Source organism: Papaver somniferum, unplaced genomic scaffold (assembly GCF_003573695.1).
Source record: "Papaver somniferum cultivar HN1 unplaced genomic scaffold, ASM357369v1 unplaced-scaffold_114, whole genome shotgun sequence".
NCBI classification, from domain to species: domain Eukaryota; kingdom Viridiplantae; phylum Streptophyta; class Magnoliopsida; order Ranunculales; family Papaveraceae; genus Papaver; species Papaver somniferum.
In genome coordinates, this window is record NW_020620381.1 from 827,876 (window position 1) to 892,139 (window position 64,264).

Consider the following 64,264-nt stretch of genomic DNA (forward strand, 5'->3'; position numbering starts at 1 on the left):
AGGTAGCATATGTATTCCAGGCTTTCTGTATGTCTCTGCAAATAAGTAGTTCTTATTTCTAGAAATTTGTAGAATTCTGAAAGAATATTTTACAATTTAATGCACACGCACCTCCATCCAAGCTACTGGTACTTCACAATTTTGATTTAATATTACAGGGCTAAATCGATGTCGGAAAAGTTGTAGGCTGAGATGGTTAAACTATCTACAACCAAGTATCAAAAGAGGAGAGTTTCAGTCAGACGAAGTAGATCTCATTATTAGGATGCATAACCTTCTCGGTAACAGGCAAGTAAATGATCATTAGCTCATCACCTGAGTAAAATAATCTAATTTTATTTTGGTATTGCGGGGTAAATATATCTGGTGAAGAAAACAAACTATATAGTAATATCATGTTAGCCAGTAAATCCAACTAAGGTATGAGTTATTTGGCGGAAAAAAAAACAGAGGAAGAAAATCATTTAGCTAACCTATAAAGTAAGGGCCTACCAATGATTACATTATTGAGCGTTTTCGCCGCAACAGATCAACTGCAGGCAGGTGAAGTATTGACATAAGACCATCCATGGAAAAATTGCCCAGCAATATTTGTCTTTAACCCTATTTATTTTTGACCCATGAAATGCACAGGATAGTATAATTATGTTAAAAAAAATTAAAAACCGAATAGTCCAGAGGTTGAGATCTTTCACTGTTTTTTTTTTCTTTTGATTTTCCAGCGGATTATTTTGATTATGGTGGGGAAATTGGGGTACCGGGGATACTTTTTATTATAGTTTGCGTGGTTTTTAATTGGCAACGGCAAAAAAAAAAATTCCCCGATTTGCTAAGGCATCTCCAAATATGGGTTCTAGATTATTAAGTAGAAGGTTGCACATAATTATGATTATTAATATTATTATTATTTTCGTTTGTAATAACTCATGGGCAAGATCTCAAGAGCATCTTCAACTATGAGAGAATCTCCAACAGAAGGTGGAATATTTTTTTATAACGCGTAGAATATTAGATCATTATTTTAACTAAATCCATTTCCAAGAGCTATAAAATACAAGGTTCAAATACTAATTTTGAAGGTTTTTGAAGAAAGTCTTATTTCGACATGTACAATGATCTGCATGTCATATTTTACATTTAATTAAAAAATAATTAAAAGGTTAAACTTTCGTTACATAAAATTTTATAAAGTCAAACCTCTATACTATTACAGATAGTTTATTATTTATGGGTTATACATTTAGAATATGTGCAAATTCTCCTAAATAAAAATTTGCACGTAAAATATTAACATCCACCGTTGGAAATGTTCTGGGTATTAAAAATTATGTTTAGGTCTTATTTTGACCCTTACTTACGAGGGTTTAATCATGTGGCACAAGCAAAAAACTTTTAGTAACTGGAAGTTAAAACTGTATATAGATGTACAATTAACTAAATAATAAAATTGGCTTTCCTTTTTCTAAAGTTTTTAAAATATTTAAAAATATGAATTCAAAAAGATGGTCAAAATTTGACGGCATGGAATTTAATAAAACCGTCAATGTGTAAAATTGAATTATTTAAGGTTTTACCTATTCACCACCTATACTTTTCTTAAATGCCACCCATTCTACATTTTCCTTTCGACGATGAATCAAAAGTTGTTACGAATCACTATAACCCAACTTAGTTACCTTATTCCCTTTATAGTGTAAAGAGTTATAGAAGCCTCCCAACTGTTGATATGACCATCAACACCCGTCGCCTCTGTTATTAGAGGTAAACAATGTTGGTACATTTCGTCTGCATAAAATGGAGAAAGGTATCATGCAAGATTGATTCAAGAAACAATATTTGAATTTTACTTAAAATTTGTGTTAATTTATTGAAATTAAAAAGCCGTTAGGATCTCTCGAACTCTTTTCGTATACAAATCAACCTATAGAACGAAAATGATTATTTATCAGATCTAAAATCTAACGACATGAATTTGCTAGACCTACCTACTTAATTTACAATCATATTTTAGCATCATAATGCTCAATCCATCATCTAAGTTCGATTAGGGAGAAACCCCTAAAATTCGTAAACACTAATTGATAACAAACTTATGTTTAGAAATTGTCAATTAACCTTCTCCTAATATAAATTCAAGTTAGTGATCACACCCATGTTCATCATTCAAAAATTAAAATTTATGATTAACCAAAGGTGATGTTGGAGGGTTCTGGTGATAGCATCGGTCTTAGGATTTAGGGTTGATCGAGAAATATTACGAAGTAGTAGCTGTTAATGTGGGTTTTTGTTACTCACATTAAAGAAGGTTACAAAGTTTTAGTTCTTTTTACTATGATTGGTATTTAGATAGAGTATGAGTGGTGAATAGGTAAAACCTTATTTAATATCCGAGCTGAAAAAAGTCATTTTTAAGAATGACGATGAGATAGGTTTCACACTCGATCTCATTAGACTTAAAAAAGTAAAATCGTAAAAATGCCATTATGAGAAGAAGTAATTTTTTGTTATCTCAGTTGACGCTCTCTCTAGCATCTAGATTTCTATTTTTTTATTCTTTTCAAAATTGATTTAGAACCAAAAAATAATCTATTAAAAATCATAGAAAGTATATAAAATATTTACCTTAGATGGCAAAAAGAGTATAGTCTAGGATTAAAAAAAATAAAAAAAATAAGATCAAAAAGGAAAAAAGAAGAAGTGGAAAACACACACAAAAAAAAGAAAAAAATACTTAATTGACATTTTTTCTGTACTCTTGTGTTTTTGCCTTACCCTTTTTGACTAGAAGTAGATGTTGAAGTAATAATAATTGTTGGGTAGTTTATACAAGTAGTTATGCCGGACTAATTCGTTGGGTATGAAGTCTGATTTATTTTCTGGTATTGGTTTATCTACTTTGTAATGTAATTGGAATGCAACGATGCATATTTCCATGTAACTTTTATTTTCTTGGTGTTACTACTTTGGTGATTCTAAGTTCTCTTTTATAAAAATTTTCTTTTTTAAGCCAAAGAAAAAACTTATGTGCCCAGTAGTTAAGTAAAGAAAAAGAGTTCACCCCAAACCCATAAAATTTCCAAAAAATTTAGTGCTACCAGCATTTTTCTAATCAAACCCCATTTGGTGATTTCAAAATCTTGTACTTTCTATGTGCGCGCTCTAGAAAGCGACTTTAAACGTCCCATGATAAAGGGACCACATTTATAATGTATTAGTGTACTTGTAAGTTATCACATCATTTTGGCTTATAAAATCAGTACTCTGACCATATTGCCCCTGTTTTCCTAGAAATCCTAGAAGTTTCCTATAGTGAACATATATTTTTAGGTCCCTTCTAGGGAACATCATAGAATACCCTGTAATAGCAAATAGGCTGTCATTAAATTCTCCAGCAGTTATTTTTTCCTTACAACTGAAATATTTTTCTTTACCTAGCTGGCTAAAACTTTCATTGTGTTGAACGCTAAGATATCTGTTTTCTATTTTAATGTTTGGTACACGTTATTCCTGTACGAGCCTGCTGTCAAGTGTCTACGTCTCTGAATTATTAGCCCCATGTTGGCAGGACCGCAGGACGTTCCACTCTACTGTTCATAATTGATTTTGCTGTTTATAATTAGATTCTTGATGGTCCAACACCTAGCTAGTTCAAAATATGTTAGGTTTTCCATGCAAACTACCTGAAATTTTAGGAAAAAACTTATAGGAGTAGTCAATCAAGATTTATATAGATTTTCATAGATTTTTAATTTGAGTGACTCCCGGAGATTCTCTGAAAATCTAGAGACTTCTAGTGATACTATGAGAGTATATTTGAGAGTCTTTGTGATTTCTAGAGACAAAAAGATGAAATTTGTAAAGAGTTTCTGTGATTTGTAGAGACAAAAAATGTATAACATCCCTTAAAAAAATTCAAAACGTCTACCATTTTTTTATTATTAAAGTCTATTTAAATAATCTATATAGACTTCTTGATGAAACATCATACATATTGAAAGGAAACTAAAAATTCTAAAATAAAATATTTGCATGAGAATTTTTGTAATTGTTGTGTATATGTTAGATCTTAGCATTGTATGGAACAAAAAATAATCTATGTGCAGTAACTAATCTTGCATATCATAATCAGAATTTTGGGTATCAATTATCTCTTTAATCTTTAAAATAAAAATAAAAAAGTTTTGCATATATCTCTTCACATCTAATTACTATCTTCCAAATCATTTGTTGCATGGTGGAATACACTTATCGTTCACGTCATTCTCTTGTAGACGGAGGATCCATTTGAAATAAAGGAGGATTACCTATTAAAACAGGTTGAATAAGATTCACGATGACAACTTGGTTAGACAATCCGATGATAACTAGGTTGCATAAACATGCAACAACGCCGCTTGTTCGTTGGATATCCATGACAAAAAAAAAACAACCCGATAATTGGGTTGAATGTAATCCTCCATAATTTTGTTAATAGGGAAGCATTGTTATCTTGACTCCCATGTTTACCAAGTATTTTTTTAAATTTTCAAGTCTACCAAAATATCACCTCTAGAGGAGAGATTTCAACCATGCCTTTTTTCATAAAAAGTCACCCTAAATCTCTAAAAACAACAAATCAATGACTTTCAATTCTTATTCGAATAACAGAGGTGTTTAAGTGACTTTTACAAATTCTTAATCCAATAACATGGAGTTTTAGAGAATTTAAATGACTTAAAAAAAGTCTCTAACGAATAACAAGAGACATTGAGAGTTTCTTTAAAAATTCTTATGGGCTAACACTAGATTTAGGAACTCCGCAGAAATCCTCCCAAATCTCATTTGACTACCCTTTAGTTTTTTTTAGACGGACAGCGTTTTAACTCACTTTTATTAATACAGTACTTTATTTATTTCGACTGAACGTTACATCAGTTATACGAGTATATGTTTTGGTTTGTTCCGCAGATGGTCACTCATTGCTGGTAGAATTCCGGGAAGAACAGCAAATGATATCAAAAACTACTACAACACTCACTTATTAAAGAAGACTAGGTTTTCTAAACACAACGTCAAGGGAAAAAATCAAGTCACCATCATCAAGAAATCCTGTCATAATGATAGTGTCCGACATGACGATTGCCAAGTTGCTGTAGAACATACACATCCTTGTCCGAATTCTAGTACTAGTAATATGACAAAAGTTATGAGACCTGTACCTAGAACTTTTCCTCCCGCATACAAGTGGATTTCGAATGAGCAAAAAAGCAAGTGGATTTCAAATGAAGCAACCACATCAACTGCAAATCATAATAATATTGGTTATAACCGATTAGTAATGAAGAATGATCATGGAAAGATGATAAACAATAGTTTTTTGTCGGTGGATGATTTTCCTCGTCATTTGTCACCAATAGATGAAAGACGAGTTAGTAACATCAAGAGTCTTTTGTCCAAAACTATTTTGTTTGATGAAACCGGAAACAAAGAAGTCGAGGTAGAAGATGATACTGCTGCATTATTCGGTAGTGGAAACAGTACAGGCGTTAATGTTGATGATGTAATGATGAAGCGCGGTACTAATGAGAATAACTACTGTTGCTGGGATGATTTGTATCTTGATGATAATCTATGCGATGTATTAGGCGATCACTTATATCGAATTTAATCATCAAGTGATTTTCTAATATTGTTGAGTTGGGATCTTTGGAAACAAAGAAATCAAAGCATATCAACATTTTCAGCACTAGTCTATGAGAAAATAAAAGTGACAACATCTTTGTGTTCTTTGGCGTCATCCGCATATAACTTTTACAGGTTGGGAGTTTTCAAAAATGATGGTGCTAATCGGATTTCCGTTTGTGATATTTGTGTTATGGGTTGGTTTACTGATCTACTTTCACCTAGGTTATCTTTGTTATCGGCTGGTTGGTTTAGTTCTAGGTTTACACGAATTTTCTGCTTTCATTGCTTAGTCCCTGTAACTTTGGTTCTTGTGGTTCATCCTGTGGATTGGGTCTCTGAGTTTGTTAGTTGGTTTGTGATGCTGGATTACCTCAAGAGTATTGTTGAATTTAATCTTATTCAGTGGGAAACAAAACTCCGTCGCGTTCTCCGACGAGCTGTCTTTGTACCAACAGGAAAAGTTGAGATTCAGTATGAGACTTCAGGTTTGGATATTAAAAAAATTGCTCTGTCGAGCTATGAATTTAGCTTCAACGATTCAAGTTCTCCCGTAAAAGCGGGTTTTACTATTCTATGGTTACATTTCGATTGTCCAGTGGAGATTCTGGTTAAGAGATTCGGTTACAGAAGATTCTGGTCATGGGATTCGGATTACAAGTTTCGGTTATGGGATATGGTTTGAAATTTGTTTGTTTGGGTTTCTCTATGTTACTTCAGGGATTTCCCTGCTTATTTATTAAAAAAAAAAGAAGATTTTCTAATATTGATGGTACTATTGGGAGGAAGTAAGAAATAGTTCAGGTATGTTGAGACATGTCGTTAAAATAGTCAAAATAAAGTGTGATTTCGGCTGGACCACTTTGGAGGAAAGTCCGGTGAAGTAAGTCAGTCCCAGAGGCAAGCCCATACCTATTCATCATGTAGGAGCCTTTTGTGGTTGGATCTAATATATTTGTTGTTCTGTTGTTTAAAAATGGTATGTCTAAAGCCTTAAGGGGCTTGGTTTAGAGATTTGGATCCGAAGAGATATGGTTAACCATGATTTTGAATTGATTTTCCTGTTAAAGTGTTAGGATCATGAATATGATAGGGAATATATCTTGATTCCATGTATTAGTGATAAAAACTATAGCCAAATTTGACATAAATTGCAATGCCAAAATCCAGCAAACTTCAACAAAAAAATAAATATCAGAATTGAGAGCACAATTGAACAATAGGCTTATGACTGCTACAAAATTTTGCTTACACATTAACAAAATTAGCATACTAAAATTAATATAAAAAACCGTTTTCCAGCTATAATGTAAATTGAATTTAGTCAATACCGACGAGTCCTCAACCATAAATTAGGTTGTTTTGGTGCAGCTTGCTCCCCAAGTTCTTGTTCATTGAAATCATTATCCAAATATCACCATAGTTTTTCTCAAACGCATCCCAAGAAGCAAAACTCTAAGAAGGAGGATCATTTTCAACATGCCTACTTGCAGGAATATTCCCAAAATTCATATTATGAACTAATCCTCATTCTTCATGGATATACTCTTAGTATATCACCAATACTTTCCATAAAGTCATCCCATGAAGCAAAGGCCTTCGGAGGAGGAGGATCATTCTAGCTCCGGTCAGGTTGTTTACTTAGGTAGGAGCAGCAGAGTTCTCATTAGAACTCATCCCCTCAATTCCTTCTTTCTTTTATGTATAAATGACATATCTAATTTCTTTTTTCTAGTATCCAAATTTAGCTAAATATTGTGTGTGGGTTTTTTTTCCTATACATGTCTAGTATACAAATCTAGGATGCAAATCTGAATATAGTGTGTGGGTTATGTTTACCATAAATATAACAAACGAAGACCAAGGTGAACAAATGAAAATCAAGGTAATATATGGAAGTATAATCCTACTGCATTAGGAATGTGTGATTACACTTATTGTTAGTTCTAATTAGACGCCTGCAATTTCGCTTAAACCCTAAATACATCCCTTAGTATCATGACACGTTTAGCGTGATGTCCATGAGATAGTTCGTTTATCAAAAATAAAATATTACCTTACTTATTTAACAAAATAGTCCATTCACACTATAATTCAGTCTACCAAGTCGCCATTCAACCTAAGGGGAATCTCAGAGGAAAAACCCTCTAAACATATCACTACTTTTACCGTTTTTCCTATGATTTTGTGTTCATCGAATAATATCTCTAGAAACCTAAACAAGTTGTTTACTTTGCTTATTCCAAGCAAAACTATCATCTCAGTTATCCGTCAAGTTGCAACATCTTTTTTATTCGACCATGTAAGTCTTTATATTGGCCGTTTTCGATTTTAGGTTTCTCTAATAATATGATTTATAATATTTAACAGATTTCTTTTATGGTTTTGGAGAGCAATTTTACACAATTTAATAGATCGCATTTGTGAACTAAAATTTTTTCAACTCTCACCTAGATATTTTTTTAATATGATTTTTGGTGATTCTTTTCCTTTGTCAATTGGGATTTTGTTAATCGATGATTTGTTTATTGCTTGCTTGGGTGATATAGATAGTTGTATGGTGCCTTCAGGAATGGCATGCATGGATATATAGAGTCATTTAGCCGAGCCTAAAAAAAATTTGTATATGCATGTCATACTTTGTTGTGCTATTCCAAAGCTCCGGAACAAATTACATACTTCTGGTACCTAATGTAATCTCTCTCATTCATGCATTTTAGTTCTCTGGTTATTTGTTTCTCTATGTAATGCTGGTGTTTGATTATCCATCATGCTTCAGCCTTTAATAAATGTGTGCTCAATTTGAATTTTGCAGATTTTACATTGTGGACAATAGAGTTGTGCATTATTGTAAATTAGCCACATTATTGAAGTAAGGTCGAATTGTATTTTCTTGTTTTCGGTTAATGCATTCTTTATTTGGTTGGAGAGAATGCGGGATTTTAAGAACAAGGAAACATATTTGCAAAATATTACGATTTCGTAATTTATTGAGATTCTAATGATTGTGATAACTAATGGAATATTTTGTTAGAATATGTTTCACCATATTCATCAATGACTTTCACATTATGGTTATATCTGTTTGATAGTTCTCTACACGGAACAAACATGGATAGTAATGTTTGTTACTGGGGCTTTAAAGATTGTCATATGGGAAGGTGAAAATAGTAAGTTTGGATAAAATCATGAATATATGTTTGGGGAAATGTGACGAGCTGAAGTTAAATTTCTCATCCTATAGCCGGATTCCTAGAACTTTTGCATTGTAAAATGCATAATACTTAAGGTACATAATTGTTCCTGTTAGGTTTAATTGTGCTATACTGTTGGACATGTTTAAGATTTTTCCTTTATATCATGGGTGAAAACTCATTAAACCGTTGGAAACATAGAAAACTTAGTTTCCTTGTAGATATGTCTGTCAGAGACATGGGAGGGTTACGAAGCTTATCTGCAACGGTTCTAATGAAGAGTTTGTTTGGCACATAGAATTTGAAGTGATTAACCGAAGTCATTCTCCATGGAAATTATCCAAGATTATATAAAATTTAAAAATATTAATCAACATTCTCATAATACTAGTACAACCATTACCATTGTGGGAGGCCAATCGAATCTGAAGATGGGTTTTTCTGCAAGTACTTTTGCCCATATGTCTATTCACCAAGTGCACAGATTTCTATTAGGTGTACGCCAAACAGGATTCTTTATTCCTCCCGATTTGTTACTGTTATATAAAATACATGTACATCTTCTAATAAGAAAGTGTTGGACTCAGAGGAAAGGTACACCAAGATGCTGAAAAGATAAAATTATGAAAATGAAGATGAAATGGACACCATTAAATGGTTTAAAATGCCTGAAGTTCTTGTAGCGTCACAAACTTTCCAAGCGATTCTTATTTGGCTTTTAATCACTTATTCGCATTTACTTTGATTATTACAGTTTGGCTCTTCGTCTAGCTCGCATTCGCTAGCGCAATAAGGTTTATCTCTGTTGATTAATCTGTGTCGTAGATCTGTTAGTATGATTGCTATCAGGATATTACAATCACTTTCAGAGATACCGGCAGAATAGAAGATAATAATGTATCTAATACTTAATTTGTCGTACTTGCATGGATATTTATCCTAACATATGTGGTGGCAGTCCCTTTCACCTATTTACGTGTTATCTATTCCATATCGATAAGCATTAGAAAATTCTATCATGTCTGGTTTTCTTTTCTTTCTGTGGGCCTTAAGTTAGATGCCTTGGATTAGATATGTCTGTGAGAGACATGGAAGGGTTGCAAAGCTCAGATATGTCAAGTTTTTTTTTACATTTTCTGAAGAAAAAAATAAATACAAAGCTTTTCTTTTGTAGTTCAGCTTTTCAATAACCGAAGTCATTCTCCATGGAAATTATCCAAGATCTTAAAAAGATTAAAAATGTTGATAAACAGCCTCAATCTTATATCCTATTCTTCTTCGCTCACCTCTAGATCTAGAGTTCAACCCAAAACCCATTAGTGGAGATTCTAAATTATAGTGAAGATCTACGCGGCAGTAAAGAACCATGTAATTCAAACAATTATAGTGAAGAACCATGGATGTAGATTACACTGATCGAACCATGTAAAAAATATTTGTGTCTATATATATTTCTAGCATTTATATTGATAATTAGGTGACAAAAATGATTAGATCTAGAAATCATTATATTAATATATTATAAGAGGTGTGTTGTAGGATTTCCTGCATGACTAGGCGAAAGCTACACCGATTCTGGAACCTGAGTCATGGAGATTTTGGGTGAAATGAAAGCCCATCCAGTAGAGGCGCCTTAGTCGAAAGATTAAGGTGACAAGGTCTATCCTAAGGAGTGCAGAAACTCGATCAGGGCGCCGAGGTACACGGTTGAGTCAAGAGTGCCTGGGGCGTCTGGAGAGTACCTGGACGCTCTTGGAAAGTCCTGACTATGATGCACTCGGTCCTCAAGAAACCCCACTTAGGGTGTGGTCTTGTAACCATAAGCCATATCGAAGGAGGGTTAAGAGGCAACGAAAACAACTGATTGTTGTATCACTGGATGGGAAGAGTCTACCCTAACCCGGTAGTGGTAAGCTTTCTTGAAGGGGCATTCAGGGGGAATATAAGGATGGCGCCCTCCATTAAGGAACTGAATTGTGTCAAAAACATTAATATCATGAGACTTTTACTCACGGGAGTAATAAGACGTGTCGTATTAACACATTAATAAATCCAGCAGAGGAAAAAAATACAAGAAATGGTAAGGAAAAATCAATGGGTTATTACTTGAAAATGTAATGACCGCCTGCGATTTTGCCGCCCGACCAAATGAATATGTAGAGGCAAAATAAGACCTCTACTTAGGGAGGAGAAATAAGATCACGCAAGAAACGCAAAGACCTATATATTATGATTATATTAATATTATGTGATATTAATAATGCAGGAATAAGGAAGAGAGGCGATAATACAATGTGATACAATGAACCAAAGATGGACAAAGAACAAAGGTGAGAAAGATGAAGCACAAGCCAATGAGCATGTGAGGAACAATAAGTATGCGAAGAGGAACGCATATACTAAAGACAAAGTCAAAGAAATTAAGAATGAAAGCAATTTGAAGCAACATCAATATTAGCACGGCAAAATGAGCTAAGTAACACAAACATTAGCTATACATTCCATTTAATCAACAATATATACGCATTCTTATCATATAAGCATCAAACTCTCATCATGAAAGCATCACATAAGCATTTCATGGCATATGCATCACATACACATTTCATCGCATAAGCATCACATAAGCGTCATAATCACCCAAGCATTTTCTGAATTTTTATAAATATGGAATGATATCACATGATAAAGCACGAAAGAATCAAATCCATGCAGAAAAATAAGGAAGGATAAACAAGAGGGCGTCGCCAAAGAAGTATGCGATTATTTCGCATCAACAACTTAGAGATTATACAACCGCATGAGAAGAAAAGATGAGGCAGAGGCAAGAAAAGAATGAAGGGAGGTACCAAACATTCAAAGAGAGAAGTACTCAACATCCAAAACAACATCATTATCAACCATCACTAAAGCTCATCGACCTAAAAGCAAAAAACTCAAACTAGCAATCGAAAACAACCTCATACACAAATGAAGAACATGGAACTTGAAAGAAAATCATCAACACCAATGGCCACTATCAAAGCTAACAAAGAAGAAAGACTAGAAGAAACAACTCGCTCATCCAACGCTTTCTAAAAGATTCTTCCCTCATAGATAAAGAACAGAGGCAAAGTATGGACTACCAAGAAAATATTTTATATTCTTTATCTTCTCGACAGATTATACAACCGCATGAGAAGAAAAGATGAGGCAGAGGCAAGAAAAGAATGAAGGGAGGTACCAAACATTCAAAGAGAGAAGTACTCAACATCCAAAACAACATCATTATCAACCATCACTAAAGCTCATCGACCTAAAAGCAAAAAACTCAAACTAGCAATCGAAAACAACCTCATACACAAATGAAGAACATGGAACTTGAAAGAAAATCATCAACACCAATGGCCACTATCAAAGCTAACAAAGAAGAAAGACTAGAAGAAACAACTCGCTCATCCAACGCTTTCTAAAAGATTCTTCCCTCATAGATAAAGAACAGAGGCAAAGTATGGACTACCAAGAAAATATTTTATATTCTTTATCTTCTCGGTTAGAATCATTTCCAAAGAAGATGCTCACTCATGAATCCTCAACAACAATGGAGTGCACGAAATGGAAGTTATCTCATAGAAACCACAAGCGATAGTTCATTATATCTCCAACGTCAACAACCCACAGAGTATCATCCTTACAAGGCCAAACACACTCAAGCTCAACAAAATCTCCAAATCACCAAGCCCATTAAAGCTTCAAATTGTTCAACATCAGCAACCAACCCTCAACCCCAAACATTATAATTCTCACAAAATTTCAACACCATCTCAACCACTACAACACCAAATACGCAGAGGCCAAATCGAGAACAAAGAATCCTTCCATCAAGAATTTGTGATCAAGATCAACAAGTTTCGGAACTTCACAAAAGAATAAAGGCAAGTACGTACTTTTCAAGTCTAGTATTCTTTCCTTCGTTCCTTCAACAACAAAGATCAAAGACTACTCCAATATCACGCTTCTCGCTCCAACAACTACAACAAGGCGGATTTTCGCTTAAAGATCGCTCTTTAAGAAATATTCAAGGAAAAAGAGGCAAAATATAGGGGAAAAATATCGCACAACTGATTATCAATCAAGAGAGCGCGAGAATATCATGAGGCAGTTATACATTTCAAGAGAGATGTATTATCAAGAGTGTGGGTACAAGATACCGTACACTCATTTTGGTATGTGAATTAACTCCTTTAGTAGTAAGCGAACATAAACGCATACAACTTATCCAAAATGAGGCACCAAATGACGTCACCATAGTCACGATTAAGGTGTGAAGATCTACCCGGCAGTAAAGAACCTGTGCTGCAATGATAAAATCCGTGCAATATTGACGCACGTCAGAACCGAATTTAGGGGCTTTATTAGCTGTCACCACTATGTAAACACATATATATAAAGAAAAAGACATGAGAGAGAAAAGGGGAGGTCAATCTTATATCATCTTCTTCTTCCCTCACCTCTAGATCTAGAGCTCAACCCAAAACCCATTAATGGAGATTCTAAATATAATATTCATGTAATTCAAAAAACTATAGTGAAAAACCATGGATGTAGATCACATTGATCGAACCATATAAAACATTCTTGTGTCTATTTATATTTCTAGCATTTATATTGATAATTAGGTGACAAAAATGATTATATCTAGAAATCATTATCATAATATCATAAGGGGTGTGTAGTAGGATTTTCTGCAACTACACCTAATTGTCAACAGTCACGATAAGAAGAAGGTCCAAGACGGACTTGTGCTAGTCTTAGCCCTGTAAATGTTCTCGTAGCTGATTGTTTCGTCACTGACAGTTTTGATATCGCTGACAAAGTTGGTATACCGAAATATATATTCTTCTGTCCTGCAGCTGATTTATTCCCCTTCATGATATACCTGCCTATACTTGATAGCCAAGTGCAAGGTGAGTTCGTTGATCTCAAAGAGCCAATTCAAATCCCTGGTTGTAAACCACTTCAATCAGGGGATCTAGTTGAGCAGGTTAGGAATCGCAAGATTGAGGGGTATCAATGGTTCTTACACCATGCAAGCCGGTTTCCGCTTGCTGATGGGATTCTCTTAAACACAAGTCAAGATTTTGAGGCAAAAACTATTAAAGCATTGCGAGAAGATCCAATCCTGCGACAGTTAGGTACTCCATGTGTATATCCGGTCGGTCCGCTTGTTCGGGCACCATTTGCAGAAGTAGTAAAAGATGAACAGTATATGAAATGGCTTAACCAGCAACCGCATGAATCAGTGATATATATGAAATGGCTTAACCAGCAGACTACAGAGTTAGCTTGGGGTTTAGAATTGAGTCGAAAACGATTCATATGGGTGGCTCGAAAACCAGTAGAAGCGTTTTCATCTTTCAGTGTGGGTAATAAGCCTGATGAATATTTACCACATGAGTATCAATACAGGATCAGTGGAGTAGGTTTGGTGATCCCTTCATGGGCACCACAAGTGGAGATACTGAGTCACTCATCAGTAGGTGGATTTCTAAGTCACTGCGGTTGGAACTCAACATTGGAAAGCATTTGCCATGGTGTGCCCATGATAGCATGGCCGTTATACGGAGAACAACCGAGTAACGCTGCAATGCTTGAAGAAGAGATCGGAGTTGCCGTGAGAGTGAAGGTAAAGAGTGATAATGGAGTCGTGGGTAGGGAAGAGATTGCGAAATTAGTAAGGTTGTTAATCGAGGAAGGAAATGAAGATACTGATCACAGGGGTTTCCATTTGAGAACTAGAGCAAAACAACTTCAGAAATTGATGATTCAAGCTGTGAATGAAGGAGGCTCATCTTACAATTCATTATCGGAGATAGCAAATATATGGAAAACCGGAGCGCAGAGCCTGGTGCATCATTCATCAAATACGTTTTACAAATCAAAAGATCCTGAAGTTCAATAAATCCATAGAACTCTCCAGAGTTAAATATTTACAGAACAAAATATTAACTAAGGTTTTTGGTTATGATCAGAATCCTAAGAAAATGCTTATAGCTGTCATCAAGATATAAACAGGTATCAAACATAACATTTTCATCATTGGATTCATTAAGAGATACTCAAAAGAGAGGGAAAAAAAAATCTTCAACCTATGCCAGTCTGGATTCGTGCATCTGCCGTGATTTCTCATGCTTTATCTTCCTTTTCAACCTCGTTTCTTTCAGCCTTCTTCTTTCCTTTCTTTCTTTTCTCCATTGGTACAGCATTAGCTGATGAATTATGGCTCTACATACAAAAAGGAACCATCAGTAAATGATAAACACCTCATAACATGCATCACTTAAAGAAGAAACTGGAGCCAATCCAACCGTTGCACAACGAACGAAACCTCTTGCCTCCAGACTCCTCAACCTTTCCTCAAGCTATTCAAGAACATTCAAATCAGAGAGTAGTTCAAAAGACACATTCTGAAAGAAAAAAAGAAAAAAAGAGAGAGAACAAAACTCTATATCCATTACCTTTGCACGATTCTCCAAAGCCAAGGTGTCGTCTTGAGTATCTCTAAAAGCATCACATCTTACTGCCAATGCAATCTTGGATGCCAGAGACCTAGCCGTACTTAACTTGTTTCTAGGGGCAGCTTTACCAATTAAAGAAGCATCCCTGATAAGCCCGCAATTTGGTTTAGCACCATTTTTTTTCGAGCTCTAAGGAGAGGCTTACCAAGAATCTGAATTTTGCTTCAAGATTGATTAACAAGGTTTAATAAGCCACCAGCATGAGCAATGAGCCGTGCTCCAACAAGCTCGCCTACAAGAGCAGTAAGATTTGGAGAAATTGTGATCATGCTTATCTTCAAGTCATCATAGAGCTGATCCCTAGACTCGGAAAGAGACAACACTTGGTCACAAAGCCCCTTGATATTGTCGAAATCCAATTCATTGAGCTTGGATCCCACGGATACAATGGCTGCTGCTTTCAAATGCGTCTCAATCTCTCTAGGTAGAACCTAAAGGAAAAGCAATTAATACAATTAACAGTTCAAAAACACTAAAGAATCTATAGTTTGCCGATACAATGTATAGCAAGGAGAGTAACGGCTTAGCAAGATTATACAAAAGGAAAGTACGAACTGCTATTTTAACCCAACCGAAACACCTAAAATCATAACACAAGCTACATTGTCTATTTCTGTGATCAATAGGAACGCACTACCTCAGTAAAATCAAGAGTTGCAGCATTTGTACGGTTTCCCATCAGCTTCACTACTTTGGCATACAGGATATTGTCTGATACAATGTTTTCAAGCTCCGGAAAGTGACGACTGTAAAATTTCCCAACTTCATTCCGAACTTATTAAGCTCTTTGTCAAGATCATCATATAAGCCAATAGCCTCAATGAACACGGCATCCACCTATCCACAGGAAGAATGAGTCCAATTACACACATACCACAGACTGCTATCAGACTCTTAAGTTCCCATATTGCAATAACTGTTGACATTAATGGTATTTTACCTTTTCTGTAGGTCTAGACACCCTGTGTGACAAACGCAACCGCTTAGGAGCTGAATCTTCAACACCCAGCCCAGTCAACCGTCTGACGATACCCCCCACCAGCTCCATCCTAGATATGTTTAGGCACGACAATCTATTTGCTGTAAAAACAAAACAAAAATCGTTGAACTATACATAAACATTATTCATGATTGAACATGAAAGGTGCTGGTAAAAGCATCGACTGAAAAAAACAAACACTGGAAAAAAAATGACTGTTAAAAATACAATTGGTAGAGACCGAAACCATACAGGGCCAAAATAAAAATCGTAACGTATTTGTTGTAATCTTTTGCGCATACTTGTACAGCATATTAGTCACACGTACCCCCTCTCTTTAGTGCCATAAAAGGGAACACAATAGGATTTTCATCATATAGAGAGACCCTTGCAGACTGGAATCTGGCTGAAAAAAACATTCCATTCAAAAAGAGGATATTCATGTTGTGGCGGATGTTTTATCTAATTCTCATAAACTATCTATCGTACAACGAATGACTTCTTCTCAATACTGCTTGACATTTTAGACCAAACCCTGCTATTGTAATACACAAGCCTACCTATGTCTCCATAAACAGAACATACTACTATGTAATACATTTAACAATCAACCATTTTCAAATTAATTTAAACTACTTTTAGTTTTAACCCCCCACTTTCAGGACAAAAGAACAGACAACAACAGAGAATAAAGCAATTAAAAAAATTAACCCAACTTTTATACACCCTAGGACCAACATTTTACTCAATAATTTCATTCAACAGCATAGAGACAGAAGACAAATCAAAACCCTAACTCTGATTTTACTAAATAATTTCATTTATAGGGACTGACAAAACCCTAATAAAATATAAATAGGAGTAGAAAGTTAAAAAGATCCTAGAAATTGGACACACAGCTAAGATCACTAGAGGATTTCAATTAATAAACAAACAAATTAAGAGCACTAAGTAACAATTTCTTTAAGGAAACAAATTAAGAGCAGTAAATAACAAAATTACATACCAAATTTAAATCATGAATGAGATCGTAACTCACTGAGCTACTAATTCCAGCGGAATCCCTGGAATGTCTCCATTCAGACAAGTTTCTTCTTCTTCAATGAGTGTTCTTCGGCCGAACTAAAAGCGTCCACATTCATACGAGCAAACAACAGACCAAAACCAAACTATAAACTAAAAAATTACAATTTGCTCCATGGTGGAAAATAACGGGGAAGGACCAAAATTTGGTCAAACGGATATTAAATGTCCGCCTAAGTAACGCGAACTTTATATGTTGGCCTGGTGATGATTCACCACATATGGTACAAGTGTGTGACTTAATATATTAGTTTATATTAAATGGACGGATTTTATATGTTCGTTCCGCCATCGTGTGCATACTTAATCTTTGTCCAACTCCAAACGGTTATAATGTCAGCGCTCCACTCCAGACGAATTCTTAATCTTCGCTCCACTATATATAGTTTTACTCCGGTTTTCAGATCAAATATACTCCCGAATCCTAGAAATCTCGACTATATATACTTTTTCTCCCCTCCGCTGCGATTGATTTTCTAACCAAATATATTTTTGCCCCATCTTTTACTCGTCCATTGTGGACGCTCTAAGCGGACTAGTAAATGTGAGATGAAGATGGATGTGGTGGTGGAGGAAGTAAAAGTTAGGCTTATATGTAACATAAACCGTCAAATAACACACGTTTCACACTCTCACCATTCAGTAAAGATCATCTAATATAAGTCGTTGATGAAACACGCGTACTACTAAGACCTAACACCTTGTCATCGGTATAGCCAGAGTATGTTTGTTTTCTGCTGTGACTCGGTCCGAGTCAAATGTTTGAATGTTTTTTTTTTATGCAGACCTGACTCAAAATCCGAGTCAGGCCTAATCCCTTATTCGAATCTGTTTAATTCGGGTAAAATAATACCTTGAGTCATGGGAACAAACCACCGACTCATAATTCTGAGTCAGATCTGACTTAAAAAACAAACATATTGAGTCAGATCCAGATGACTCAGATGATTTCAGTCAGATCCAGGTGAGTAATATCCAAATGAGTTAGGTTAGTCAGAAGAAAACAAAACACAATGGTGGAAATCATATTGTGTTAAGATAATAAGGACTTATATTCTTATACAGATAAACTGACAGCCTTCAGCTTTTTATAACATAAAAACAAACAGTTAGTAGGAAGTCCCATTTTCACACAAATTCTAAACTTTATCTAACAAATTCAATGCCAGTAAACGAGTGAAGGAATGAGTTAAAAGATATGTTAATTAAATTTTAGCTAACTTTTGAGTAAATTGATAAATATATCACTCCTCATCATGCAAAATCTCCCGACACCTAAAGAAGACCCGGATTTTGAAAGCTTTGGATAAGAAAGAGGTTTTGTAAATCCATCAACAACTTGATGTCCTTTTGGGAAAAACTTATTCACAATTGAACCTTCTGCAACGACGTCTCAAATGAAATGATAACGAAGTTCAATGTGCTTTTATCCTCCATGAAAAACATGGTTTTTTATCATCGAAATAGTGGCCATGTTATCACAGTAAATGTATGTCCCTTGAGCTTAAATTTGGTGCAAGTCTTCAAGTATAAGCATCTAAATTGCTCAACAGGTAGTTGCAGATGTAGCAGTTTATTCAGCTTCTGAAGGTTGGGCTTTTGTTTCGTAAAGATTCAGAATTCTCCAGAACAGAACTTTTGGTGTTTCCTAAGTAATGTGGTTTTCAAGTTTAGGGTTTCCTAATTAATACGTGAATATATTAAATAAGAGGGCTTATACGATGAGCGGAAATTATCCATGGCAGTCCTATTATCAAGGGGAGAGGGTCACAACCATTAAATCCTACAATGGTTGGTAATGAGGCATAATCTAGGTGAGAAGAGTGAGTTGCAGAAATAGCGGGTACGGGAGAACTCTGGGATTTGTAGGGTTCAGATGGGAGAAGCTATGTTTTTGTCTTAATTTGAAGCAACCATGACGGTGCAAGTTTATGGAAGAACAACAAAGGAAGAGGTAACTCTTTGTAATATGTCTTTTTGTTTCCAAGTCATTTTTTTTTTCTTTTTTGCTAATGGGTTACATAACTACTTGGTTATATAAAGTGTGTAGATATAATATATAACTTGTTATGACAGTGAAAGATTCTCAATGTGGTTTTTTCCGCGGATATATCCTACAACGGATAGGGAACCACGTAATCTTTTTGTATTGTGTGATTTCCATTATCATATATGTTATATTCTTGCTAGTATTGTCAATCATGCTAATATAAAGATGTCAGTAAAGGATTTGAGCTAAGTTATTTAAAGTAGGATGCTTCATGGAATTTATATCTATGGAACCATGCCAGTTCGAGAAGAATGTAACCTTGGTTTCCCGACAAGTGGTGCGGTAAGAATGTACAAATATGGCTGTGATTCGGTAATTTGAACAAGAGGTTTTAAAGAAGAGAAAATCTTGGTTCGCAGCGGATGGATATAATTCGTGAAGATGATGAGCTGGTCAAGGTCGAACAAAGAATGGAAAACATCAAGAAATATTCAACAACTTTACTTGATGTGTGAATACGATTTGTGTTGAAGGTATTTTCTTTACAAAAGAAGATCGTTTGTTGGTTCAATTTGTGTCTTCAAGTATTTCCAAGAGAGTGTTTTAAATCATCATGGTGGTATGTAACAATCGTTCATACAACATATGGATATTGTAGTATGTTTTATCTACATGGAGGACGACTCAAGAATGTTGGTTCTTAAAGTTGCTGAAATCCGTCTGGAATTGGTTGATAACTCACACCAAACTATCTCAAGTGTTAGTCATGTATCGAGGAAGAAGAAATATTCTATAAAAGGTGGGATAATAAGTGAACATGGCAACGGGGCAGTTTGATTCAAGTCATTCAGAAACTTGGATAAATTATATGAGAAGATGTTTATGGTGCTACTAGAAGATCGGAAATAGCTACTCTATCGGTGCAAGTGAAAGAAAATGAATGGAATTTGGCTTAAGTGATGATTCAACTCAAAGCATAAGGTGATAGACACTCATGCCCTGTTAGAGTGAATATGGTGGCTGTGTTGACGTCACAAAAGGTGACGACTGTTAGGGTTTTTGTAGGACCACAGATATTAAAATAAATTAATTCGAAAAGCTTGGTAGCTCTCCAAAATTTTCCAACCCCAAACGGCAAATGATGTAGATTTCCATAAACACACCCTTCACAAACACTATCATCAAAAACAGGAAGGCAAACCGACAACCATATTTAACAATTTCGAGGCGTATAATGCAAATGCCCATAACGCAAATTCTGAGCCTGAGAATCATCGGAAATATTTGCAAACAAGGATAAGTCATCAGTGTTAGATAAAATAATAGGGAATATCTTCTAACTCATCAATCTATGTTTACATGACAGGAGGGTTTTCTGTGTCAGGGGATGGATGAGATACATTGGCTTTTCTAACTAGCGGCCATGATCTTCCCAAGGGTAAACTTCAATGCTTTTCAATTCTTTCCTCAATAGCGTGGAAGTTCAGATCTGGGATGATCTTTGAAACCGGCGATTAGTACCTATCTCATCAACTTTCTTTTAATTGATTCTTCTCAACTGTCATATTCCTGAACTGCTCAAAACCCTTTGGCAGCTGTGGATTCTCAACACAGGACTTTCCCAGTCCAATTGAATATTCGGCGACTTTACATAACTGAAATGCTCCTCCTAGACTTATTGGGTTCCCTCTGTAAAATGTCTAGCTCAATTCGAGAACAACATCCGTTCTACAGGTTGAACATGTGAGTTTTATCTCTTTTATTGCTTCCCAATACATTTTCTTTCGATCATTATTTCCTTCCCATTCATACCAATTTGATGCATCTTACTTTTTCAATTGCTATTATCAAGTTTCTGGGTGATTTCCAGTCATGCAAATTTGAAGACTTCTACTACGAGTTTATGTGAATAATAATAAGGTTGCTATTGGTGACTGAAATTTGATATGTGATGAAATTCTTTTCTGTGAATTTTCAGTGGATATCAAAAGAACATACGAAAACCAGATGAATTGCAAACTTCAGACAACTTCTAGAGTTTACGATCACTAGTCTATCAGTTTGCTATGTAAGTTCTTTATTTGATATTCTCTCCGTTGTTTTTTAATAGGTTAGTTTTGTTTTTAGCGAAATTTAAAGAAATTAAGAGAACTAATCATTAAAAGTGGTACTCATGACACTTGTTAATAAAAGAAGTGAAATGAAATGGTCCCCATGACACTTGTTAGCAAAAGAAGTAAAGTGAAGTGGTCCACATGACACTTGTCATCAAAAGAAGTTAAGAGAAAAATGGTCCCAAAAAACTAAAATAACATTTGACTTTCCCAATTAGGGAACTGACTTATTTTTTTAAAACTTTTATTTATAGAAACTGGCCTATTAAAAAAGAACGGAGGGAATAGTTTTCTTTAATTCTAATTTATTTATTTATTTATTTTTAACTATTAGTAAACTTGAGTTTTTGATGCATTGTTGCATATTTTTATTTGTGAGGAAAGAGCTACCATTCATCCAAGGTAAATCACTTGAATCAATTCCGTTGTTGAGTTTTGAGATTAAATGGCCTGTGATTGTTCTATAGTTAAATCAACACTAAACTACCCATGCATCCCAGGTAGAGCTGGCAAACGGGCGGGCCGGGGTTGGCTTGTGACCAACCCGCGGGTTACGAGTTTACACGGGCCAAAGCTTGCGGGTTGATATTCTTCACGGGTGGTCATTTCTCCAACCCGCACCTGTAACGGGTAAAGCTTGCGGGCTCACGGGTTAGCTGGTTTCTGTTGAGTCAACTTGCCAGAAAGGAGTTTCCTCTAATTTTTGGGCTATTTCCGGCCACATTCAGGCCATCTAAAGCTCCTTCCCTGCAACCTAACGTTCATCTAATTCATTTGATATTTTGATTCAATTCAACCAACAGATTCAACAGTCACACCAACGAAACCTTAACATCAAAATATAATAACTCAAAATTGCAAAACTAGACAATAATTTGATACTAATTTTGCATTTAAAGGAACACAGTGTGCAGCCACAGCACCACTACCAGCAATATCAAAAATCATCTGCCAATCTACTGCAACAACATCTGCTACATTCACCACTAACACACATAAAGCACCATCATCTCACTCACATGCATCTTGAATCACCAACACAAAATCAATTGAAACAGTGCCATAACCAGTCACGACAACATCAATTTCCTTCAAATTCAAATCTTTGCTGCTAGCTTCAGTATCCATCTCAACCCAACTTTTCAAACACCAAGAGCAACCACCATTTTCTCAGCCTCGAGATCCCCTGTCTTTTTTGCCTGAAATTGACATCGACAGCAACCTCAAATCCCCAAATCCGTTTGTATTAATCCCATCTGATTTTCCAGCCAAACTTCGAATCAATTCGAGACCCATTCTTCAACAGACTCTAACGAATCCATCCACATCTGATCTCATATTCTTCCAAAATCACCAGTACCCGTCTAAACATCCACACAATCACCGTTAACCAATTCAAATCAATCCCCCATCTCTTGTTCTTGCTTCAATTCATCATTGTTTTCGTTTCAAACTCAGAACTCCATCGAAAATCAAGAGAAAAAGAGTTTTGTGAAGCGGCGGTGGTGGTGGTGGACCGGCGGTGAAGCGTCTGTCTGTAAATATGTATGACTGATTTGTGTTTTGTGAGAACTGAGGAGGACTGAGGACTGAGGAGGGTGTCGCAGCCGCAGGAGAAGACGGTGGGGAGAAAAAAAGAAAAGAAAGAGGAAGAAGAAATGATCTGTTAGGGCTTTAGTGTTTTTAACTCTTTAACGTAGGGATAGGATTAAGTTAACCCGTCCTACATAATCCAATGGTGAAAATTTACTGTACACGGGTTTACCTGCGGGTTTACAGGTCGGGCACGGGTTAACCCGCTTACTAACAAGCCACCATTTCTTTTACCCTAACCCCGCTTGTTTATAATCCAGCCAAGCCGGATTAGGGTTTTCACGGACCGGACACGGGTTTATCTGCGGGTTTTGGCTTGTTTGCCAGCTTTAATCCGAGGTAATTTAACTTCAACTTTCACTCTTTACAGGGTTGACCTTCTCCCATAAGGTACTCATCTTAACTGCATTGGTGTCTGGGTTAGTTGGTTGTAGAGGCCATACGAAAAAAATAAGCTCAAGTTAGTACAAAATAAAAACGACCAGAGAATTGATGCATGTTATGATCAACATGTATCAAAATATTTATACATGATCGAATCATTTCAACTCATTATAGCATGTTATGTTTCATATTATATGGTTAATATGGTTTCCTTTGTCTCCACAATACCAGTACCTAAAATAACAATCCTCTTAAGTCTTATTTATAAAACAAAATTATGTCACTATGTGGACCATTAAATCTACCCGGAAATATATGATACTGTGTGCATTCATATTTCAACGGGGATGAGGGGTGACCGTAATTCTTGGGGCTGGGAGGATAAAAATGGAAGGAGACAAATCCAAGTAGTCATGCTACATATTCCACAAAGGAAGGCTCGAGTTTTCGTTGTCTGTTTGTATCTTTCCATGTTTCATAGTGTATTTGTCCCTGTACATTTGTAATTACATTGGTTGGTATGTATTAAGTTTCAGAAGAGCTGCGTTTTGTGTTTTTTTCCTTCTACTCTATTTTAATGCAAATAGGAAGTTTGTCTAATTTGATTTGTTTACCAATTATTTTTTCCACAAGTTTAGATGATGGTGACTTTTAACACACAAACTATTGCATCTACATTAGAATGTTAATTGTAGAGGACTGTTGATAGTTCGTGAATTCAGAGGTAAATAAATATTTATATTCTTAGTTTCTTCTGTGGAAGCGTCGGATGAACAATAGATTGGCTAAGAAGCATTGTTACCGTTATGAAATTTTAAAAGACAATGAAGTGGGTGATAAAGGTAAGGTTCAAAAGGATAGCTGGGGTGGATCATAATCTTTTGATAGTGGTCGGGGTTCACGTAGGTGGTGAGGTTGTAGATGATAAAGGTAAGGATCAAAAAGATAGCTGGGGTGGATCATAATCTTTTGATAGTGGTCGGGGTTCACGTATGTGGTGAGGTGGCAGATATGGAGGAAGAGATAATGTTGCGGGAGGAAAATCTGTTGATCAGAGTTGATCATATAGTTCTACCAAATACGCCTTAGAATGGTGGTACATTCAGGTTAGAATAAAGACACGAGTTCCGGTGGCGGAAGCAATAACAATGCAGATGCTTGAAATAAATCAGAGGTCCAAATGGTGGTCAACCCAATATCCTGAAGGTAATGAACCAATTTTTGGGGACGATGTTTCTTTGGGGACCATGGTTCTATTTTAGGTATAGACATTGGAAGTAATTCTAGGTCACCCCTTATCTAGATATTTATTTAATATCTAATCTATCCTCCTAATTAATTTAGGTTATGATTAGTAAAATAATTTAGTTAAAAACAATTAGTGAGATTAAATTAAAAGATGGGTTTATTATTAGTTGAGTGAATTTTTATGAGTAGGATTTTTGTGAGATTAGAGTTGGAGAAGATGAAGGAGAAAAACATGGAAAATAAAAAAAAAAAATCAATTCACCCCATTTGAGTATTCAAGTGATGAATCTGATTCTTCATCTCCATCCTCTAATACTATATTTGTTAATCTTCAAAATGATCCGGATTTGGCTTATTTCTTAGATGGTGATTGTATTATTCAAGAAGAAACTCAAGATGAAAATGATGGATTTTATCAACCACAACCAGAGGATGAGTATTTGGGTAAACAGGTATGACGCAAACTTAGATAACGTATGTTTAATTGGTAAAATTTTTCCTAAAAATCATAAATTTTCAACTGGATTTGGGACTGTTCGGTTACATTATGTGAAGAACATGTAACCGAACTCTCCTGAAGGTATAGTTCGGCTTCCTTGTGAGGATGAAAAAGTAACCGAACTCATCTGAAGATGTAGTTCGGTTACTTGATCCAAACACGCAGGTTACCGAACTCCATATCAATGGAAGTTATGGCATTCAGCGTTATGTTCGGTTGGTTGGTAACGAACCGAACTTTACATACAAATTAATTTGATATAAGTGTATAAGGTTCGGTTGGATCGCAAACTGCATGCTTCTGCGATCCAACCGAACTCAGATTAGTCAGTTCGGTTGTTTCTTAAACTTGAACTTAGAGCGTAGCCAACCGAACCTAACAAGACAAATAAATTATTTCTATGTTTTTAACCCCCGGTTACGTGGAGGTTTTAAAATGTTTGCGACCGAACCGAACTCATAGGTCAGAGTTCGGTTTTAGGCCTAATAAAACCAATGGGAATAACAGTAAGGTTCGGTTACATAAAAAATATTCGTTCTATATTTTTAACCCTAGAGTTCGGTTACATGGAGGTTTTAAAATGTTTGCGATCGAACCGAACTCATAGGTCAGAGTTCGGTTGGATGACTAATAAAACCAATTGAAATAACAGTAAGGTTCGGTTACATCAAAAAAAAAAATTTCTATGTTTTTAACCCTGGAGTTCGGTTACATAGGAATTTTACATTTTTTTTTTGTGAAACAACCGAACTCATAGGTCAGAGTTCGGTTGGATGACTAATAAAACCAATTGAAATAACAGTATGGTTCGGTTACATAAAAAAATTATTTCTATGTTTTTAACCCTGGAGTTCGGTTACATGGGAATTTTACATTTTTTTTGCGAAACAACCGAACTCTTTTTCTTTTGTTTGTTCGGTTACTTGCCAAATTACTTAATAAACCGAACGTATAGTTCGGTTTCAACGATAAAAATTTTATGTAACCGAACTTATTTGTGATTTCTTGTAGATAATACCAATGCATGATCAACCTTATCTGATTGGTATATTGTTCGAAGATACATCTCATCACTATGCTAGTGAGTTATAATTTGACTCACCTATTGATGTGAAGAATTGGGCTAGAGCACATGCCAAGAGAGTCAATTGCGTCTTGGTTTGTAATGGGAAAGAAAGCAACACTCGTTTAGAAATGGTTTGTGAGAGAAGTGAAGATCCCGAAGCTAGTCACAAGAGGAAGGTTTATGAGTATAAAGGAAAGAAAAATAGGAAGAACACAACGTGCTCAAAGAAAATCAAATGTTCGTTCATGCTTGTATTTAGCAAGAGGAAATCAACGAAGAAATGGTTTCTAGCTATGGATAAGGTGGTAGGTAGTCATAACCACCCTCGTCCGGATGATCTTGAAGGGCATGCAATGGCCGCAAGGATCACTCCTCGAGAAATGGAAAAAATAGCCGAGTATAGGAAATCGTGTGTTCCACCTTCCACAATGCTTCGCTTATTAAAGCAAGATAACCCGGGCAACATATCATCTTTGTCCACCATTTACAATGCAATTGAGACGATTAAAAGGAATGAATGGAACAATAGAAAAGTTATGCAACAACTGTTTTTTTTCGGCTCAAGAGAAAGGCTACGCGGTTCAAAAGAAGGTAGGTCCGGAAGAAGAAATAACTCATCTATTTATTTCCCATCCAAAGAGTGTTCAATTGGCTCAATCCTTCCATGAAGTTCTTATAATGCACTGCACTTACAAGAAAAACAAATACGATATGCCATTGTTGAACATTGTTGGTCGTACGTCAACGAAGTCACCGTTTACCGTTGCTTTTTGTTTTCTAAAGGACGAGCAAGAACCAAGTTTCACTTGGGATTTACAACAAATGAAGGCGATCTACCGAGATGATGGGGTTATCGTTACGGAAATGACGTAGCATTGATGAAAGCAATAGAGAAAGTCTTTTCATTAGCACATAATATGCTTTGTACATTTCATATATGGTGCAATATGATGAATAGGTGCAAGCCTCAAATTTTTCCACCTAAGAGGAAAGGATTGGAAGATATTAGTAAGATACCGGTTGATAAACAAGAGGAAGCAAAAAAGAAATTCGATAAAGAATACACCATAAATCACGCTAAATGGGTTGCCTTCTCCGGGGATGGGAGGCATTGACTTGGTCTCTCACCGAAGAAGAGTATTATCTTAATCTTGCCGAATTTAGACAACATTGGTCTAGCCCCGAATATCCGGAGGATATAATAACGTATGTGGTGCAGCAATGGTTGGAACCGCACAAAGAGCGCTTTGTTTATGCTTTTACCAATAACTATAAACATTTTGGGAATCAAGCGACAATTTTGGTAGAATCTGCTCACCACCGGTTGAAGAAAAATCTTTTTGGGTGTGTCGATAATTTTGTGGTTGTGTTCAACGCAATGGAGAGTTACTTTAACCGTGATATTTGAGAGAATTAAAGAACAGTTCCAAAAAAGCCGCATATTTAAGTACAAAAGGATTGTAGACAAGGGTGGTAACATGAAGAATATGACGGACCTTCGGTTATTCAAGGGACTCCACTATAATGTTTCACATGCTTGCATCAAGAGGTTAATGATTGAGGTGAATTTGATTGATATATGGGGAACAAAGCCGGAAGAGGTGTGTGTTTGCAACATGATGAACTCTATGGGGCTCCCTTGTCACCACATGATAGCTAAGTATGAACGTGGCATAATCTCTTTATGCGATATTGATCCACATTGGCAACACTTAAGTTTTGTCCCTCCTCCAAAGTGTGGTGTCGGTGAAGAGTTTGGTGACAATGAAATGGGAAGAGCGGTTATCGAAAAATACCGAAACATGAACAAAATCGAAAGGAAAATATTTTGGGATGACATGCGACCTATCATTTTCCGCCACACTTCGGATCGTATTTGGGGGTGAAATTCTTCTCGGTGTTCTTAGTTCCGACCTTCTTCACTTTGAAGTTGAATCTTTCCACTTGTGGGACACTTTGGACACAAGAAAGTTGTCTAAGTACTCTTCGAGGATTATACATCGTACAACCCCCAGGATAAAACAACCGTCCATTATAACCCGCAACAAATGAGAAATGAATAACATCATCATCACCCACCTCGTCATTTGATGCAAGTCTGTATGGATGGAAAACCATATCTTCCACTGTTAACTTATCCAATGTCTCCCTCAACTCAAACACCTTTTTTTTCCTTTTTCTTTTCTTGTGCGTTCAAAAATTCATATTTGCCAGCCGTGGGCTTCCCATAAAGCCAAGGAGAGTGAGCATGAGATAATTGCAATTTAGGGAAGTGGTCGTACAACCAAACCTATGAGGAAAGGCAACAAATAATACATAGGCAATATGATTAGTAACAATACACATTCATTCACTTATATATTCAAACACACAAACGATAATTTAACGGGATACCTGAACAAGGGTGTATAAGCCTCCAAAATATAGACTCCTAAGCCTCGAAGCTTTTCTGAGTTCAGCTTGAACGAATGAAAGAACCGCAATGCCCCAATAATAGTTGTTCACCTGATCCAAGGGGTCCATTAGCTGGAGGTAATGAGCATACCACGTGGCCTGAAGTGTCAGGGAAGAAGATGGTTCCAAGTTGATATAACAAATAAGCAGTCACATGGTGCTTAATCTTCTCCTCTGTCATCACCAACTTTCCGTTAGTAACCAAATCTTTCGTCCCTGAAAACTCATCAAACAAGGTTTTGAGCTTGATCTTTTTCAACTTCTTCTTGTACGTGCGATCTTCCTAAAACTCATTATACTCATCACATTCCTTAGGCTCGTTGTTAGCTCGCCTAAACTCACATTGTGCCTTTCTATCGCTCCATCCTAGACACCTTTCGACTAATTTTTCAAGAACTTCATAACTCATCGAGGGATTGTAGCCATCTCGAACACTTGTTCCTGTAATTGGTAGGGGTGTGATTCTAAAACAATCATCCGGAGTTATTGCCATCTCACCAAAAGGTAGATGAAAGGTATCCGTCTCTGGATAAGCCCTCTCAGCAAATGCAGTAACAGTGACAACATCAAATTTTAGGTGTGCATCTTGTATCCCGTTCCATAGTACACAATCAAATACCGCCAAGCGGACCTCATCACACTCATCTTGTATATTCAAAACCTTATTCTTCTGACGTTTCAAAACACGAACAACATTTTTATGATCCTAAAAAAACAACATCATATCTTATATACTAATATATATATAAAAGAACAATATATGAAAAAATATAATAAAATGACTAAGAAATCTAAATCTTGATGGTTAGGATTGAACCATACTTTTGTCGCAAAGATCTTGGCAGCCCATGATTTTTTGTATCCCATAAATACCTCCCTGCCATCTCTTGGAGTACCATAAGTTGGATTCTTTGGCGGAAAACACAAATCCTGCTTAGGAATGTATGAATATCTAGCACAAGGCTTTTTAAGCGTTTTTTTAGGTTTCTTTACCACTATTTCCGCGTGTTCCTCTTCATCCTAGTCCTCCTCTGATTCATCATCATCATTATCTCCATCCTTGTCTCCATCTTCCTCATCATCACCATCCTCATCATCGCCACCCCCATTTCCCTCTCCTTGAGCTGGTTCATCTTCTCCACCTTGATTGTGTTCTTGACTGCCAATCTCTTCCACAATCTCTTCATTTACTTGTTCGATTACGTTGTCATCGCCACCCACATTTCCTTCTCCTTGAGATGGTTCATCTTCTCCCCCTTGATTGTGTTCTTGACTTCCAATCTCTTCCACAATCTCTTCATTTACTTCTTGCATAACGTTGTCAACATTATCTCTATTGAGACCATCTTGGATGACAACACCCAGTAATGACCCACGTCCATGCTTAGCATTTTTGGTTCCACGATAACCAGCATCCAAATGTATTTTTCCTCGAGGCGTGGGAGTTCTCAGCTCTTCCGGTAAAGGTTTCTTTGATTTTGAACATTTTTTACCTCTACTATTAATCAAGAAAACAAAAGATATTAGCTTATCGGAACAAAACAATCTAACAAGAGTAAATGGATAAGATAAGATAAGATAAGATAAATGGATGAATTAATCATTGACAAGAGTAAAAGTCTAGAACTATAAGGGTGGAGTTCGGTTACTTTCCCTTATTTAAAACTTTTTGCGGACCAACCGAACTGTGTTGGCCAAGTTCGGTTATTTAAGAACTCAACATAGTGGACAAAACAACACATTTCGGTTAGATTGGATTTGTTGTTTTTTCGGAATAAGGCAGGAGTTCGGTTACTTTTCCTTATTTCAAATTCTTCGCGAACCAACCGAACTTGGTTTTTCATTTTCTTAATAAGGGTAGAGTTCGGTTACATTGTAGTTTTCAAAACTTTTGCGAACCAACCGAACTGTGTTGGCAAAGTTCGGTTATTTATGAACGCAACATAGTGGCCAGAACAACACATTTCGGTTAGCTTGGATTTGTTGTTTTTTTTCGGAATAAGGCAGGAGTTCGGTTACTTTCCCTTATTTAAAATTCTTTGCGAACCAACCGAACTGTGTTTTTTATTTTCGTAATAAGGGTAAAGTTCGGTTACATTGTAGTTTTCAAAACTTTTGCGAAACCACCGAACTGTGTTGGATAAGTTCGGTTATATGAGAACTCAACATAGTGGGAAAAACAATACAGTTCGGTTAGACTGGATTTGTTTTCTTCTTTTGGGAATAAGGGTAGAGTTCGGTTACTTTGTTGATTTTAAATTTTTTGCGAAACAACCAAACATGGAGTTCGGTTGCTTAGTTTTAAATCCAAAACAACCGAATTGTTCTTCGTGTTCTTCATTTTCAGGAAGTTCGGTTAGTAAACTAGGCTTTTTGGAAAATCGACCTAACCGAACATGGCTCTGTAACTCCTATTAAAACCCTATTTTGATGATTTCTATTCGACTGAAGCAACAAAATCAAATTAAAGTGAAGGGTTTGCTGTAAAATACCTCCGAACTGGTCCCATGACAGAATCAGGTTGCGGCTGGCGTCTTTTATAATTGATGATGCCCTTAACTTTCGGTTCCTCTTCTTCAACAATTTCACCAGGGAGATTTGCTAGATGCCCTAATGGGGGACCTGTTCCTAGGAGTCGATTGGTACTCTTACGACGAACAATTCTTATATTTGATTGATTAATTGACGATGAAAATTTTGTGAATCGACGATTAATCGATGAAAACGATGTTGAAATGGGGAAGAAGAAGAGGAAAAGTGTTTTTGTTTTGAGAAACTTGAGAAAACTGTTTTTGTTTTGTTTTTGTTTTGTTTTAGTTTTTGTTTTTATTTTAGATAAAGTTATAGATGGTTATTAGGTTAGGGTTAATTTTAATAGGATAAGGGACAAATTAGTAATCCCATAAAATTTTAGGATACCCCTTAAAATTGTAGATAAGTGACCTAATAGGACCATGGTTCCCAAAAAATGGCTCATGTTTATGTGTACTTTAATGAGTTTGGGTCTTCCGCTGTTGGTCCACGAGATCTTGCATTAAGCCCGTATCAACTAATTGTATTTATGGAGCATAGCTGCGCATTGACAGAATACTCGTGAAATTTGTACAACTAATTTTTTTAAAAACTTTTATACCAGTCACTTTACTTCAGCTACAGGAAATATCGGATCAGGGCCATATGGTATTCATCCCATGATATTCATCCCGAGGATATCACTGACCCGAAGATAACAAGAAGGCAATTTCCGGTAAGATTGGCGGTAAGCCATGACAATAAATAAGTTTCAGGGACAATCTGTGAAATTCGTGGGAATCGATTTAAAAACGTCAGTTTTCAGTCATGGAAAACTTTACGTGGATTTATCGAGATGCCTAACGGTGAGGCAAATGAGGTTGTCGATGCCAGAAAACGATGAAGGAACAACTACGGAAAATGAGTCCTCCTTTGGATGAGATTTACTATTAGTTCATATGGGAGACTATTTTGTAATTTTGGAAAAATAGAACTGCTTCTTCAATTTACGTAGGTAGAAGTTTATACCCTTTTGCCATTGTTTTCATGAGCATCTAGATATATTTGGTTGCGTGGGTTTTAAAATTAAGGGAAAAATATTGTTTGCTCTTTTTTTAGATGGTCCCAAATCAGTTTGATCCTTTGGGAAAAGGTCTTTACTCTTTGGTCCTTTGGGATAACGCCTTTACTCTTTAGTCCATAATTATTTAAAAATATTAAATGGATAAAAGTACCTTTCCGTGTTAATTTTTATTTATTTTTTGTTGCGGTTCATTCTTCAAAATGAACTCATGTTAATTTCTACTTATTTTTTCAGAAAAATACATTTCCGGATCCGGAAATCACAGAGGAAAGAATGAGGATTTTTGAGAAATAAGTTAAAGAAATGGTAAAGAAGAGATATCCACCACTTAGATTGTATCTAGATTTCCTCCATTGTTGAATGTAAGCTACATCTTTGAGCTCTCATATAAGCTAAATACAATCATGAAAGAAGGACTTTGAAGAATCATTCATGTGTCAAAGTGGTGAATAATATCATTAACATTTGAATTAGCTATTATAACTTAGATTTTATGCTATTATCATTACAAGGGTGTGATTGTGGGATTATCCCCAACTACATGTTTAATTTTGACGCAATAAGAGTTCTACAGGAGATGGGGTTAGTAATGCCTTTCAATGATAATGCCGAATTAGATAATATGTTGATGGGTGAGAACTTTCATGTTACGCAAGTCTTCCGTAAGTGTTTTGTTGAAGTAGACAAAAAAGTAACTGAAGCTGCTGCTTCTACCCTTGCAATTGAAGTGTGGATGAGTTTGTTTGACGACGATTCTTCCCCTCGAGGAATAGACTTTGTAGCCGATCATCCTTTCATGTTTCTCATCAGAGAGGTGGGGTAGTATTGTTCATGGGACATGTTCTCAATCCCTTATTAGATTCATGAGTACTGTTGGATATTTCATGCTTTTTTGAATGAATTAATTGAAAATTTACGTGCTTAATCCTTTTCCATGTCACTGTACTTGAGCTTTCTTGCGTCTCTTGCTTCATAACCTCCTCCAGTTTAGCGCTTTTGCAACTTTTAGACTATAAAATTCTAGAATTTTATAAACTCCTCTAACTTTTATCAATCGTTCTCTACAAATATGTCTCCAACTGTTCGTACTTGATTTATTATTTTTTTCGTAAAATGAATGGACACCAGATATATGCAGCACGTTACCACTTTTCTCGACCCTTTAAGGTAGGAAATCCTTAAAGATTTTATGAATAGTTGTGCCTAAGCAACCAACCTATAATATTAATGCTATTTAATTAACCATAAATAATAGCACCTACTGTTGTTGTCTAAGGGACAAAGGGAGAGAGGGGGTAAATTCTATCATTTAAAACAGATAATTAATTTGTATTTCTCATAGCCCAGTGCATCATTCATCATATACATTTGACCAATCAAAAACCTTGAAGTAAAGAAAATCTAATCACAAATTAAAATAGAGTATTAGCTAATGTTTTTCATTCTGACGTGAATCCTCAGAAAATGCTTATAGCTGTTATCAAGAGACAATCAGGTCGCAAAGATTTCATCTTCATCATTGGATTTAGGCATCTGCCTTGTGTCGTTCTGGCCTTGTGCATCATCTTCATCATTGGATTTATGAATCTGCCTTATGTCGTTCTGGCCTTGTGAATCGTCCTCGGTTTCGAATGGTTTCTCTTGTTTTTCCACTAGGGATCTTTTAGTTCTCTTCTTCTTTATCTTGCTTTCGAACAACATTGGAGCTACCTCATCAGCTGATCGATTGTAGGTCTACATACAAAAAGGAACCATGAGTAAACGATAAATACCTCGTATATAACCTACATCACTTACAGTAATAAAGTAGAAACTGGAGCAAAAAATCCAACCTCTATAGGACGAGGCATCGCTCTACCCTCGAGACTTCTCAACCTTGCTTCAAGCTACTCAAGAACATTCTAATCAGAAAGGAGTCCAAAAGAGAGACTTTGAAAATACTGAAAACAAAACTCCCAAGTTTGTTACCTTGGTAAGAGTCTGCAGACCCATGGTGTTATCTTGAGCGTCTCCCAAAACATCATATCTGATGGCCAATGCAATCTTGGCTGACAGAGTTCTAGCCATCTTTCCCTTGAATCTAGGGGCAGCTTTACTAATCAAAGGAGAATTATAGATGATACGCCGGTATTTGGGTGTAGCATGTTTTGTCTTTCGAGCTCTGTGGAAAGCCTTCTCTGCACTGTATATCTGAATTGTTCTTCCAGGTTGTTTAGCAAGGTTCAGCGAGCCACCAGCATGAGCAATGAGTCGTGCTCCAACAAGATCGCCAACAAGAGCAGTAAGATTTGGGGCAATGGTGTTCATTTTGGTTTTCAAGTCACCATAGAGCTGATCCCTAGACTCGGAAAGAGACAACACTTGGTCACAGAGCCCATTGATATTGATGAGATCCAGTTCATTGAGCTCACATCCAATGGATATCGCTGCTGCCTCTTTCAATTGAGTCTCAACCTCTTCAGGTAGGATCTAAGTAATTAATACAATGAACAGATCAACATCATAACACACACATGGTACATTTTCTATTTATTTGGTCAGTTGAAACGCCATACCTCACTAAAATCAAGAGTGGCAGCATTTGTTCGGTTTCCCATCAACTTCACTACTTTGGCATACATGACATTGTCTGATACAATGTTTTCAAGCTCTGGAAAGTGATCACCGTACAAATTCCACACCGTCATTCCATACTTATTAACCATTTTGTCAAGCTCATCGAATAAACCTACAGCCTCAATGAACTTGGCATCCATCTATCCACAAGAGGAATAAGCCAAGTTACACCATGTAACAAAAAGATGATAATATATATTTTCAACTAGGAAATAAAAACCCAACTGAATAGCACGATAATGCGTCAAAACAACTTTATTATACCAAACGCTTATCCAGAGTATTGGCAACCTATGTTGTCAAAGTCGAGTCCTTGGCACACCAGTTGTGCAACCGGGCGCCTAGCTAATAATAAAAACGCTTAAAAAGTGCAAAAATGTATGCAACTTTTTTTTTTTTTTTGTGCCTAAGGCGCCTTAGCCTAGCTCCTCAAACAACAAAGTTGCACATATTATAGAGGCAGGCTACAACCATACCTCTTAAGCACATATTGCACTGCTATGTGTTGAAATTAAAGGGATTTTACCTTTTCCGTAGGTCTATCATCCATCCTCCGAGACTCATCCAAACTCTTATTAGGAGCTGAATCTTGAACAGCAGGCCCCGATGAAAAAAGTCCTGTCAACCGCCTAAAGATACCCATCATCATCTCCATCGCGGAGTGTTATGCACGACAATCAATTTACTGTAACAACAAAAATATCACCGAAATAATAGAGAATCATGATTAAACCCTTCAATTAAAAGAACAAAAACCAATATTACACTAGAAAAAAAAACACAGAACTTATTCACATGCAGAGAATCATGATTAAATAGTCATACAGATATATAGAGATATACAAATACGAGCCTACCTATGTCTCCAACAACAGAAACTATACGAGTATAGCCGTATAGGACTGCGTGCAAAAAAACAGGACAACAAAGAGATCACACAAAAAAAGAAAAAAAGGTAAAACGTTGAATTCTACCTGAATCTTCTGTTCGTACAAATCCTGCGAAAGATATGAGAACCTGATAAGAAAGATATATATAAAGAGTTTTATTTGATATAGAACACAGAGCCGTACTACCTCTGGAGCTAAAAAGCAGATACAATCTATTTTTGGTATTTATCTTTAATAACAACTCTTCTTTTCGGTGCAACTACACAAATTTCGGCTTTTGTAGAAGTTAAGTTGAAGAGAAGTTATGGTTTCCCTTAAAAACCCCAAGGGACCTATACTGGGGCTAAAAATAGGCTTTCGGGCTCTGCTTTCGCAAGCCAGCATGAAGGAAAGGATATACTCAGCAAATGCAAGCCATACGGGCATACTTCCGACTTCCCCTCGTGAAGAGTTCAGATAAGTAAAAGATCATCAAGAGGTAAATTGATTTGCAACAGAATAATATTGTAGAATAGATAATTAAAGTTCTTTTGTATGCAGGGGGTTAACAAGTTCTATGTTCGGTGCATTCCGGAATAATGTCATGTTTGGTGAAGCTTTCATTAAATTCAAGGATTAACAAAATTAGTTTAACCTAAGGGCAGCTCCATCTTTTAGTTTCTGACTCTGTATTAGATTTTTAGGAAACTTGTAATTTGTAATTGGTGCTCTATTCGGAAATTGGGTGTTTTTTTGACGCTCTCTGGGCTTTTTAATAAAGTAACCACCTTTTTGAACCATATTTAAGAAACTGGCCGTTTTTTTGAATCTTTATATAAACTGGCCGATATTGACATTTTCCATCCCGTTTTTTTCAAAAAACGGATTTAGGTAGTTAACTGGCTATGTGGCAGTTAACCTGCTAGGTAAAAGACGACTTAACCCTCGTCTGAGTTCGTAAACAAACCAGTATCGAGTCAACTCGGTGACTCATTACAACGGTCGGATTTGTAACGGTCGGATTTGTAACGGTCAGATTCAGCTTCATTCATATAAATTAGGCCCTGCAGAGAAGAACCATATTATTTGTCATACTCAACAGATCAAAAAAATAAAAATAAATAAGACATGAGCCAAAATGAAGTAAACTCTCCATGCAGCAGTAGCAGCAGCAAGGTAAGATTAAGATTGAAACAACCCCTAATTCCATGTTCTATCTGTGCACAGGGAATTCATGATCCAAAGGTATGTCCTTGGATTTATTCCAGGTGCAAATATATACCATGTAATGGTATAAGGAAACTATTGTGTTCAAAAGCAAAAGAAACAAACGAAAAAATGTTTTTGAAGTGTTCAATTCCAACCTGTCAGTACTTTGAATGGTTTGACGATGCCATCGATCCTGTCAAATGCAAGATGGTGAAATTACCAGTAGAGAATGGTTGTTACGCTTGCGGAGAATCTGGTCATTGCTTCAAAAACTGCCCACTGCAAACCTGCAACAAAGATCACTGCAAATCAAAGATGGAGATGAAATTTTGCAAGAATGAACACAACAAGAACATAGCATACCTCACTTGTACAGATTGTGACGGTTTTAAATGGGTCTCAGATGAAGTCTTCATTGCTGCAAAAAACAGAATTATGCATTCAAGTTTACAACTTAATGCTATATGTAAGGAACTCAACAATCTGAAAATGTAACCTGCAAATGTACTAATAAACAACCTGCCACTTTTGATTCAGCATTAATTCAAGTCTACAAAAGAAAAAAATATTGTCTTCTTAAACACAAAAAATCAGAAAACGGATCTCAAATCATTTCTTCTTAGCCTTTCCATTTCCCCTTCCCTTTCTTTGTTTTATATTCTGAGATACAGATCCAATGCCAAAGAAGTTATGATAAAGGTTATTTATTGTAGAGGGTGGAGTAGAAGATGGTGCTATAGATGGCAGACTCATAGGTGTTGTGGAAGCTTGAGTAGAAGATGGTGTTGCCAAAGGCTGACTGCCAGGCCCTGTAAAACATTCACCAACAAATGATGCCGTTCTCTTCTTCTTGTTTGACTTAGCTGCACCCCTAACTCCGGTAGTCTGACTTGGCTCTATGTTGCTGAAGGTGAAGCTTTGTGCATCACATTCAGTCCTTTGCCTCTTTGCAGTTGGATTAGATCCCACTTCACCACCAGCACATGTTCTTTTGTTGTGGTTAATAACATTTCCACATTTCCCACACCTCCTTTTTGTCTTCTCAACACGAGGTTCATCATAACTTCTTACCCTCTTTCTCTTGGGTCTTCCTGGTTTCCTACTGTGAGGAGGGTTCAAGATCTTCTTGTTCATGTTTGGCTGCAAGAACAAATGCACTTATATCAATGTAGTTGATAATATAAATAGGGCATATAGTTACAAATTTAAGAAGAAAAAGTACCTGGACCCATTCACTTTTATCATCTAGTGGTGCAAAAGTTGGTGCATATGTGGCCTTATAGTTCTCCACTGAATAGTAATCACTGCAGTACCTGCTCAAGCAGAGTATGTAAAGGTTAGTGCTAGATACATTTAAGTTCTGAGACAAGGTACAGATTTAAAAAAAGAGAAATCTTACTTTCTCCATTGTGGCCTTATGCTATGCAATGCACTCACTGCATGCATACAGGGGAACCCCCTCAACTGCCACTGCAAACAAGAGCAAGTCTTGGCAAGTATGTTCACTGTGAACACAGAATTCTTTGGACTAGTCACCATATATAACTCTCCAGCCACACAAGGGTCAACACCATAGTCAGTCACAAATTCCAACATTTTCTTAATCAATGTAATAGCAGTAGGAACCAAATTACCATCTACCCATGATGCAGATTCAGTCCTCCTATTGTACCATGTACCCATCACTAAGTTAGCATACATCATTCCTATCATTATAATTGGTTTATTTCTCATCTTGTTGATCATATTGTTAAAAGACTCTGAAAAATTGTTGTTCATATGTTCACAACAGTGAATAGGGTTAAAAAAGGCCCTGGACCATGTAGCAGGATCTTCTCTACTGAGATAAGCACCAGCTGCAGCACTCTGTTTCACAATATTGTCAAAATGTTCCTGCACAGCCAATCAAAAACTAGCTAACTTGACTGTCAAACAGTGCATAAAACCAATAACAAAGAACTGTTGTGAACTGTCAAACCTGAAAATGCTTTTCTTTGTATGCTTTTGCTGCATTCCATAAAGAACTGTATAATTCAAGACCCTTGTAATCCTTCTGAAATTTTTGTATAAATGTCTGCATTTTAACACATTGCAATTAACATAAGGCTTTATCTGATCTGACAAACAAAAGAAACAAGAAACAAAGTTAGACAAGAAAGTTACCTCCAACAGTATCTGTGGTGATGGCCAGGGAACACTATACCAACAGCTTCCAATAAACCTTTTTGCCTATCTGAAATGAAAGCCACTTTCACTGGATGTGCTAATATTGCATCCTTCAAATGCTTCAAAAAAATCCAATTTTCCTTTGTTTCAGCTCTGCATACCATAATTCCTAACATTACTAACCCATTCTGTCCATCAAGTGCAGTTGCAGCCATCAATACTCCCCCATATTCCCCTGTTAGATGGCAGGCATCAAGCCCTATAACTCCCCTGCATGCTTTTCGCCAACCCCTCATTGCAGGTTCAAATGAGAGTGTCATGCTTTCAAAGGTGTTATTCACTGTGTCAAAAGTGAACTTAGCAACAGACCCATCATTGCATTTAGTAAACATCTTGCAGAATGCTGGTACTTCATTGTAACTTTCTTTATAGTTCCCATATAATGACTGTAAAACTAGATTCCTAGCCTTCCATGCACATGTATATGGTATATTTACTCTCTTTTCAGCTAAGAAGTCTTCCTTGATTTTATAAGGGTCTGGAACAACTTTTTTAGGCTTATTCTTCATCTGATCAAGAACAAAATCCTTTACAAAATGAGGATCAGCAGATCTATTCCTATTTTGGGGATCCCCTTCACACTTATGTTCCAAATTCACTTTCCTAAGAACAAAAGTCTTCTCACCCTCTTTCTTGCTAGCATACACAAACCAAGGACAATCATGTTCTGTTTTAAACCTACACTCAGCCTTAATTCTAGAGGGAGCACTTCTATCCAAAATATATTGACACTTATTAAGAACACAATAACCCCTGAGATGTTTCTTAAATGCTTCCTTATTTGCAAATCTAGTTTTTACCTCCATTTTGCTAGGATCTACTGGAGTAAAAACTTCTTCTTCAGGGAAAAGATCTACATCATGCTCACCCTTCATGTACTGACCAAAATCATCATCAAAGTCATCCATGTAAGCAGGTCTTTCATCCACATCCTTACCTGCACATTCAAGATCAATCAGTACCATATAATAAGTTACAAATTATAATAAATGAAATCAGTTATAAATGAAATATACCTTTTTCTTTGCCTTCTTTTTCTCCTTTCTTCTTCTTCTTCTTCTTCTTCTTCTTCTTCTTTCTCTTCTTGTCTTCTTCATCTGACCCATACTCAATGTCTTCATCACTGTCATATACTGGAGGAGCTTCTGGATTCTCAATTGGGTGACATTCATCTTCTTTGGTGTTTTCCAGCTGAATATTGTCCACATCTTCAACAAACTTAACTTCATTTGTAGCTTTTGACTGACTGCAACCACTGCTACTAGCCTGAGAATGTTTGGACATGGGACATCCATGAAACTCAGCTTTCTTGATGCACCTTCAACTGATTTATCCACACTATTTAGCCTTGGGGATCTTCTAGGGGTGGTTCCCTTACTAACTGTCTTCTTCTTTGGTGTAGTCTTTGGAGTCCCAAACACTGTGTCTTTCATCCCCATCCAAAAACATATACATCCATCCTCATTTACAAAAGAATCCTCCCAAAAATTATCAAAATCATCATTGTTTAACAATGGCAGTGGCAGACATTCTTCCTTAAACCAATATAAATTAAACTTCTCTTTAACATCCATAGACAAACCCTTATACACCATATACTTAAGTGTCATCAACTCTGTTTCATCTCTATGGCAATCAGGAAATGCCAAAGTCTCATTCTTTGGCTCCGCATATACACTGATATTCCTAAATTTGAACTGACTGCAACACAAATGAAACAAAATCAGATATAAACCTATGAAAACCAAATGAAAACCTAATTAAGCAATATTACACCCAATCACGAAAATTAAACCCAAATTAAACAATAAAAATTTGGTTTCAAATAAACCCTAATTACAAAGGAAAAAAAACAGAAACCCTAAAAATCAATCGATCAATTAAATCAATTACAATGATTTTCATCATATATTAAGTCACGGGTTTCGTTAATCTTACCTTGATTCAGACTGTTTCAATCCCGGTTTGTACCTCATCTTCACTGTATCACCACTATCTCTGAATCCCTAAATATGTAGAACTTTTCTTCCAAATACACTCTGGTCTTTCACTAACATCTATGTCTTCAGCAAAAACAACTTCAATAACATCAGGACTCTTTTTCTTTTCAAACAGCTTCAATACCTAACCCTAGGAGAAGAGAACGAGGGAGGAAGAGAACGAGGGGGAAAGAGAAAGTGTGGTGAGAGATTACACCACACGCGTCTTTAAATGGGAAACGACACAGTCGTAAATTCTCCTACCGAGTTTGACTTATTCAACGCAGCTGACCGATCTGGTGGGCCCGGGTGTCAACTCTAACAAAAAGGCCAGTTTCTAAAAGAATTTAAAAGCTTGGACGGTTTATTAATTATATGGTTTGAAGCAGGACACTTTATTAATTTGCCCCATTAAAAATAGAGATGCACAAGAAACCTTTACTTTTAGTCATCTTTTAGGAAACCTTTTTTTTTTCTTTCTCTGTACTCTATGGAGTATTTAGAGGGTCATCTTTGTGCTCACTTAGACTTCACTTGTTCTTGTGATGTTGGATATTATATCCGTACCTCTCCTACTAGTAGTGCACAAGAAAACAACCCATCACTTCCTAATAAAGTTGAAATTCTGTTTCGGAGTTCCCATAGTCAAATCGGAGACGGTACGATCGCAACTGTGTTTAGTACACGTAGTGCGGGTATGCATGTGATTAAGAATTTGAAGTCGTGCAATATTTCTTACATAGATCATGATAGATATTTCTTGAAGCATTCTGACAGGAAATATATAATGTTGCAAAATGCTATTACAGCTTGCTTATAAGTATTACAACTAGTTGATATTTACACCAATGTTTTCATTGATATGTTTTTGCCATCAGGATTTTGAATGCCAACTTTGCTCTCATGTTTCCCATCTTTTCTGATATACCCTCTTTAGAAACTTCATGTTTATGTTCAACAGGCTCTTCATGCATATCAGACATGAAGTCCAAAATTTCACCTGAAGTTACAAACAAATATTCCCAGCACTCGAAAAAGAAAATTGTTGATTCACAAATTACAAACATACATAGTTGATTTCAGCTTTTCAAAATCAACATAATTGCCTTTTAACTTATCCTTTTTTTCTCACAACATGTATAGATTTTAGCATTTGTATGTTACTGGTTGATTAATTGTGTAATCGAGCTCTTAAACGTGGTCAAACCAAACCTGGAAATGGTGAAACCAAATCTGGTTACATCACATAAACTTTAAGTAAAGACACCGACATATATTGGTTCCAATAAACCATAATTAAAAATGATAAAACCAAATTTGATTGCATCAAAGAAACCAATTAGTAAAAACACCAACAAATTTAGTTCCAACTATAAGTAAGCCATAAATGAAAATGATGAAACCAAAATTGGTTCCATCGAAGACACAAAAATAAATAAATAAATAACTCCAACAGATTTAGTTCCAACCATAAGTGAAAATGATGAAACCAAATTTATTTACATCAAATAGCTATTAAGTAAACATACCATCAGAATAAGTTTCAAGCATATGTAAACCATAAACAGAAATGGTGAAACCAAATCCGGTTACATCAAACAAGCATTAAGTAAACACACCAACAAAAAATTGGTTTCAAGTATATGTAAACCATAGACAGAAATGGTGAAACCAAATCTGGTTACATTAAACAAACATTAGTAAACACACAAACAGAAAATTGGTTTCAAGCATATGTAAACCACAACTAGAAATGGTGAAGCAAAATATGGTTTCATCATACAAACATCAAATAAACACACCAACAGAAAATTTTAAATTGAACTGTGAATAATCAAATGAAAAAAAATAAACCTATACCTAATTAATGGCTACAAACACATGAAAACAGATGAAAAATCACTAATGAAACCAAACCTAAACCTAATTACGAAAATTACTGATGAAACCAAACCTAAACCTAATTATAAAAATCACTGATGAAACCAAATCAAAACCCACTGATTCATGTTGATTTCATCAAAAAATAAATAATTTAACACCATCACCATAGTTTCGAATTGACAAATGAAAAATATGACGAAATTTACTTAGTTGATACAATTCTTACCTTTTGGAATTTTTTCTTCGATTTATTGTTTGGAGTTTGTTTCACTGCTTTGTTTAATTTTTCATCTTTCTTTTTCTTCTGTTGAGTTTGTTTTTTCACCATCTTGTGTTTTGAGAAGATTTAGGTCAAAAATTAGGTTTAAAAATGATTCGATTTTATGGCTATAGTTTCACTGGTTGAAGTAAGTAAGAATTGAAAAGAGAGAATCAAAGATCGGTGGATGATTTTCACAGATCTGAGAGTTTCAGGATTTTGAGGGAAGGGAGTTTAATGGTTTTTTTTTTTTGTCGTTACGAATGGAGTTTTTGGGTTTACGAATGAAGATAAAGTAGGTGATTTATTCTTTAGTTATTTTAGGCTGAATAGGAGAAAGGACAGTTTAGACGGTTAAGATTATTTGAGATTATTGTATCACTTTTACTTGGATGTGTTTTATATGGATGAATAGCGACACCTTCACGGTTATAATCCATGGCCTACCTCTAAAAAGAAATCTCATTTTAGTGGGATTGGGTGGGGATGCCCATACGAGAAACTCTCCATCGGGATGTACTGGACGTTGACGGGAACAAATCTACCGGCTCTCATACGTCTGAACCACTGTCCCACTCAGTTTACTATTTTGACTGGAAAGCACTTCAGTTGGCTGCCTGTGTCCAAAACCTGGATGCATTAAGAAAGAAAAAAAATGTGAGTCTTCACATTTGTTTGCAAGAGTTCAGGTGGAAAATGGAATGCAAAGCAGTACGAAGGTGATGTTGAAGCATCAGCCGACTGTGCTTATGATTTGGAGAGGAAATTGGTTCAAGAAGCTCTTTCTCGTGATTCTTCTGGTGCTGTTCAATCCAACTTCTCTTTGATTACACCTACTTCTGGTGTCTTCCAGGTTTGATTTCTTTATGAAACTTTGTAGATCTGTGTTCTGTTTCAGATTTCTTTAATTTTTTCTACTAGAAATGGAGATTTGTGGGTTTTGAATCTGCTATTGAAATTACTGATGAAGGTTTTTTTCTTGGATATGATTTTTGTACCTTTATTGTTGATTTACATGAATCTCTGCAAGTAGTTTAGCACATGGTTCTGATTGATGTCATGTTTTTGTACAGCTTTTGTGGGTTTTAGTTGGTTAAATCCATGCCATGTAAGGTTTTTTTTTTTGAATAGATTGTTGATTTTCATCTAGCTTAGTCTAGATTTGGGGGTTTTGGATGTGTTCTTTTTGTTTTTTTTTTTTCCAGATTCTTTAGTTTTCGGCTAGAAATTGAGATTTGTGAGTTTTGAATCTGCTTTTAAAATTACTGATGAAGCGGATTTTTTTTTTTTGGTGGTATAGATTTTGAACCTCTACTGTTGATTCATGTATGCTCTGAGATACTATTTTCCGCATGTTCATTGTTTTGATTGATGACATGTTTAGGTACAGCTTTTGTAGAAATTGGGGTTTTAAGGGACTTGTTATGCTCTAAGTTTCTAATCTTATTAATCAGCTTTTGTGGGGATTGGGGTTTTAGTTGGTTAAATCAATGCAATGTAAAGGAGCTTTTGTTGGAATTGGGACTTGTTAAGTTGATTAATGGTACCATTTTTTTGGTATAGATTGTTGATTTATGTAATTCATGGATGGTTGGTAATTTTTGCATCAAAATTGCTCTTTGATTTTCTAGTCTTGGTTATTGAACAGCTTTTGTGGGAATTGTGGTTTTATTTGGTTACATTCATGATAGGTAAAGGAGCTCTAAGGGTTTTCTTCGTGGCGTCAAATGATGTGGTCGATATCATTTGTCCTGTGGGTTTATATGTTTTAGTGTTCTGTCATTTTTTGAAACTGTAACCATGCCTTTCACTAAGGATCTTAGTGTTCTTCCCACTACATTTGATGTTGCAACAGGAGGTTATCAAATTTCATGGGGTGTTACCAATCCATTTGGTAACCCCCTGTAGCAGTATTGATTGTATGGAGGCGCGAAAGGAGTGTTGCAATTAGTATGAACATTAGATCTGTATGTATTCAAGGTGTTCCAAGTAGGAATTTGTTTTTTTCTCTGTTTTACATATGGATTCAGACCAGGAAAAGCTGTGATGTCAAGTGTTTGTCCTCTTTTGGATCGTTGTTTATCTGGTGTTTCAATGATTATGAAGTAATGCTCTGGAATGTTGTGTTGTGGTGAATCTATTCTTTATCTGATGTTTCAATGTAAATGAAACAATAGATTTGTATGTGTTCAAGGTTCCAAGCAGGAATTTAGTTATCCACTTGATTCGAATCTTGATGTTTCTCTGTTTTACATATGAGTTCAAATCAGGAAATTTTTGATGTCAAGTGTTCGTCCTAATTTGTGATCAAGATCCTTTCCATGTCATGTTGAGTTTTATTTTGCTGTGTTTTCTTTTTCAGAACCTTAGCATTATCTGTTTCATTTGTTGATGAGTCTGTGACATTGGGTCTTTCAGGTGGTTATTGGTGGAGCAAGTGCTGGCTCTTTTGTTGCAAGCTCTGGTGGTGGTGCAGCAGCAAGCTCTGGTGGTGCAGCAGCAAGCTCTGGTGGTGCAGCAGCTGCTGAAGCACCTGCAGCTGAGGAGAAGAAGGAAGAGAAAGAGGAGAGCGATGACGACATGGGATTCTCTCTCTTTGATTAGACAGCCCTTGTTACTGGAATTATTGGAGGTTATGACAATTTCGCCATTAGTTGTAACTTGTGATCTGCAGACAGGATTTTTGTAAAACTAGGTTGTTGACGTTATATGTGATGTTTGATGGGATTTCGCCTTAATTGTTGGACAAATTATGATTTGTGGTGTACTCTTTGACCGCACTGAGATTTATCACGCAGTTAGAACAACTACTAGTCTACTGAAACGTATTTAACTCTTATTTCTCGAGTTTTACAGAATTTTTATGTCAGTAACAGAAACTACGGGTAAACACATCCCATAGTTTATTCAATGGGATATATATATATATATATATATATATTAGCGTGCCGATATCCCTTTGCTGCTATCACCGATTGTTGGTATGCTGTCTGTGTAAGATAGTAATTCAGCTGATTCTAACAAAAGCTTTCGCTCTTCTTCTTTGCTTCTTGTATTCGTTACATCCTCATCATCTAAGACCCAAGGGTGGTTAGATGACACCCTTGTTATTCCGTGCAGCACTATTGCTGCTTCTTTCATTGAAGGTCTGTTTTCTCCCTTCATTCTTAAGCATTTTTGTGCCAGTTCTGCCACTTCCTGAATCTGCTGGTGCCCATGTACACTACTGACTCGCTCAATATCATTTTTTACCAAATTTTCGTCAAGAATTGCAAACAATCTGTTGGTTTTCAAAGAAGAAAGGAAATAACTAGCCAGATTTCTATCCTCTTCAGGCCTGTTTTTAGAAAATACAGCTTTACCGGTCAGCAATTCCACAAGAAGCACACCAAAGCTGTAAACATCGCTTTTATCTGTTAATTGGCTTGATTGCATGTATTCTGGATCTAAGTACCCAAATGTGCCTTGAACTACTGTGCTTAACTGAGCCTCATCGGTAGGATTCAACCTCGAACCACCAAAATCTGCGACTTTCGCTTTGTAATCATCGTCTAGAAGTACATTACCTGATTTGATATCTCTGTGAATTATGGGTATGGAAGCTTCAGAGTGCAAGTAGGCTAATGATCCGGCAACTTCTGAGGCTATCCTTAAACGATTTTCCCATGAAAGAGCAGTTGGACCTTCACCACGTTCATGTAAATGTTGGTGAAGCGTCCCATTGGAAATATATTCATAAACTAGCAAAGGAACTTCACTCTCCAGACAACAACCCAAGAGCTGAACCACGTTTTTGTGATTGATTTGTGAAAGCACGGCAATTTCATTAACGAATTGCTCATTTTGGTTCATATCGACTATTTTCGTCTTCTTAATAGCAACCACTTCTCCATTAGATAAGGTTCCTTTATACACCGTGCCAAACCCTCCTCGTCCAAGAATTTGACTCTCGTGATAGTTGTTAGTCGCCTTGCTTAGCTCCTGCTCAGTGTATATTGTAGCAACTGATCGGTGCTTTTTTTCTCCTTTGCCAAAATTTCTACTGGCCTCGATATCCTCTTCCCGTTCATCAAGGAGTCGGTTTAAAATCAAACCACCATTTTTCTTGAAGAATTCTTCCCTGACTTCCATGTGTTTTCTTTTCCTATATCCCCAGTATATCCAGAAGCCAGTCACCAGACTCACAAGTAGAAGAACTAAGCTAATGCAGGCACCTGTATGCAAAATATAGTTAAGAAAACTTTAGATATCCCCGTCTGCAATATGCTAAAACAACATAATAGAAGATTTTCAAAAGCACAGCTAGGCTAACACTTACCAACAACAATCTTGTTAAGACTATTATTCGGACTCCCGGGAAGATTGCTCTGACTTACGAGAAGGCAACTTGTGGTATTATTTCTGACACCAGGACTATATCCCTTATCGCAATAACAGTTGAAGCTCCCTTCTGTGTTGGTGCATTTATTTCCTGGTCCCTCAGGACAGTTATGTTGACTTGTGGTGCATTCATTAATATCTATCTCGCAAAGGAAATGCAAAAGAGTTCGTATATACACGTTCGTATTATCATCAGAGTTATTTCTCATTAAATTTGAGAGCTAATTAAATTATCAAGAGAACAGTAATCAGTAAATATTACCTTTGCAATGACCAACAGTACTCATGTTTAGGTACGGATTCCCTTCGTAGCCCGTTTTACAACTACAGCGATAACCTTCAACATCACTGCTGGCTGCCGGGACACAATCAGTGTTAGGTCCACATGCGTAGCTCGTTAAATTTCTTTGAGCTTCCTCGCATGTCTCGTTACCAATAGTCCAATCGAGCACTACGGGAACCCTTAAGGTCCCATAATTTTTGAAAATTTTGAGGTATGAAGAAGAAAAGTTGAATGAACTTGTTTCAGTTAAAAACGCATAGTTACATGGATTGAACTCCAAATTCCTACGGGGACTAGACATGCTTCCAATTCCCGTTTGATATTTCAGAAGCCCGGCTGGAATAGAGGCCTCGCAACAACCAACACCATTGCAAATTCCATCTGTGGTATCTTCTATTTTATCGCAGTATGACATACATCCTGTACCAATCGTTGAGTTATAACCATTCCCTACTATATATGCCAAGGTGTCGCAACCAATAGCTATGAACTTGTTTTTTGTACTGGAGAAGGTAAACTTCCCAAATTTTGCCCATGTCCAATCATTATTCGTTTGTATACTCTTATCTGAACAATTAGTAACTATTCCCAGGTTGGTTGTCATCTCGCCGCTGAATATTGATATATTTGAGACAGTTATGTTGGAGCCATATACTGGTACTCCGTTGTCGCATTTTATTATAAAAAAATAGTTGTCTATGCTACAACCATCGCCGATACCAAATGGGTAGGGTATGCTAACGTTCCCGCACATATCTTGGCAGCCAGGCTTGGCAATTACTCTTGAATCATTGATCATCGGTGTTTCTGCAGTAGATGCTAGTTGCAGACATAATAACAGGAGGAAACACTGAAGCTTTAGGAGAAGATGTAAATCCATGGTTTATTAGTATTTTCTCTTTATGATTTTTTTCTGGATGAAAATTTGATCTTTATGAATTATGATAGTTCGATGACATATGTATACGGAACATCTTGATGTTATTGACAACATTATTAATAAATAGTTGAAAAATAAACCAATGAACAGTTTACACTAGATAAAGAAATGTCTTCTTCAGTGAAATATACTTATTTAGCGTCACACTCGTTTCCAGAGTAATGCAACCCACACGAAGATGACCTTCTCAAAGATGAAAATTTTGAAAAATTCAAGAAGCTGGTGAGCTATTTTGAGTGTTCAGTTTTGTTGTCAGCCATCCCAATTGGAACCATATAATATTAGTCATTACCTGGTCTTTAGCTTGACAAGTTGTTTGTTGCCAGATTTTATTGGGTGAAATATGATTGATGTTGTCGGTGATCTCTGTAAGTTGACAATTTCAGTCCATGTTTTTGACATGGCCGCCTGGCCGGTAGCCTTAAATATCAATATTTCGTTAGTTTCTCATTAAAGAAGAATACATCCCAATGGCAATATATGACCATTTCATTGTCTTAAACCATCCCAATTGCAACTAAATATGTCATCGCATATTAATGGTGTGGGTCATGAACAATGATCTTTCTAAATTGACTATTTGAGTTGCTGCTTCCGACTGGTGGACAATAGACGACTCTTTCAAGCTGTCTCTATCTACAAAAGGCCGTCTCGTACGTTTATGTGTTAGATTCATTATAGGTATTACCTCACTTGCCAGATTTTATTGGGAGAAATTTGATTGATGTTGTCCGTGATCTCTGTAAGTTGACAATTTCAGTCCATGTTTTTGACTTGGCCGCCTGCCCGGTAATCTTAAACATCACTATTTCGTTGAGGTCTGACCATTTCTTTGCAAGTTGTCTTAAGTTATGATCTAGCAGTTGATGGCGTGTCTTACGACTCTTTCCTGATACTGATGTTGCCCAGTAAGTTGCTTGGTAAGGAAATAAGAAAATTCACCCCAATCCTAATGCAGGTGGAATTCGCACTCTGCCTCCTGGTAGCAAAAATAACTTTCGACCGTTAGCTAAGGAGAGCTTATTGTTGAGATTATTAGTCCCACATTGTCTGGGCAACCTAAGATCCTGCCGTTTATAATCTCTTAGGGCCTCTCCACTCATAGCCAATTGGTTTTGAGTTGGATGCCCGTATTCTAACATGGTATCAGAGCAGGCTATTTGCGACGAGTCATTGACCGCGCCTTTACTCCGCATCACCCGATTTATTGTCCACGTGTTAGACCCAACGAGGCTACACGTGAGGGGGCATGTTGAGATTATTAGTCCCACATTGTCTGGGTAATCTAAGATCCCGCGGTTTATAATCTCTTAGGTCGCGTTTGGTAGCTTGGATATACCCATCCTAGGATGGGTTATCCAGATTAAACGGTTTTATTGTGTTTTTCTCCCCTAAATTCTAATTTGGGATAAGAATAACAAAACCCACCATGATTTCGTAGCCTCAAAAAGTACGATTAAGGTATTCTCTCGAATACCTGTTTTTCCCATTTCCTCACCAAGAATAGAATGGCACAATCCCACTCTGAAACCCACGAATTCCAGTATAACCACTAAACCCACGATTGAGATTTTCATACTTCTTTTCCTCTATATATACCGATGCATATCTTCATCGTTTACATCGATACAAGGTACTCTTCTTTACATCTGATTAAATTTCTATGATTCAATTCATCCTAGTAATTTCTATGATTCAATTTCTTATCATGCAAATCTGATTTGCAAGTTACTATAAAATCTGATTCAATTTTTTTTTTATATAGAGGGTTTTCATATCATATCTTCTAGGAATCAATTGCAAGTTACTGGTACCATATTCATCCTCTTTCTTTTTCTTATCATCTTTGTTGATGCATGAATATTTATCCATCTTCTTATTATTGTGTATGTTGTTTTTTGTTTTTTTCAATTGCATGTTGCCGATATCATCTTCATAGATTAATGATTTGGTTTTTCTGTTGATAGTGGTTTTTCTTCTCATTACTACATATGTTTTCTTTTGTTTTTATCAATTGCATGTTGCTGGTATCATCGCAATTATAATGATTTAGGTTGTTTGTTTATAGTAGGTTGGTATGACTTAAATTTGGGAAAGATTTTTTAGTAGATTTGATTGAATCAGTAGGTAATTCATTTTGTTTATGACAAGCTTTGTTTGAGTAATTACTAGCTTCCCAAGTTCACAGGGTTAAGCTTTGTTGTGTGGCCAAGTTTCCTGAAAAGTTTGTTTAGCAATAGCTTACATATTCAGTTGATTATAGAATATGGAGAGTGATCAATCATCCAACCCCCAAACTGGAAGGACAACTTGGACTCCTCCCATGGATAGACTGTTCATAGGTCTAATGGAAGACCAAGTACAGAAAGGACAACTACTCGATGGTCAATTCAGCAAATATGCTTGGACACACTTTGTTGATAATTTCAAGCAGAGTTTTGGTTCTTCTTTTACCAAGGATGTGTTGAAAAATCGTATGAAAACTTTGAAGAAGAACTATGTTGCTGTGAGTACTCTTAGAGGTCAAAGTGGATTTGGATGGGATCAGTCGCGAGAAATCGTGATTGCTGATGATGCTGTATGGGATGATTATATCAAGGTTTGTAATTTATGTTATTCATTAACAATTGAATGAATTTTGATTTTCGTTTTGTATTTAGAAGATATGCTAATAGGAAAATTTTATAATTCCACTTGCAGAAGCATCCTGATGTCAAATGCTGGAGGACAAAGACCCTTGCTCACTTTGATGAGTTAGTTATTATATTTGGGGATAATAGGGCCAATGGAAGGTATAACCGTTGTAGGAATGACAATACTGTGCAAGATGATGATGACCATGATAATGAAAATTTAGATAACACGCAATCTCCAGATACCCCTCAAGAACAGAATGAGAATGGATATAAATATAAGGATGAGGACTTGCGTACATCTGACACTCAAAAAAGGGATCGAGCTTCAACAGGTCTGAATTCACGTCCTTTTAGAAAGACCAAAAAGAGTACAGGAGAAGGAATGGTAGATGCAATTCAGGTAATGGCAGCGGCTGTGAACAATGTTGCGACTAAGAAAGAAGAAAACAAAATTTCATCATCTTTAGAGGCAAGTTTAGTGTCCGCACTCGAGGATGTACCAAATTTGGATGATGATACTTTTGTGCAGGCGCTAGATTTATTGGAAGATGAAAAGAAAGCTAAGATTTTCATTGCATTGATTGGGAACAGGAAACGACAGTGGTTGTTATCGAAGCTCAATATTTCCGCATATTATCCTTCCAATTTAAGTGACTAGGTGTCTGATAGGGTGAAGTTTGACCACATAGTATTCTCAGGGATTTCGAATTACTAGGCTATGTTTAAGTTTCTTTTCATTTAGTAGTTTGTGTCAGAGATTTAATTTGGTTAATGTTTAAGTTTAGTGTTGTTATGGCACTGTAATAGTAGTTTTCCTTTCAATTTTTATGAATTATGTTCCTGCTCTATGAATTAAATTGAAATGTTTTTATTTTTAAAGTTTCCATGTTGATATTTAATTTTCTGTGTGTTTTATATTGATATAATGATTTTTAATCTTCTATATTCTTTCTGTTGGTAGGTACATATAAGATATCGTAATATGGCGAGTTCTGACGATGAAGAAGATTTGGTAGTAGTTGTAACAGCAGCCACAACAACACTAATTGTTGTTTATTACCAATATTTTTTGGAGAAAACAATATGCCATGATTCAATTCTTAGTGGTGCATCTCATGTAGATGAAGTCTTAAATGGTCATGATGCACGATGTCAGGATAGTTTTCGTATGGAAAAACATGTTTTCTTAAGATTATGTGATATGTTGAAAGAAAAGAAGTTACTTCGTCATAGTAATGGAGTTCGTGTTGAAGAAAAAGTAGCAATTTTTATGCTTGCTGTTGGACATAATGAACGTAACAGGATACTTCAAGAGCGTTTTCAGCATTCAGGTGAGACAATTAGTAGACATTTTAATGCAGTCTTGGATGCTATTGTTGCATTGGCAGATGATTTTTTTGTACCAGCAGGGCCTGATACCCCCACTGAAATCTTAGAAAACCCAAGATTTTATCCATACTTCAAGGTATTGCATATCTTCAACCAAGCTTTATCACATAAACTCAATTAGTTTTTGTTGTATATATAAATATGTTTGTATCCACAACCAACTACTTTTTACTCGTATTCTTTTCATTATAGGATTGTATAGGAGCCATTGATGGAACACAAATACCAGCAATGGTTGGTCTCGACGAACAACTCCCTTTTTGGTGCAGAAAAGGGTTCATTTCGCAAAATGTTTTAGTAGCTTGTTCCTTTGACTTACAGTTTCAGTATGTTCTAGCTGGTTGGGAAGGCTCGCCTGCTGATTCACGCATACTAGATTCAGCTCTAACAAGATGCGATAGATTAATTGTGCCCGAAGGTATAACGTGCTATCATATATTTCTCATTCTACTTCCAAATATTATTGCCAACCCATGTTTCTAGCTTTGACATCTTTTTAACGGGAAGCTCAGGTAGACAACTACTTTTTAATTAGATAGATAGGCATGCTGGTCATGCTGTATTTTTCATCATTTGTTCAATTCATCATTTACTATCAAAGAAACCCTCCAGTTGAATTATGTGTTTGGAATTCCTAGAGCATGACATTTAATCTCATCTGTGAACTATTTGTCTGTTTTTTTTAATGATTATTCCTAGAGCATGATATTTAATCTCATCTGTGAGCATGACATTTTAATGATTATTGGGAACTATTTGTCTGTTTTTTTTAATGATTATTCCCAGAGCATGATATTTATTCGCATCTGAGAGCATGACATTTTAATGATTATTGGGAACTATTTGTCTGTTTTTTTACACTTCCCATGTCTCAGTTCAGTGGTCTTCCGAGACCCACTTAATCTCATTTGTGAATCCATTTCATTGATACTCACGGGTGGCTTTCAGAAAAGAGATAATAACTCATGGGTGGCTCTCAGTGCAGTGGTCTTCCAAATGGTAATCGAGTAAAATACGGGCAGTAACAAGGGTTTTGGTTTTGGTAGTTACTGTTGGTTTTAGCACTGCATTGCAATAGCTGCCATTCCTATTCCTACTGTTGCAGGGAAAATTGTACAATGTTTGTACTTCATTTTAGAATGGGGAAGAAGATCCTATATGCAGTAGAGTCTATAATCACATTTATGTTATATCCACGGAGAGCTTGATTGATAACTTAGCCTTTTTTTGTTTGTACAGGTAAATTTTATCTCGCTGATGCAGGATTCGCCAATATGCCACAGTTTATTACTCCATATCGTGGTGTCCGTTATCACTTGAAGGAATTTGGTGGAAATCGTCCAAAATATGCAAAGGAATTATTCAATCTCCGACATGCATCGTTACGGAATGCAATTGAACGTGCTATCGGTATACTTAAAAGACGCTTCACTATTTTGCAACTGCAGCCTCAATATCCATTCGAATCACAAGTGAAAATTTTACTTGCATGTTGCATCCTTCATAACCATATCCGCAGAGAGTGCATTAATGACTTGATTTTCGATGATGAGAACTTACAAAACCTACTAGAAACCGATCCAAGAATGCAACAAGACAGTGAATGCCCTACACTTGGGAGAAATAGACAACGAGAAGTAGCTTCAGAACTTCGAACTTCAATCGCAGATGCAATGTGGAATGATTATCAGCGTCGCCGCCGCGGCTAATGTTTGCATACTGTTGAGTTAGACTTCGATACTGTTATTTTCATATTGTTGTTTAAATTGGATGAGTTAGACTTGGATACTGTTATTTGCATATTGTTGTTTAAATTGGATGAGTTAGACTTGGATACTGTTATTTGCATGTTGTTGTTTAAATTCGAGAGCGAAACAAACATGATTCAAGTTATACTTATGATTTCTGTTGGGTGATTGAGATGTTAACCAAACAACTTCTATGTTAATATGGGATAAGATAAAATTTGAGACAAACATAATTCAAGTTAACCAATTCCTAGTTAGATAACTGATATCTCTATTTAGGATATGTTGTTGGGTTTCCAAGATGCCAGCAGACCCTTAGGGCCTCTCCACTCGTAGCCAATTGGTTTTGAGTTGGATGCCCGTATTCTAACACTTATCTCAAGATGGTAGAGGATAAGAGCCACAAAATACACTAATTGGGGGAAACTAATAAATCAATTCGGGCTTGTTTCACTACAGTCTAGTAGAATGGATATGGCATCCCTTTCCCTTATAGTGAGGGCGAGGGGGTCGATTCTCATTACGGAGGGTTGGATTCCCTATTTTTTTCGTCTTTGAGTTACAGGCGGGTATCATGTTATTAGGATGACGGCTGGATCAACAGTGGGGTTGATGTGGCTGGCTGGGTTTGATCTGAGAAGTGCGGTTTAACTGCGCCGAAAAAAATAAAAAAATAAAAATAAATTGGGGACTACCAAAAAAATATAAATTAGGAATACTAAGTAGTAAAAGGAGGTGATACCTATATACCATAGTCCGTCTTTTTTCTTCCCGGAAATTAGGATAATATAATATATAAGAGCTTCTCCAATGAAATGTATGTGAGAAAAATTCTTTAAATCCATGTAGGACAACGAAGGTGGTCAATCTTTGACTAGCAGGTAAGTGCTTGTCTGCTCCTGGGGAATTTATTGCCAGCGCAGCACTTACGCCACTCGTGAAACCTGGTGGGGGCCTTAGACCTATAGTAGTGGGCAGGTTGGTGTCCAAGTCGGATGCTTCCACTGTAGGGAAGGAAACGGCAATTTACTTGCGTGGTTATCAATTTGGGCTGGGCATTCGCTGCAGTGGTGAGAGTATTCTTCATTCTGTCAACATGTTTTGGGGATGAAAGGTATTACGGATGACATCTTTATTCTTCCGGTGGATTTCTCTAATTCCTTTAATTTGGTTGATAGACCAACACTCATCAAGGAAGTTAGGCAGTAGTGTCCGGTTATTTCTTAGTGGGTGAAATTTCTTTTACGCAAATCTAGCTAGATTATACTATAATAAGTTTCTTATGTCTTCTGAAAGGATGTAGCAAGGAGACCCACTTGACCCATTTTTGTTTGCCTTAACATTGCACCTTATTGTAAAGAAAATTGCCACTGAGTGTAGTTTCGATTTTACAATATTGATACTTGGACAACGACATACATGTTGGTGATACTTAGGATACCTCCAAAGCCTTAGGTATTATACAATCCGAATGCGGAAGCAGGGTCCTGCATCTTAATATCGACAAAAGTGAGCTATTTTGGCCAATTAATGATCTCATAAGTCTTGTAGAAGGTGTTTTTCCTATCAATATTGGTAGACCGGAAGTATGGGGAAGCTTCATGGTGGGCCTATTAACTTGTACTTACGGTTTTGTAGCGACATGGTTTTAAGCAGAGTCAACTAGATCATACAGTTGATGATAGCTATCAGAAATCTAAAGGATCCACAAAATGAGTTGTTTCTATTATGCAATTGCACAGGCGTTACGGCCCCTAATCTTCTTCTCTTTTTCATCTTTAGTGTACATGCTTTATTTCTTTGTGACAATACATTAAAAAGGACTATAGTTTAGTTAAGATATCAAAAAAGTTTAAAAACACTAGAATTTATTCAGTTATATTACATAGATAAAATTTGTATTATTCCATGGTATCCAAACTTTTATAACATCAAGTAAACTAATAACATCAGTAGCAATTGGATCAATCGATATTTATGCATACATACTTCAAACAATCAGTACTGATAGAGTCAGTCTATATTTATGCACACGGTTACAACAAAATCTCGGAAAAATTATCAATCACATGATTTTATTTCATCATCAATATTTATCTCTAGTTAGTTTTAAAACCAATTATCGTTACTGAAGAACGAAATAGAGAAATCGAACGAACATATAAATCCATGTTGGCAACTATAAATTAGTTTAATTTAGTATGTTGATAACTATAAGAGAGTAACAAATGAAATGACATTTTCTAACCAAATATGTTTCAATATACTTAGAGAATGATACATAACATAAATGCTCAAATTGGGTCAACTTTATGAAATATTAAATTGTTTTTGCTTTACTTTGATACAAAACATAAGTGCTACACTTCGGTCAACTCCACGAAATATTAAATTGTTTTTGTTTTACTTTGAAATCACGGAATAATTGTCTTTTAAGAAATTTGCAGAAACTCATTAACAAAATTGTAGGCGAACAATTTACATGTGAAGGACTGTTTAAACTTTACCAATAATCATAATATCATCTTCCCAAAATTTTCTAGGCTAGCTGGTTTTAGGCCTGTAACGAATGCTAGAACTAGTGAAAAAAGCTACGGCCATATGTTGGAACCAAGCTCAGCTCCGGCAATGTGCCTTTCAACCATGTTACTTAGCTCTGTCAAGAGAAGCCGCTCAATAGTATAACATCTTCATGAAGTTATATCTTAAACTAATAAAGAGGCCCTTTAAAGCTTACACACCCACTGAGAATGCTCATACCCATGTCTCCTGTATCCGGAGTAACCCATTTACTTTGGATCTAATCCTATGTGTTTTCATCGCAAATATTTCATAGAGAACTAAAGTAACCAATAAATATAATTACTAATGAATTAAAAAAATTCATAAAGAATAAAGCAAAATCATCCGTCTTGAAAGAAAAAAGAAAAGAAGATAAAACTCTCTAGTTGCATCTGATGTGATTAATAACAATGCTTCGTAAATTGAAACAACTGCTGGATTACTAGTTGGTATACGATTAAATAGTTTTTGTCTGAGATAGAAGTTCTCCATAAGTTCCTCCGATATGTTTCCTTTACCAGTCGTCGTAGCCAAAGTTTTTAAAGAAAGAAAATTTTCAACGTGTATATATATGTGATTCATGTGATAGCATCCATGATATAAACCTTCATAATCAGGATGTTTTACTTCGAATATTTCTTTTGAATGCACATTATATAACTGGATAACATGACTAGTCCGTTGTCCTCCATACAGAATGACTTGGTTAGAAAAATTTACAGTATGGAGATTATAACAATCAAGATTAATGCCCAACTCTCTTGAAAAATCGAACTTAAAAGTTTCTTTAACCCAAACGTGTTTTAGTGTGTCTTTCAATATATGTAGTGTAAACTTACCTCTGTAAAGACCATGAGTTTTCTGCACCTTTAAGTAACAAAAACATCCTTTGTACTCCATTGGATACAAGACGTTAGTACTGTAACTCGAAACAAACTCATCATCACCCGGAAGTTGAATTATTCGAAACTTCTCACCGTGGAGATCAAACGCTACCAAAGTTAGATCATTATCTTTCATGCATTCTGGTTCATCTGTTTCCATCTAGTAAAAGATAGTTCCATTACAAGAGATTGGTGGTACATATGGAAATCATTTTAGTGGGCGCTGTTTTGGCCATGGGTTATTAATCTGTCTCCAATATTGTTTAGTGCTACCTACTGTATAGATGTAATATTCATACTCATGATACACATGATCATACAGATCACCCTTATTTTTCATGATACACATGATCTTATATTCGTCGCTCAAGATGTCATATCCAAATCGAAATTCACTAATTTGTTCACCCACATCCACATGATCTTTGAAACGGGAGACCATGATTAACTTCTCATGCCTACTAGGGTTACCAAATTTCAAGTGTCACCATCATAATATTCTCGACATGCATTACCATTGTTATTCCAATAACAAGCTAAACCATTATGATACTCACCCTGAATACTCTCTAGGGTTTTTGTTTTTTGATTTCTATAGAGCTTGAGCTTTTGATTGTGAGGGCTACTACCATGTTCTTCTTTCCCAAAATAATATGATCTATTATTATTGCGATAACCTGAAAAATGAAATATGAGGATTGGCTTCTTTTGAGATTCAATAAAGTGATGTTTGTTGAATTGTTGATCTTTATTGATTAAGTTAAACCATAACTTAGATATACAACTGAACTTGACAAAAGCCTTAACAGGCAGTTTGTAGAGTATCTGGAGAAGTATGTCTTCATGAATATCATTACATACTCTAACCTTAACCTTTTTCATCGAAATATCGTCATAATCAGAAGCAGTACAAGATTTTACCCTCTTCTTCCTCTTTCTATCTAGTTGTCGGGATAGTTCCAGCATCTTTTTTCTTCTTCCTTTGCGCAAATTACTTCTTTCTGTAGTGTGTACCAATCAATCAAATACTGCTTTATATGGAGAATACCTTGTGCTTGCCGTTTATAAGTGGCGTACACCTATTTATTTATGGGAAGGAGAATCAATTATACTTACGTGGCATCACCACATCGATTTATAGGAAGTTGATCAAAAGAAAAGCGCTTATTTTGGCATCGATAATGACAGCCTCAGCGTTGGGTTTCTTGCAGGTAAAAGTGTGAGCGTTTCTCTCCGACCGTAAATTCCAACAAATACTTGCGCAGGGATCATTTATATCTAATAACATTATAATCAACGAACTTAAAACAATAAATTCAATTCAATACAAACACACAATTAAACATTGTAACTTATTATGGTACTTGTTTACATTCGTCACACCAAGTACTTATTCTTACGAGAAAAATAGAAACGTAATTAAAATCAGCAATACAAGTAATACAATACATATTATGGCTACCAGCAGCTCATTTGGGTTTTGGGATGGAATTTGAGTAATTACCAAAAAAACTTTACTAATAAGGCAGCGCTACGGCATAATTTCCATGCGGATAGTACTCGCAAGCAATGAAGAGTATTACGAGATATATCCAGATATATTATGCAGATGCATAATCTGTTATGCAGATGTACCATATCTGTTATTCTAGCATATCTGTTGTATTTGTACATTACTTGGCTTGTACACCAAGTTATTTCCTTCATGTTTTATCTCTGGTTCTTGTATATAAGACCAGGCACATGTATAATTCGTTTGTACCTTTTACCTTAATCCAATATACCATGACAAATTCTGTCATGGTATCAGAGCCAGGCCCTCTCAACTCACCCATGTCCATCCGTGTATCCGTGGTTTCCGTATCACCCATCAGTGTAGCCCAGTCAGCGGCTTTCGTATCGTACCCGTCAGTATAGCCCAGTCAGCGACTGTCATACCCATCAGTTCAGTGTAACCCTAGTCGTTGAGGGGGGTGTTAAATAGTACCACATCGCCTAGGGAAACCTACGATCCATGCTTAATAAGCCATGGGAAACCCTAACCTTGCAAGCCGGTTTTCGAGGTTAGTTAGGCCCATGGATTTATAACATGGTATCAGAGCCAGTCAAGATCTAAATCAAACCGTGTTTCCACTGCAACAAACAAACGATGACCAGTAACCATTATCAGAATCATAAAACTCAAAACCCTAGTGTCATATCTTCTTCATCACAACCCAACATGTCACGTGAAGATTATCAACCCATTACTGTGAAGTTTGGTGGAACAAACTACAATCATTGGTCTTTCTTAATGAGAAGTTTCCTCAAGGGAAAAGCCATGTGGAAATATATTGACGGCAAAGCTAAGAATCCTGCAAACGGAATCGTTATCACTGACAAAGGAAAAGATACAGGAGAAGAAACTGCAGAGAGCTGGGAGATCAATAATCACAAAATATTAACCTGGATAAGCAACAAAGTAGTAACATCTATAAGCATGCAACTTACAAGCTTTGAGACTGCCAAAGATGCATGGGAGTTTCTCTCAAAAAGGTATACCCAGATAAACTTTTGATGGTGTATGCTTAGTCTGAGAACTTTTGATGCACCATGCTTGTGACATACATATAATTCTTTATAAAATCTACCTTGCAAAGAAGAAAGAGTCAATATTTGTTATCTTTGAAGCTATAAATGCCTAGAATTATTAGTTGAACCATATGATATGAGAATTGGTGGATTCCTGAGTCCCGGTTTCACTTGATCTTGTGACATCTTTTGTATATATTTTTATTTTTGAGTCTGAAATCGAGTCTACACAAGTCCGAGTGAACGACACTCTGCTACCAATTTCTACAACTTATTAAAATCACATCAGTGATTCGATAGGTGAACAAATTTGAGGATTTCTATTTGGATACGACATCTTGAGAAACGAATATAAGATCATTTGTATCATGAGATATAAAGGTGAGTATGAATATTATGTCTATATTAGTATTGCACCCGTGCGTTGCACGGGCTCTAGTTGGCTATCCTGAATTACTGTATCAACCATATTCCCAATTGACAACAGTAGAAGTGGTAATACTTCAAACATCGTAATACTGAAAACAAAGAACAGATAATAAATTTTAAAAAAGACATATACACAGCAAATCAAGTAACGACTCTTAAAGCCTTCCAGATTCATGTTCAGTTATTCACTTATCGCAACCACATACACTTAATGTGTTCATTGATCACTTTTCCATTACACTCCCTGTTTACCATATTATCTTTCCCCTCATCAACTTTCCACTTCATCTACCATCCAAATATGTCTCATTAAGGAAAACGATAGGCGTATGGTAAACCTTCCATGTGCTCTGGTTGGAATTTAACTATTAACTTTTATGAAATATGTTATGCTAGGCCTCCTCTATGGCGTTTGAAAACAAACGATTTTTAGGTCTTTCAATGGCAATAAAATGGCAACGACAAGATGGCAATAAAATGGATAGCCTAGGGATGCCACTAATGAATTTTCCTTAGTTTTGCAATCTCCACAATCTAGCAAAGAATTTTCCTTAGTTTTGTAATGTTATCCTTGTCCTCCATGAACCTGCTCACAAAAAAGAGTTTCAGAGATCCTTGAACTGTCCCTTGATTGCACGAACTGAAGAGGTAACAAAAATATATAGAAAAATGGATAGCCTAGGGATGCCACTAATGATTCCAGTAATTCTAGTAAGAAGAAACTTGAAAAACTAATGCATGAACTGAAATACATTTAGAGATAAAAATAAGGAGACACTTGACAACCAAAATTGCTCCATTAACAAGTTAAGAGAAAGCATCTGAACCTATTTTAACTTTAATTATCAGATAACAATAATCTGAGGTAGAGCGTTGGTCTTATTGTGCCTTGAAACCACTCTCATCATTTTATTTTCTAATGCTTCTTCAATATTACTTCTCCCCATAATACTCACCTCACCAAGTGTTATCCCTCACTCATTTATTGCATCCCATAGTACTCTACCTTACTTACTCAATCTATCAAATTCAGATCTCTCTATTAATTATCTGAAACTTAATTCCAATTTATTTATTTCATATACTATATAAGAACATTCCGTACATCAGACTGCGGAGTCATGGGAGTTATCCAATTACATGACAACGCATCATCTTATGTAGGTGACTAGAATCACAATCCTAGCAGTAGTAATTGTAATAATTTTCTATAATCAATAGATGGATTACTCTTATATAGGAAGTAGGAAGTATTCGTTACCTTTCTCAATGCCTATGGAAATTCATTGGCAGAAGAAAGCATCCGCTGTATAGTTTCTTGTGGACAATACATGATAATAACTATGGCAGCCAAGTCCATATAATAACAAAAAACTGAAAAAAGAGACAAACTATCACCATCTAACCCATGTTTTTGTGTTGGATACTCATAATCATCATCACTTTTCATAGAAATTTGGGCTCACTATATGTTTGAATTTTAGGGATAATTTTTTTGATAGCTACTGCTCTCCCATCCCTAATTTTTCATGTTAAAGTACAGATGCACCTCTTACTTTCTAATGGGTGTTTGTAGTGTAAATGTTGGATCTGCAGACACTTAGTTCGTGATGAATCGAAAACTTTTTCAGTTTACAATGTCACATTGAATGTCATGCAATATTCGGCGACGGCTAGATGTTTTTATCATTGTTGGGGGAAGATTTAATTATCAAAGTTATGCAACCATACCTTATAGACGGTCCAAATCCACCACTTCCAAGTAAGTTCATATAATTAATATTATTTTTCGCCTTTCTTAAAGTCGGAAAATCAAAATAACTTATCGTTCTAAGATTACCACTGATGTACTCAGGTGCAGCTGCAAATCAATATTCAATAATTAATTCTTTAAAATAAAAATAATACATCAAAATATTATTTACTTAGCAAATTTTTTCCGTTCCGGAGAACATTAACTATCCGTACCCATTTTCTAGTTGCTTTGTAAAATTATCTCCTTAAGTTCCATACGTTTGGAAAATTTCTGAAACAACATTAATAAGATCAAACAAATGAAAATTAGTATTAACCCTCCCAAAAAGGAATGTAAACCATAAAAATATGAATGTACCGTTGCAAAAGAATCGAGAAGATAACTAATTTAGCTTGTAATTGTGATAGTGCTTAGCCACACTGTTTTCATAAATGAAAGTCAAATATCACTAATGAAGATAACTCTAGACACTCTCTAAAATCATAATAATCATGTTACCACCCTTAGTGTTATTATGCATTTAGCATCTAGTTCATCATATGTTTCAAAAAAAAAAAAAAAAAAATCTAGTTCATCATAATTTAGTATTTTATCCAATAAACTGCTACATATTTATGCATATATTTTTAGCCCCCTCGACATTAGTTTCTGGTTCCGCCACATAAAAATAGGCTAAATTGAAACGATAATAGTAACTCTTTTCCAGGAATATAAGAAGGATAAGTTTAAAATATAACTTTATGAAGATGTTATGCTATTGAGCATGGTGCCTTTTGTAGAGCAAAGATTGTCGAAAGGCACAACATGCACAATTGAGCTTGGTTCCGGCATATGGCCAGAGCAATATTAGGCTAGCTTGCTGGATGGTAGCCTGAAAAGTTTTAAATGATTGATATTATGGATATTCGAAAAGTTTAAACAGTCCTCGTTTGAGGTTACCAAATCCCTCAAATCTTTCTATCCGAATTTGTGCAGGTTGTTTTTCCGTGTCGGATAATAATAATCTTACACCCTGATCGGTTGGGAGAATTTGAAATCTAAGTATTCAATTATGGAGTAATCTACTTCTTGGAATCCGGAATCCTAAACATTTATGTTCGGTTGAGACAATTCAATTATCTTGTTTTTACTTCACAAATTCAATTTTATTGCACTACTTGATCAATGCAATAAAAATGTATTATATTGGAGGGAAATAGATACTTAGGAATTAAAATTCCTAATTAC

The 64,264-nt window shown here is 36.0% G+C and overlaps 7 protein-coding genes, 1 non-coding gene and 2 pseudogenes across 9 annotated transcripts; 3 read left to right on the top strand and 7 right to left on the bottom strand.

Moving 5' to 3' along the window:
* Positions 1–13,764: 13,764 nt before the first annotated feature.
* Positions 13,765–14,796, top strand: LOC113328702 (UDP-glycosyltransferase 72D1-like). Its single transcript, XM_026575724.1, has one exon. The coding sequence runs from the start codon at positions 13,765–13,767 to the stop codon at positions 14,794–14,796; it is 1,032 nt and encodes a 343-aa protein (XP_026431509.1).
* Positions 14,797–15,020: 224 nt separating this feature from the next.
* Positions 15,021–22,706, bottom strand: LOC113328703 (annotated as a pseudogene).
* An 11,164-nt stretch (positions 22,707–33,870) lies between these two features.
* LOC113328972 lies at positions 33,871–33,941 on the bottom strand. The gene has a single exon (XR_003349672.1). It is a non-coding gene; the product is annotated as a small nucleolar RNA R66 (small nucleolar RNA).
* Positions 33,909–35,688, bottom strand: LOC113328706 (probable nucleolar protein 5-2). The gene is made up of 5 exons (XM_026575727.1): positions 35,560–35,688; positions 34,973–35,173; positions 34,386–34,886; positions 34,250–34,303; positions 33,909–34,151 (listed from the first exon to the last, which is right to left on the bottom strand). The coding sequence occupies exons 1-5, from the start codon at positions 35,686–35,688 to the stop codon at positions 33,909–33,911; spliced, it is 1,128 nt and encodes a 375-aa protein (XP_026431512.1).
* A 1,528-nt stretch (positions 35,689–37,216) lies between these two features.
* LOC113328943 lies at positions 37,217–38,710 on the bottom strand. Of its 2 annotated transcripts, XM_026575941.1 has the most exons (4): positions 38,511–38,710; positions 38,334–38,424; positions 37,475–37,529; positions 37,217–37,390 (listed from the first exon to the last, which is right to left on the bottom strand). In XM_026575941.1, exons 1-3 carry the CDS (start codon positions 38,705–38,707, stop codon positions 37,524–37,526), a joined length of 294 nt encoding a protein of 97 aa, XP_026431726.1. In that variant the 5' UTR covers positions 38,708–38,710; the 3' UTR covers positions 37,217–37,390; positions 37,475–37,523. The 2 variants fall into 2 exon arrangements, with proteins under 2 accessions (XP_026431726.1, XP_026431728.1); XM_026575943.1 differs by lacking the exons at positions 37,217–37,390; positions 37,475–37,529 and adding an exon at positions 37,995–38,079.
* Positions 38,711–39,424: 714 nt separating this feature from the next.
* Positions 39,425–40,372, bottom strand: LOC113328707. Its single transcript, XM_026575728.1, has 3 exons — positions 40,354–40,372; positions 39,567–40,274; positions 39,425–39,465 (listed from the first exon to the last, which is right to left on the bottom strand). Exons 2-3 carry the CDS (start codon positions 40,243–40,245, stop codon positions 39,425–39,427), a joined length of 720 nt encoding a protein of 239 aa, XP_026431513.1. The 5' UTR covers positions 40,246–40,274; positions 40,354–40,372.
* A 226-nt stretch (positions 40,373–40,598) lies between these two features.
* Positions 40,599–41,499, bottom strand: LOC113328708. The gene is made up of 3 exons (XM_026575730.1): positions 41,276–41,499; positions 40,656–41,038; positions 40,599–40,603 (listed from the first exon to the last, which is right to left on the bottom strand). The coding sequence occupies exons 1-3, from the start codon at positions 41,311–41,313 to the stop codon at positions 40,599–40,601; spliced, it is 426 nt and encodes a 141-aa protein (XP_026431515.1). The 5' UTR covers positions 41,314–41,499.
* A 2,615-nt stretch (positions 41,500–44,114) lies between these two features.
* On the top strand, positions 44,115–46,266 carry LOC113328782 (annotated as a pseudogene).
* Positions 46,267–46,377: 111 nt separating this feature from the next.
* Positions 46,378–49,073, bottom strand: LOC113328781 (wall-associated receptor kinase 5-like). The gene is made up of 3 exons (XM_026575795.1): positions 48,102–49,073; positions 47,778–47,978; positions 46,378–47,673 (listed from the first exon to the last, which is right to left on the bottom strand). Exons 1-3 carry the CDS (start codon positions 49,000–49,002, stop codon positions 46,400–46,402), a joined length of 2,376 nt encoding a protein of 791 aa, XP_026431580.1. The 5' UTR covers positions 49,003–49,073; the 3' UTR covers positions 46,378–46,399.
* A 2,255-nt stretch (positions 49,074–51,328) lies between these two features.
* On the top strand, positions 51,329–52,356 carry LOC113328709 (L10-interacting MYB domain-containing protein-like). The gene is made up of 2 exons (XM_026575731.1): positions 51,329–51,661; positions 51,763–52,356. The coding sequence occupies exons 1-2, from the start codon at positions 51,329–51,331 to the stop codon at positions 52,354–52,356; spliced, it is 927 nt and encodes a 308-aa protein (XP_026431516.1).
* Positions 52,357–64,264: the final 11,908 nt, after the last annotated feature.

What these genes read in the sequence shown, in the direction of transcription:
- LOC113328781 (XM_026575795.1), bottom strand. Translation starts at nt 49,002, where the DNA reads ATGGATTTACATCTTCTCCTAAAGCTTCAGTGTTTCCTCCTGTTATTA. An exon ending in TACTGTTGGTCATTGCAAAG is followed by an intron (nt 47,979 to 48,101) that starts GTAATATTTACT and finishes TTTGCGAGATAG; the next exon opens with ATATTAATGAATGCACCACA. An exon ending in TCTTAACAAGATTGTTGTTG is followed by an intron (nt 47,674 to 47,777) that starts GTAAGTGTTAGC and finishes TTTTGCATACAG; the next exon opens with GTGCCTGCATTAGCTTAGTT.
- LOC113328706 (XM_026575727.1), bottom strand. Translation starts at nt 35,688, where the DNA reads ATGGAGATGATGATGGGTATCTTTAGGCGGTTGACAGGACTTTTTTCA. An exon ending in ATGATAGACCTACGGAAAAG is followed by an intron (nt 35,174 to 35,559) that starts GTAAAATCCCTT and finishes TCTTGTGGATAG; the next exon opens with ATGGATGCCAAGTTCATTGA. An exon ending in CCACTCTTGATTTTAGTGAG is followed by an intron (nt 34,887 to 34,972) that starts GTATGGCGTTTC and finishes TTAATTACTTAG; the next exon opens with ATCCTACCTGAAGAGGTTGA.
- LOC113328708 (XM_026575730.1), bottom strand. Translation starts at nt 41,313, where the DNA reads ATGAGGTACAAACCGGGATTGAAACAGTCTGAATCAAG. An exon ending in TTGAAACAGTCTGAATCAAG is followed by an intron (nt 41,039 to 41,275) that starts GTAAGATTAACG and finishes TTTGTGTTGCAG; the next exon opens with TCAGTTCAAATTTAGGAATA.
- LOC113328707 (XM_026575728.1), bottom strand. Translation starts at nt 40,245, where the DNA reads ATGGATGACTTTGATGATGATTTTGGTCAGTACATGAAGGGTGAGCAT. An exon ending in ATTTGAACCTGCAATGAGGG is followed by an intron (nt 39,466 to 39,566) that starts GTTGGCGAAAAG and finishes CTTGATGGACAG; the next exon opens with AATGGGTTAGTAATGTTAGG.
- LOC113328702 (XM_026575724.1), top strand. Translation starts at nt 13,765, where the DNA reads ATGATATACCTGCCTATACTTGATAGCCAAGTGCAAGGTGAGTTCGTT.
- LOC113328943 (XM_026575943.1), bottom strand. Translation starts at nt 38,707, where the DNA reads ATGTTGGAATTTGTGACTGACTATGGTGTTGACCCTTGTGTGGCTGGA. An exon ending in ATAAGGCCACAATGGAGAAA is followed by an intron (nt 38,425 to 38,510) that starts GTAAGATTTCTC and finishes CTGCTTGAGCAG; the next exon opens with GTACTGCAGTGATTACTATT. An exon ending in ATAAAAGTGAATGGGTCCAG is followed by an intron (nt 38,080 to 38,333) that starts GTACTTTTTCTT and finishes CTGGTGGTGAAG; the next exon opens with TGGGATCTAATCCAACTGCA.
- LOC113328709 (XM_026575731.1), top strand. Translation starts at nt 51,329, where the DNA reads ATGGAGAGTGATCAATCATCCAACCCCCAAACTGGAAGGACAACTTGG. An exon ending in TATGGGATGATTATATCAAG is followed by an intron (nt 51,662 to 51,762) that starts GTTTGTAATTTA and finishes TTCCACTTGCAG; the next exon opens with AAGCATCCTGATGTCAAATG.